Here is a 72089-nt window from a genome sequence, read left to right as displayed (position 1 = left end):
CCGCCACGGATCAGGCCACATTCATAAGACTCATATACAAGATGGCCAAGATCAGGGGTGTACAATCACTCCCCGAATTACAGATGTGGCTACCGGAACAGAGCAAGAGGAGGAACTTGCACACTTGGTAGACTCCAAGGACAAGATACCAGAAAAAGGAAAGAATGAAGTAAAGTTCTGAAGAAGTTAGTCCCAATAAAGCACGGCACCTGGCCTCCGTTACCTCAGAGGGCCAAGCAATTTGTGCATAGGATTCAAAAAATCCTCTCTGTGTTTTTTGTCTCTGTGTTTGTGTGCTGTATCTGTGTTTCTGTGTGTGGTGTTTCTGTAATGTCCACTATCTCTTTCTCTCCCTCCCTGACTCCAGTCTCTTCGGGGGGGGGGGAGGAGAGAGGAAAATGTCTTCTTGTTTAATGGTTTATAGTTGTTGGAAATAATGCTCTTTCTTTCTCCCTTCATCCCAAATCTGGCCAATTTGGAATGTGAGGAGAGATAAGAAAGGAGGCGGGGACCTTTTCCCTGAAATTCAAATGTGTTACTCCTGATTTGATGCTTAAGATAAAGTCAGAATTTCTCATACCATTTGGCACTAAGGCAAATTCGGAAAATGCATGAATCTCTACTAAAGAGACACTTTGAGCTCCCCAGTGTGAGGAGAAAGGGACATGGTACCACTGGATTTTTTCCAGAGTCCTACTCACCTTTGACTGGCAAATTCAAAGTTCTCTCTTTCAAAAAGTTTTAAGCTGTTGCTCATTTTGATCTTTAAGTTTTAAGGTGAAAAGTAAGCCAGCTGGGGATAGGGAAAGCTGGGTGAGTGTGTAATTTATTTGCTTGAAATGTTCAAGGTAGTTTGGGAAAGAAAGATTGTAATTGGAGATACAGAGGGTAAAAAGAAAAAGAAAAAAGTTAAGGTAAAAGTTTGGGAAGGTGAGAGAGGCTGGTATGGAGGAGTTTGATTGTGGGGGGTAGAAGCTGTAGTTCAGTCCACGTGGCCTCGGGGTCCACGTGGCTTGGGGGCCATCCCCTCCCCCCCACTCCACCTTAGGAGCTGAAACTAAAAAACTTGTAACCTGTAATTAATGATGAAAGGTTTTAGTGTATCTTTGGGTATTTACTATCAGAAAGATTTTGATTCATTAAGCTCTATGTAAGGTATGACTGTGTTAAAAATGCTTAAATTTTACCGTTGGTCAAGGAAGCTCCCTGCCTGGGAAATTAACGTAAGCAGGCTCTTTTCTTTTTCTATGGGACTTCCCGGCCCAAGGTAATTTACCTGCGGCTGAGATTTTTATCATGGATAATCCTGAGTTCCTTTTTTAACTCACCTTTCAATCTTGCCATTCACAGACTTTATGGGACTGTTAACTGACTGTTTTTCTGAGTCTAACTCCAGGTGTGAGTCTTTCTCAGCCTTGCTAACCCTACCTTGTTAAGATCACAGCTAAAACACTTCTGCCAGCACTTAGGAAACTTGTAGGATTGTTGCCTGGGTTATTTGGGATTGCTGTTTTGGTGTTGAAAACCAGTTGAGTTCTGAGGAGATAAAAGAAATTATGTCACCCACCTTTTGACCTAGATTTGTGGGTGGGTTCTATTAAATTTTATACGAATATTGATTAGGGTAAAGATGTTGCTTATTATGAGTTGTTATGATTGCTGTTCAATTAATTATAACTATATAGCCCCAAGAAAATTCTATTTACTGTAGTTTGCTGTTCAATAAGGGAATGGTGGTGGAATCCATTCCCAGGGGTGTTACAAAGATCGCATAATTGTAATAAGATACATGCTATTTAAATGTAAACTGTTTTAAGTTAAAAATAATTGCTTTATATTAATTTTATGTGGATTTTCTTCAATGTGAAGTTTTGGTAATGAGATGAATGATTCTCTGTCTTAAGCAATTTGGGGTCATATCTGACTGCGGTAAAGCCACCAAAATGGAAATTAATTGGTCTTGGTTTTCAAGTTTAAATGGATGATAATTATGGTTTTTTGATATTTTGTTATACGTCTCAAATTTTTCTTATTGTGTAAATTGGTAAGCAGCTATATCATCTGTGTTGTTAGAAACGCAATTTCTTTTATAATCTAACTGTTATTAGGTTCTGAATTGTAATTTGAGAAATCTTAAATTACCAAATTTTGTCTTTAATTGTTTTGCTATCATTTGGGAAATTTGTGAGATCATTAATTAAGCTATTGATGTTGTTGCTTAGAGATAGTATTTGCACTAGTAAGTTTAGTTTTCTTTGTTTACTTATGTGGAAAAGGTTTGGTAATCAAAATTTAAGAATTGCTAGCACTAGGAAATTAATAATATCAGGATAAATTATAAGCTGTCTGAGAAAGAGAGATTTTTTATGAAGGAAAGTTTTGTGCACTCCTTTGCATAATTTTTGGTAAGACTCGACCTTGAATAAGTTTGCTCAGAGGAACAGCAACAGATAGCACACAGAGTTCTCTATGTAACCCCTTCCTAGAGACCATGTTGCTTCTCCTTATTTTGTAACATTGCCAAGGCCCTTGGAAACTCTCTGCACTCTCTGCACGGGCAAGGTCATCAGCCCAGAAAAAGAACTTGTTTGAGTTATGTGGGTCCTAAACAATGCACTTGGCTTGCTGAGGAACTGAAAGTTTATGTACAATAGATAGAAAGGATTCTAATATTTAGCCTTTACACTGGGACAAGTTTCACGTAGAGAATGAAAGATGTTTAATTAAATCCCTTATGTATGTGAGTCCTATTGTCATAAAACAATAGGGGGGAATGGCGGGGAGGCTGACCCATGCGCAGCTTGCTACAGCCACCTTTACTGCCAATTTTTTGCAATTCCGTGACGATGGCCTCACACCCGCGTTAAAATACTATGCTGGGGACCGGTGTGAAAAACAGGAACCAGGCCAAAAGGAGACACCACCAACTGCGTGCCTTCAAGGCAGCACGGTATGGTGGAAAGATGAGAAAGGGGAGTGGCACAGGCCGGGAAGGGTCGTAATCAGAGGGAGAGGGTATCTTTGTGTCTCTACAGATGACGCCACAGGAGAACAAGTCTGGGTGCCCAACCGCCGGGTCCGTGAGGTTGCGCCCCCCGTCGACGCCCAGGGAAGAACAGGACCGTCCGGAGACAGAGGGCTGCCTTCAACAACGCCCTTAGCTGCCTGCTTGCCATGATCCAGTTGGCGACCCCATCCACAGCTGCTCCTGCCGTCTTGCCACCCCTGGCAGTGACTCCCACGCATTGGGCCCTTACCCCGAATCTACAATTCAATGGCGACCGGGACAAGAACTGTAACAACGCCAAGGACTGGTGGGACACTCCATCAATTACTCCAATGGGCCTCCATTGGGGGGTTTGTCCTCGTCCTTGCCCTTCTCACCTGTTTGTGCTTACCCTGCCTGACTTCTTGTATGATTGGGGTTCTGCGCCGCTCATAAAACAAAAAGGGGGAGATGTTAGGGGCGCTCTGGGCCTGGGCCCCCCGAGAGGGTAGTGAGACGCCAGAGAGTCTGGACCTGCTGACGCGGCAGTGCCCGTGTGGCTTCCACCACGTCAGTACCGGGGCGGCTCTTACTGGAGGAGCTCCACCCTCGGGGAGGAACTGGGGAGGAGCCAACCGGAAACACCCAATATAAGGCGCTCCCCAGAGAGGGTCAGTGGGATTTGTGTGAGATTTCTGGTACGCCATGCAATAAAGCTGTGTGTGTGTTGACTCCGGCGTTCTGCCTGGTGATTCTCCTCTCGCATCCCCCGAGAGGAGCCGGAGACGTCTGAAGACCCGAGGGCAGGGTGAGTGATAGGCGGTAGTCGGGGAGTACGGGGTGCCAAAGTGGGGCACATCCCGTCCGGCCGCCGACACTCCCTCTCTCAGTATGTTCCTCTCTCATCCCTTAATTTGATTTTATTTCTTTTAGATATCTTCCCTTCATCTTCAACTCACCCTGTGTCTGCTCTCTCCCTCTCTCCCTCCCTCTCTCTCTCTCTCTCTCTCTCTCTCTCTATATATATATATATATACACATACACACATACATATATACATTACATACACATTCACCCATATATATACATAAACATATATGTACGCATATTCCCTTCAGCTACCCTAATACTGAGGTCTCATGAATCGTACACATCATCTTTCCATGTAGGAATGTCAACAAAACAGTTCACCTTTAGTAAGTCCCTTGCAATTTCTTTTTCTTGTTCTTTTTCTTGATTACCTTTTCATGCTTCTCTTGATTCTTGTGTTTGAAAGTCAAATTTTCTATTCAGTTCTGGTTTTTTCACTGAGAAAGCTTGAAAGTCCTCTATTTTATTGAAAATCCATATTTTGCCTTGGAGCATGATACTCAGTTTTGCTGGGTAGGTGATTCTAGGTTTTAATCCTAGCTCCATTGACCTCCGGAATATCATATTCCAAGCCCTTCGATCTCTTAATGTAGAGGCTGCCAGATCTTGGGTTATTCTGATTGGGTTTCCACAATGCTCAAATTGTTTCTTTCTGGCTGCTTGCAGTATTTTCTCCTTGATCTGGGAGCTCTGGAATTTGGCGACAATATTCCTGGGAGATTTCTTTTTGGGGTCTACTGGAGGAGGCGGTCGATGGATTCTTTCAATTTCTATTTTGCCCTGTGGCTCTAGAATATCAGGGCAGTTCTCCTTGATAATTTCTTGAAAGAAGATATCCAGGCTCTTTTTTTGATCATGGCTTTCAGGTAGTCCAATAATTTTTAAATTATCTCTCCTGGATCTATTTTCCAGGTCAGTGGTTTTTCCAATGAGATATTTCACATTATCTTTCATTTTTTCATTCCTTTGGTTCTGTTTTATAATACCCTGATTTCTCATAAAATCACTAGCTTCCACTTGCTCCAATCTAATTTTTAAAGTAGTATTTTCTTCAGTGGTCTTTTGGACCTCCTTTTCCATTTGGCTAATTCTGCCTTTCAAGGCATTCTTATCCTCATTGGCTTTTTGGAGCTCTTTTGCCATTTGAGTTAGTCTGTTTTTTAAGGTATTGTTTTCTTCAGTGTATTTTTCGGTATTTTTTGGGGTCTCCTTTAGCAAGTCATTGACTTGTTTTTCATGGTTTTCTTGCATCCTTCTCATCTCTTCCCAATTTTTCCTCTACTTCTCTAACTTGCTTTTCCAAACCCTTTTGGAGCTCTTCCATGGCCTGGGACCAGTTCGTGTTTTTCTTGGAGGCTGTTGGTGTAGGCTCTTGCACTTTACTGACTTCTTTAGGCTGTATGTTTTGGTCTTCTTTGTCAGCAAAGAAAGAATGCAAAGTCTGAGACTGAATCTCGGTACGTTTTCGCTGCCTGGCCATATTCCCAGTCAACTAACTTGACCTTTGAGTTTTTCAACGGGGTATGACTGCTTGTAGACTACAGAGTTCTATGTTCCATGTTTGGGGGGGAGGTGCCAGCTCTGCCACACCAGCACTGCTCCTTCCCCAACCCCAGACCCGAACTGGGCTTAGATCTTCAGCAGGCCTTGCACTCCTGCTCTGATCCGCCACTTAATTCCTCCCACCAGGTGGGCCTGGAGCCGGAAGTAACAACAGCTGTAGCTGCCCCACCTCCACTGCCCCTGGGGCTGGAAGCCGAACCGCGAACTCTTTCTACTCCCGCAGCTTTTCCCACTAACCTTCTCCGCAGTCTTTGGTGTTTGTGGGTTAAGGAGTCTGGTAACTGCCGCAGCTCATTGATTCAGGGTGCTAGGGCCCCCTCCGCCCGGCTTCTGGTCTGGATGGTCCACGCCGCCCACGCTGGACTCTGCTCCACTCCGTTCCCAGCTCCCAGCTCCCAGCTCCATGTGGGATAGACCTCACCCAGAGACCATCCAGGCTGTCCTGGGCTGGAGCCCAGCTTCCCTCTGCTGTTTTGTGGGTTCTGCCATTCTAGAATTGGTTCAGAGCCATTTTTTATAGGTTTTTGGAGGGACTCGGTACAGAGCTCATATTAGTTCCTGCTTACCAGCAGCCATCTTGGCTCCGCCCCCAAACTGTTCAGAATCTTTGACAGAAACAAGTAGTCCAGGAATTCAAATTTCTACTAAAACCTTCCTAAACAAACTTATGAAATACATGATATTATTCAATGATGTCTTCCTGACTCTTCATTCATTTACCCGTTCCCATTTTTAATTCCTCAGTCAAAGTGGACTTGAAGTCAGTGTACCTAGATTCAAATTTTAGCTCTGATACCTGTTGTCTATGTGATCTTGGGCAAATCACGACTTCTGCAAACATAAGTTTCTTCATCCATAGACTAACAGATTTATGCTCTGTTAGCTGTAAGTTCCCTTCTACTCTAAATCCCTATGAACTATTCTGTGTGCCATTTGCATCTGGCCTCATGCTCAGCTACCTGTCAACCAGCCCCTAAGTGGGTCTTGACACCCTTGCAAAAGCTGTGGAGAGTAGAATGAGGCATTAATAGTTGAATTTCACATTCTGGACCCATAAATGTTAGCTCTGGCAGAAACATGGGAAAGTTAATTCACCTTGTCAACCCTCCTAATCTGGAAAATGAAAGGTTTGAACTAGTTGAGTCCTGATTAGCACAATTAGTAACCAAGATGAGATCAGAACTCCTGTCTCCTCACTCCTGGAATCTTACCCAGCATTCATCAAATCACACCATGTGGTTGGTAGTAATGCCCTTTTCCACTTGGCTATAAAGCTATTTTTGCTAAGTGGGACTTGAAGTTGTGGAGAGAAGAAAGAATGTCTAAATTGGGAAAAATTCTGAATTATAGAATTGGTAAATAACTGTGATATAACTTTCAAATCTGCCCAACCATGCAAATTAGGAAAGTAAAGTATTTCCTCGCAAAGGTCCTTAAGGGACTTAGGGTAGGAATAGAGACTAGAACTTTGTTTTTCCTGTTATCAGGAACTTCTGGGTATAGAAATTCCCTTGACCAATGCAAATCAGAAGATTCTCTGCATTAGACTCTCAGAGAGTCACCTAGAGCACTGAGAGGTTAAGAGACTTGACCTAGATTGCAGTCAGAATGTGTCAGAGGAGTGATGGACCTAGGTCTCCCTGGCTTTAAGGTGGACTCTATGCCCTTATCATATGAATTAATCAGTCTACATCTAGAATAATAATTGATGTGTATTTTATATACAACATAATATTAGATCCTTACAACTATCCTGTGACTAGATAATACAGTCACTTTAAAACCCCTTTTACAAGTGAGGAGACTAAGGATCATAAAAGTCAAATGATTATTATAGGGCTAGTGTTCAAGGCGGGGTTTAAATTCAGGTCTTTCAATAGGATTCTGTTTACCATCCTACACTGATTTTCAGATGTGCTCCTCAAGTTCTTAGGTGTATCTGACAGCATTGAAAGCCTGATGCAGTCAGTGCTGGTGCTTAATTGATAAGCAAATAAAAATGAATAATTAAGTTGACTAAGGAGTGATAATTATTGACATTTCTATAGCACTTTAAAGTTTGTAAAGGATTTTACTTCCTTTAGCTCTTCAGAGCGGTCCTGTGAAGCAAGTATCATAGTTATTGTCCCCATTTTATAGGTGAGTAAACTGAACCTAAAAGATGTTAAGTGATTTGCCCAATGTCACAAAGCTACTAAGGGTATCTTTGAGGTAGAAATTGAGTTCAGCTCTTCCTGACTCTAGGTCCAGATCAGTCAATAAGCATTAATTGATAAATAATATCATTTACATGGTGCTTTAAAGTTTATAAAATGCTTTACAAATACTGTCTCATTTTATCCTCACAACAACCCTGGGAAGCAGATGTTATTATTATCCCCCTTTTTGTTGTGGTTGTTGTTGTTTGGTCATTTCATTCTTGTCTGACCCCATTTGGGGTTTTGTTGACAAAGATATGGGTGTGATTTTGCCATTTCCTTCACCAGCTCATTTTACAGATGAGGAACTGAGGAAAACAGGGTTAAGTGACACGCCCAGGGTCACATAGCTAGTGTCTGGGGTCAGAGTTGAACTCAGGAAGATGAATCTTTCTGACTTCAAGTCCAGTACCCTATCCACTGTGTCACCTAGTTGCCCTATCCCCATTTTACAGATAGGGAAACTGAAGTAGACTGAGGTTAAATGACCTTCCCAAAGTCACACAAGTAATAAATTATTGAGGCTGGATTTGATCTCAGGTCTTCTTGACTCCAAGTCTAGAGCTCAATCCATCTTGCTAACTAGCTGCTTACCAAATACACTCACTGTGCTAAGTATTGAGAATAGGAATAAGGTTATATCTGTGATTTCACTGACAGAGGGAACTCCCCAACACAAGTCATTACTTTATTTACAGCAGATAGTTTTAGTCTTGCCTAGATCACTGAGAGATTAAGTGATTTGCACAGAGTATACAACTTGTTTGTGTCAGAGCCTTACCTGTGACCTCAAGTCTAACTAATTCCCTAGGCTAGCTCTTTGTCCACTGTGCCATGGCTGCCTCTTAAGCACCTTTAATACAAAGATAAAAGTGAAACCTGTCTTCAAGGAGTTAACATTGGAGGGAAGGGGATGGGGGGTGGAGGGAAGGGAGGGATGGTTAGTAATTGTTGCTGTTGTTTATCCTTTGTTTTTGAAGACCAGTGACATCACAGAGTGATATCTTGACTTGCACATAAATTGAATTTAAATGAGGGTAAGTTGCACAAAGTCATCAGCCTCACTCTTCTGGAGTCATGCACGTCCAGTGGTGAGACAAAAGTCTGGATGGCTGGCAATGGCCTGGGATGATGTACATGAACTTGGTGTCTTCAATATCTGACCAAGCTCTAAGTGCTCCACAGAGCCTTCTTCAGCTGTCTTTATGGGCATTTGAGCAAATTGTTCTCATCTGCCCATTCCAACAGGGGATGTCTTCACATACTTGGGGTAGATACCCTCCTTTACCCCCTTAACCTATAGGTTTGTGTCCTATTGGTTACCCTCATCTTGGTTTAGTCCATATGCTGAGATGGTTTACAGGGTGTGGGGTGTGGCCACAATTTCTGCTATGGATTCTTGGAACCACAGGAGAGAATTGTGTGGCAGGTGGACACCAAAGGTGGATGAGCCACCCCAAAAGAGGCTTAGCAAGCCCTTATACCAGTGTGTTGGTCCTACCTGAATGCTCCATACTCCCCTTGGTTAGCAATTAGAAACTGGTAGGATCAGGAAAACCTCCTATAGAAAGTGGCACTTGAGCTGTTGTATTGTTAATGTATTTTTGCTTAATCGGAAGATCTTTCCCATCCATTGATAGTCCCATGTGACCTGCTTAAGTCACATGGAAGCCTAAGATGCATGAAGCCTGTGGTGGGAGGAGTTTGCTGAACAGGTGGAGAAGGAAGGGTGAAGCAGAACTGAGAGGAAGTGAGGTAAGAGCTGTTAGAGCTGAGGGAGACAGAGGATGCAAGCAAGGAGACAGCTAGGATTGTGAGTGTTTGTTTGTGGGAAGGCCCCAGTGTGGGGGTGGGGGAGAAGGCTTGGGAATGGTGGTACCCCCTGCAGTGATAATAAGCATGATGAAGAGCTGGAGGATATTCAAAACGACATCCTGAAAAGACTTTAGCCTAAAAGGGCCAGGGTCTCCCATTGCATCCTGGGCCATCTCCAGTCATCCTGAGGAATATCTGGCCACTGGACCCACATGGCTCTGGAAAAGAAAGTGAGGTTGGTGATTTGGCAATAGAAACCAGCTTACCCAAATATAAGAGGGGGAAAGATTTCAATGATAGACAGTTTTTTTTTTTGACTCTCAATCATAGATATTCAAATAGGAGGAAAGTTAACTATAAGGAATTAGATTGTTTTTAATTACATGTGTCTATATAACTTAGCATAGTGCCTGGCACATAGTAAGTGCTAATAAATACTTGCTGACTGACTCTTACAACCTTCCAAATAAGCAACTATGCCCCCAAGTCCCAGTTCAAATGTTGATTTGATTTTCTTCTCCTGAAATGAGACTGGAATTATAGAATAATAGTAGAATTCTGCACATAAGAAGGACCTGTTTGTTGAACTGAATGGAAAGACTCCGAGACTCTCCATCTACCACGTATCTCTCTCTTCTCTGATACTTTGAAAGTGTTCTTTGTAATCTGCCTAAGGTACCACATTGATCACATTACTCCTCTCCTCAAAAATATTCAATAGCTCTTAATAAAATACAAATTCCTTATCCTAACATTAAAAGTACTATACAATCTGGTACTGCCTTTCATTTCCAGCCTTATCTCAAATTATTCTCGTGTTCTATCTGCCAGTCAAATGTAATCTACTCATCATCTCCCATCTCCTGCCTTCTCTCTTTCAGCTTCTTACTTTCTTTTTCTAATGAGGAATTTTTTTAAAAAAATTTTTAGATGTTTTATTTTTAGTTTATAACACTCAGTTCCACAAGTTTTTGAGTTCCAAATTTTCTTCCCCTCCCTCCCCTCTCCCCTCTCCACCAAGAAGGCATGTAATCTGATATATGTTCTACATATACCTCCTCATTATACTTATTTACACAATAGTCAAGTTGTAAAGAAGAATTATGACCAATAGAGTGAATCATGAGAAAGAAGAAATAAAACTGAAAAAGAAGAGGAAAAAAAAGAGAGAGCAAATAGTTTGCTTCAATCTGCATTCAGACTCCATAATTCTTTCTCTGGATGTGGAATAGCTTTTTCCATCATGAATCCTTTGGAGCTGTCTTTGAACCTTGTATTGCTGAGAAGAGCCAAGTCTATCAAAGTTAGTATCACAGACAGCTTCTTACCTTCAATAACACCATCCACCATGCCTGAAGCAGACTCACTCTCATTTGTGACCATACAAATCCCAACCTTGTTTCAAGGCCTAGTTTAGGTGACTCTTCCTCTAGGAAAACTTCCTATTGATCCCTCCAGGGTCAAAGTGTCTCTTACTCCTGGAGTTTCTTATAATACTTTATCTAAACCTCTCTTTTTCCTTCAAAGCATCACAAATCTTCAGATCCAGAAGAAGACTTCATAGTCATCTAGTCCAACCCTTACTCTAAAAATTCCTTACACTAAAAGGAGTCCTTGAGGCAATTCACTTGACAAGTGGCTTTTTGGATTCTTCCTAAAACCTCCAAAGAGAGAAACACACTTCTTTAAAAGGCAGAACACTACACATACTACACACAGCTCTGATTTTTAGGAAATTTTGTTGTGTTTTGGTTTTTTTTCCTGACACCAAGTCTAAATTTCTCTCTTTATCTTTGTCTCTTGCAAAGTGGGAATTTTTGCTGTTTTATCTTTTGGAGTGCTTCTCAGCACTAAGGCAGTCAGGTGCCTTTGATTGAGTCCTTTGTTTGAATCAAGAGTCTTTGATTGAATCAAGAGTCTTTAATGACCTACTTAAGTCACAAGAAAGCCTAAGTCACATGACTTTGAGTCACATGGTTGTGATGCCCTCTGACCCTGACTCGGAGGTTAGCATTTTGCTTGGGGGTTCACTCACTGGAACAGCGTTCTTGTGATTTGGCCAGATGAGACTCTGGGTAGCCATTAAGGAGCCCCCAGCTTTGAAAACCCAAATGTTGGTGCTTCTCTCTATGGTAACTACGTATGTATTGCTATGGACAGACAGCCCTGTCTGCTGATTTATGTTATTTGCTCTGTTCATATACTTTCTGCTTGTAATTTCTATTTTTTTTTTGAAGTTCAGGGTGCTGACTTTTCCCCCTGAATTAAGTGAGTGATATATGTATGTTTAATTAAAGTGATCTTGTAAACCCCGTAAATTTCCTTAGAAAAGCAAATCAAAGAACCTGTGCTAGTAGCCCTCCTGTGTGCTGGTGTTATTGGCTTTACACCTCCACATCAGCTTCGAGCAGCATTGTTGTTACACTAGGGCCAAACAGAACAAAGGGACAACAGCATGCATATAGAAAAGTAAATATATGTTAAAAGTATATTAAAGTAGATCCACAGTCATTTCAGCAGGGATGGCACTAACAATAGTTCAGGCAAGGCTTCCTACAGGAGTTGCCACTTCAATTAAACCTTGAAAACCTGGGATTCTTTGAGGTGGCTGTAGGGAGGGAATGCATTCTATCCTTGAAGGACAGCAGGCAGATAGGCATACACGTGTGACATGAAATCAAATGTCAAGTACAGGGAATAATACATAGGCCAGTTTGGCTGGACAATAGTTCGAAGAGGAGAATAATATAGAACAAGTCTAGTAAGGTAACCTGGAGTAAGATTACGATGAACAGTAAAAGTCAAGCAATGAAGTTTGTATTTTCTCATAGGGGCAAAAGGAAACCACTGGAACTTCCTGAGTAAGGGAGGGAGAGTGTCAGCCCTAAGTATTAGCAGTATTACTTTGGCTACTATGTGAAGGATAGATTGGAGAGGGAAAAGACTGAAGTCAGGGAGACTAATTAGAAGGCAATTGTAAGAATCCAAGGGACAAGAGCCTGAACCTTGATAGTGTCACTGTAGGTAAAGACAAAGGTGTGGAAGGGAGAGATACTGTTGCAGTAGAATCAACTGAATGGTTAAGGAGGGTGAGGAGAGAGAAGGATGTAAGGTGAGAAACCAATGTAAAGTTTTTAGGGAACACAATCCCAATGGGCCTTGCTGGAGCAGTTGGACCAATAGTGTCAAAAATGGCTGAGAAAGCATGTTAACCTTTCATTAGCCAACAGGTACATCCCATTCCACTGCCATTACTTTATCTTTCCCTCCAGTCATAGATACAGTGACTTTCAGGAACAGATAATTCATTCTTCTACTTGCTGAACTTGCTGTAAGGAGAATTGTAGGAATGAAGTAAAGAAAGGTTCTTATCTGGGGAAGGTGGAGTCTTTGGATAAAGGGAATGAGTTGATTCCAAAAGCAAGCCTAATTTCTAACCCAGAAGTTCCTTTGTAATCATAAAAACCCATAGAGGGAAGTGTTGCACAGGTTTGTACATCTGACAACCATCCCTTGTCTCTCTCCTAGACCAAATACCAAGGGAAAGGGAACCCAAAACACAAGAGACCTTTGCTCTGGGTTTCCCAAAGCATCTCTACACCCATGTATATTCCTGCAAGCACTAATTAATCTGCTCCTGATCTTCATGTGTCAGGTGACTCTTTTAGGACTGCTGATCAGGTGAAGTAAAGTGGCTGGGGGGGGTGTGCCTCAAAGAAAGCTGATAACATTGAATCCAACAGCTGAAACCCTGAGGCCTAAAAGGGGGTTCCTTTGATTATTTCTTGGACTGCTTTTAAGTGAAAAGAAAGATAAGCAGCTGGAAAGCAGGGTAAGTCACTGGACAGCTGTTGGCAAACAGAGGAAATGAGGGGATATAAAACTCAGGAGTTGGACAATATCAAAGAAACTAACATATAATGTGCAGCCAACCAGCTGTCCTCATGTGCCCTGATCTAGGCCATCTCCTATAAATTGGAGACTCCAAGCATAGTCCCTAGTAAGCAGCAGATTGTGGGGTTCCTGAAGCTCCCAAACTAACAATCATGAGAATCTTTTGCTTTCTCTTTGCTTTTCTCTTTCTGTTTTTCCAGGTTCAGGCTTCCCCAGGGAGACAGAACGAGACTACACAGGAAGATGCAGCTGAAGTTGTAGGGCAGGTAGAGAAGATAAACCTTGAGGATGGTGAAGGTAGGACTATGTTATCATCATCATATTTATTTAATTATTAATGATGATAATATTAACAATAACAAATTAAGCAGCTTCTCTAGGTAATGGCATCTTTCTCCAATTATACCAAAATATTATATATGTGTATATATACACATACATATATGCATATATCTGTACATACATATGAATATATATGCATATATATGAAGAGATATGTATATATGTGTATGTGTGTTGTATATACACACATACACATATATATGAGAGAGAGGGGGAGGAGAGAGTGAGAGAGAGAGAGAGAGACAGAGAGAGAGAGAGAGAGAGAGAGAGAGAGAGAGAGGGAAAGAGTTTAAAGTTGTAATTATTTTTTGTAAAATTCTTAATATACGCTGAGGAAAAATAGAGACTAAAAGCTTCAAACTTTAATCCAGAGACCAAACTGAAGCAATGGACAAAAGCAATACTTATCAATAGCTCAGTCTCTTCTCTTCCAGAGAAAACACATAAAACCTAATGTTATCAAGGAGAAAGCTACAGCAGTGTATGTGAAGAAACTTAGAGATTTCCTGAAATCAAAGCCTAATGGGAAGCAATTAGGACTGATGCAATGCTAGTCTTGACATAAACTTATGGAATTGTTAAATGGACCATAACAAATTTGAAAAGTTTCCTAACAAAAAACCCATTCGTTATTATTGAAACACAGCACCAATCACCCTAAGTAAGGCGTTATCAAAAAAGAAAGAAGAGGAATATATTTAGAGCTCTTAGGGACCTTAGAGGATGTTGTATACAATTTCCCCTTTTTTTGTATAGGGAAACTAAGGCTGACAGAGGGTGAGTAACTTTTCCAGGGTCATATAACTAGTAAGTATCAGAGGCAGGATTTGAACTCATATTTTCCTGACTCCAGGACCAGCATTCTATCTACCACACAAGAGGTTTCAAACATGGGCCAAAGGCCATATACAGACCACAACATTTGGAATATGACCCAAACAGATTAAGATATAATTGTGAAATATTTAACAAAGTAAATAAAAATATGATAAACCATATTATTATCTTTGAACTTGAGTCTCAGGAAGTTTCATTGGATAATAGAATCATAGAGTTAGAACTGCAAGAAAAATGGTCATCTACTCCAATTCCCTCATTTTACAGATAAGGAAACTGAGGCCCAAAGAAGTTAAGAGATTTGCTTATGACCACACAAAATGTGTATTTGAACCCAGGTCCCTGTTGAACTTTCATAGGATTTAAAGCAGGAACAAATCTAAGAAATCTTTTAGTCCACCCCTCTCATTTTAAATATAAGAAAAGTAAGGCCCAGGGAGGGGAAGGAATTTGCCCAAAGTCACACAAACAGTAACTCTTTTGAGACTATTAAGTAAGATTGTCTTTAGATGAAAGCCAGGGCTCTCCCTGACTTTACATTTCCTAGTGCCATTGAGAGCAAAAGGTATACTAAATGGTGACAGTATTCAGTTTGTCGGGTTTTTTTTGGTGTTGTTCTTTTTTCTCTTTTAGTATCTTTCTGAGAAGCCTTTAAGAAATATGTTCCTCTCTTCTGTTGTACCATTTTTTGTTTATTTTTGGTGTTTGTTATATCTTGATGATCTCAATAAATGCAAATAAATTAATTATAAAATCAAATAAAGCCCTAACATTGAAAATATTTGCTACTATTTATATTGTTAATGCTAATTACAAGAAATAGACTTTTAAGGTTTGAAAAATTCTGTAATACCTTATTCATGTGACCTTCACAATACCCCTTTGGCAGAAGCATTACAGATATTGTTATCCTACTGCTACATTTTGTTGTTGTTTTTCAGTTGTATTCAATTCTTTGTTGACCCCATTTGGTGTTTTCTTGACAAAGATGCTGGAGTAGTTTGTCATTTCCTTCTCCAGCTCATTTACAGATGAGGAAACTGAGGAAAATAGGATTAAGTGACTTGTCCAGGGTCATACATCTAGTAACGTATGGCCATATTTGAATTTAGGAAGATGAATCTTCCTGATCCCAAGACCAGTGTCATATCCACTGTGCCACCTAGTTGTTCCTCTATAGCTACATAAAGGTGAGAAAACTAAGGGTTGGAGAGCAGTATCTTACCCACAATCACAAGGATAGTAAATATAATCTGTAGAATTACATTTTGGTTAATTTATTTTTCTGGCCTCATTAAAATATTACTCCCCTTCCTGGATACTACAGTCCTGACGAGCTGCTTCTTGCTGTTCCTTATACATGGCATTCCATCCCCCTGATTTTGTGTAGGCTGTTGCTCTTGCCTAGAACATATTCCCTCTTCTCCTGCAGCCCCTTAAAATTCCTTGCTTCTTTTTAAGCTCAACTCAAGCTTCACCTTTCTACATAAGGCCTTTATTGATATCCCTAGGTACAACTCTATCTTTCTTCAGATCATCTTCCGTTTACTTTGCAAATAGCTGGTATATAGTTACATGTATATGTGGTTCCACTACACTCTGAGAATGTAAGCTGTTTAAGAGCAGAGTATATTTTATTTCTGCCTTTATTTCCCTAGAGCCATATACAGGGTCTAATACTTAGTACACAACAAATGTTTGATGATTAATTAAGGAAAAAATAGGTAGATAAGAGTTTGAATATCAGAGGTAGAAATTTGGGGTACAAAGAGTTTCCCTTTCAGTTGATGTTTTCAGTCTGGTTTTGTTAGGCTGAGACTGAGTTTTAATTTAAAGGTTCTTTTCTTCATGCAGGAAATAATCCTCTCCAAAGAAGCACTTCAATAAATAGTGCTCAAACATGCAAGGAGAGTTCTGGTCTTTGTCGCAACGGGATGTGTCCCTGGAATGAGACCAAAGTGGGAAGTTGTGCCTTTGCTCGACCTTGCTGTAAAAGAAAACGCTCCTAATCCTAAGGCTAAGGAATCACAGGAGAAGGACTCCTTGAGACAATCACCACCTCCTAGCTTTTATCTAGCAATAATGGCTTCTAACAAACAGCTCAATCATGTCCCTTCTCTCCTTCTTCTGTGGGACAGGCAGATGTTTCTTATTGGGTGACACAGAAAGCACACTCTCTCCTCTTTGAAGCTCTTGTTCACACATCCCTTCTTCTGCACAGACTTCTGGATACCACCTTGTGATGAATTCTGCTTCAAGTTTGTGATAGATCATCGTACTGGCTTCACAGCTGATAGACTTCACAACTGGTTGGTTTCTGACTGCTGAGGACTTTCTTTGGGTGTTTCAGGCTCTGTAAATGCTATATGAAATATACTTGATTATTTTTGAACTACTAAACTGGTGAACCTTTCATTTTTTTCTCCATGGAGGAATAAAAATTATCAAGCAGATAGAGAGGAAGTGCAATTCAGTGGGAAGACCACATGACTCATAATGAAGAACAAACCCAGGTCTTCTGCCCACCACTTATTAGCCAGATGACTTTGGGCAACTTCTTCAGCTTCTGAGCCTCAATTTCTTCTGCTAGAGCATGGGGATCAGAACACTTAGACTACCTACGTCACAGGGTTAGGGGCAGAAAATACTTTGCAAGCCCTTAAAGGATTATAGAACTATGCTATTATGGCTATGAACTTTGAATAACTTTCCTCCCCTCCTTCAAAAACTCCTCAGAAACCCCATTTCCTTCCTATGACTTCCTTAACTAAATAGAATTCCCAACTAAGAATATGAAGATTATAGATTTGTGAAATATTAAAGCAGAGTGGCATCATTTAGTCAAACAACAACAATATAGTTAAGGCATTTGCATGGCCTTGTGTGACCTTGGAGTAAGTCACTTCCCTGGATTAGACTTCAATTTGTAGAAGTGTTACATGCAGGAGGTAGACTAGATGATCTCCAAGGTTCAGTCACAACTTCTCGATTCTATGAAACTATAGTGAAAAAAAAACAGGTCAAGAGAGGGATTTTCCCAATAGCACTTTAGAAACACCACCAAGATTAGAAGGCAGCAGCTAGGTGGAGGGGGTAACTAGGTGGTGCAGTGGATACAGTGGATAGAATGCCAGTCCTGGGGTCAGGAAGACTCATCTTCCTGAGTTCAAATCTAGTCTCAAACGCTTTGTTTTGACACTAGCTTTGTGACCCTGAGCAAATCATTTAACCCTGTTTGCCTCAGTTTCCTTATCTGTAAAGTGAGCTGGAGAAGGAAATGGCGAACCACTTCAGTACCTTGACATAAAAGTACCAAATGGGATCACAAAGGGTTAGACATGATTGAACACCACCAAGATTAGAAAACAGGTGTCTCTTGAGTCCTAGACTAATCCTATAATTACAGAACCTCAGCCCTGGGTGATCAGTGATAGATTTTCTGGGGCATGAACTGCCCCCTTTTAGCATAGCAGTGGTGGAACTGTCCCCTATACAAACAACTATTCATTTCCAAATTCCTACATCAAAAAGCAGAATGGGTTGACTTGGGAGGATGTGGACTCTGCCCTGAAGTTTTCCAGTAAAGCCTAGATGACCACTAATTACAGAGGTGGCCTTGGGAAAACACACTTATTCTTCTGAGGACTTGTTTTCCTTATCTACAAAACGAGACTTGATTGCACTAATTTCCAAGTCTAGATCCTAAGTTGTAGAGCTGATTCTTCTTCAGGAATTAGTCAGACTAATTGGTCTCTGAAGACTCCTACTCACTTTAATTATGTTCACGCCCCTTTTCTCACCTTCAGCTGCCCTTTAGTGACTTCTGTGATCCTATTGTAATATCTCTTCTGGAGGAGGAAGAATGGTTTAGTCTAGACCCTCATGACTTCTGAGATTTGGAATTTACACACACACACACACACACACACATAAAGAGATAGATATAACTATCTACATATCTATATCAATATCACTGGACTTAGATGAGACAAAAATAAGAGCTTGCAAAAAAAGAAGAGAGAAAAATACACCCAGTGGAGTGCCTTACCCCATGAACTTTTTACCCAGCTACAGAAAGTGGCTAGGTCTTCGACATCGGCGGGGGCGGGGAATGAGAGGGAAGAACTCCAGCCACTACTTTTCTACACATTTCAGTACTTATAAAGTTTTCTTCATTCACTTTCTCAGACTAGAGAAATATTTATTTCTTAATATTTCTAAAACAGAGAATTCAGAAAAGGCAGAGCTTTAGTGAGCTTTAATACTATACCCAGAGAAAACTGAGTAGCTAAAAAGGGGACAACAACTTTCCTTTAAGCAAATGAGATGATAACTGATGCTAGAGAGAAAGAAGAAATGTTTACTTTTAATTCCATTTTTCTGCCAATGAATGTGATCTTTGCATTAGAACTAACAGAATAAAAATTACTAGTGGGATCTTGATACTAAGATAATTAAGGAGATAATATGAGAATGTTGAATTGCCCTTGAAAAATTTATGTCACCTGGCCTATATAAACTACAACCTTAGGCATAGAGAAAATTGGCAACTGTGATAGCTGAAATAATATCAGTGATGTTGAAAGATGGTGGAAAATGGGAGAGGTACCACAGTATTGATGACAAATACATGTCCAGATTTAAAAAAAAAGGGTGGGCAGTGACAGAGAACTATCTGAAAATGATAGCACAGTGAGTTTGACTGTGATAACTGGGAAAATAATAAGATTTCTAAGGAAACAGTTAATTAGCATCTAAAAACTGAAGCAGTGATTACATGGAGTTAGCATGACTTCATAAACAACAGATCATACCAGAGTAACCTCCTTTATTTTTTTTTCTTTTCTTCTGCATTAAACTGTTTTAGTGGTCTCAAAATTCTGTGACAGATTTTTGGTCAAGTTGTTTCCATTCAAAAATTATTGATTTTAAAAACTAATGAGTTAAAACTGCCATGAAACAAGTGGTCCACAAAACATTCCTTTCCTTGTGAAGCTTTTGTGATGCATTGTAATCATTAACCAGTGTTTTACTATCAAACCTAAATGGCCAATTGAGACAAACAGTTCTGAGACTGTTCTTCCACCACTAATTAAGACTGAGGTGGCAGGTGTTGTACAGAATATTCATTTAGCCTTCTGGGCAGACTCTGTGACCTTGCCAGCTCCAGCAGCCTTCTTATCAACTGCTTTGATGGCACCAACTGCAACAGTCTGCCTCATATCACGCACAGCAAAATGACCCAGAGGAGGATAATCAGAGAAGCTCTCCACACACCTGGGTTTGCCTGGAACCATGTCACTGATGGCAGCATCACCAGATTTCAGGAATTTAGGGCCATCTTCCAGCTTCTTATAAGAATGATGATTAATCTTCTCCTTCAGTTCAGCAAAGTTGCAAGCAGCATGAGCAGTGTGACAATTCAGAACTGGTACATTGATTTGGCTTGGATGGTCAGGATAATAACCTGTGCAGTGAAACCAGCTGCTTCCATAGGAGGGTCATTCTTGCTATCGCCAGCCACTTTACCACGGTGGACATCTTTGACAGACACATTCTTGACATTGAAACCAACATTATCCCCTGGCAGAGCCTCACTCAAAGGTTCATGGTGCATTTCAACAGGCCTTACTTCAGTTGTAAAATTGACTGGGGCAAAGGTGACCACCGTGCCTGGTTTTAGAACACCGGTTTCCACTCAGCCAACAGGTACAATACCAATACTGCCAATCCTGGACATCTTGGAGTGCTTGACAAAGGGGATTGTGAGTTGGATGAGTTGGTGGCAGGATGCAATCCAAAACTTCAAGCTGTGTAGTTCCATTAGCACTGCCATCCTTACAAGTGACTTTCCATCGCTTGAACCAAGGGCTATTAGAGCTTGGCTCCAGGATGTTGTCACCATTCCAGTCTGAAATTGGCACAAAAGCTACTGTGTCAGGGCTGTAGCCAAGTTTCCCAATATAGGTACTGACTTCCTTGACAATTTCCTTGACAATTTCCTCATATCTCTTCTGGCTGTAGCAGGGCTGAATAGAATCCATTTTGTTTACACCAACAATCAGTTGTTTTGTACCTAGTATGTAGGCCAGAAGGGAATGCTCAGGGGTCTGCCCATTCTTTGAGATACCAGCTTCAAATTCACCAACACCAGCAGCAACAATCAGGACAGCACAGTCAGCCTGAGATGTGCCTGTAATCATGTTCCTGACAAAGTCTCTGTGTCCTGGAGCATCAATAAAGGTCGTATAGTACTTGCTGGTCTCAAATTCCCACAGGGAGATATCAATAGTGATACTATGCTCACGTTCAGCCTTCAGTTTATCCAAGACAGGTGTATTTGAAGGAACTTTTCCCATCTCAGCAGCCTCCTTCTTGAACTTCTTAATGATTCTCTTACCAATTCCACCACATTTGTGGGCGAGCTGGCTAGTAGTGGTGGACTTGCCAGAGTCTCCATGTCCAATGATGACGATGTTAATGTGAGTCTTTTCCTTGCCCACTTTTGTGGAAGTTTAGCAATGGTTTTCACAACACCTGTGTTCTGGAGGCAAATCAGTTCTGAAAAAACCCTCCTTTGCTTTTTGATAGAATTATTAAACTAATAGATGAGAGAAGTAATCTGAATGCAGTTTGCATAGATTTTAGTGAAGCTTTTGATCAAATATTTTATACCATTCTTGTGGGAAAAATAGAGAGGTATGGGCTTTATAAAGCAATATGTTGGTAAATGCTTAACAACTGACTCTTCTAAAAAACAAAACAAAACAAAACAACCCAACAATGTAGGCATATGTATTGGCAATTAAGATGGGCTTTTAGCACTTATTCAATCAAGTGCCCTTGAAGAGTTTGGCCTTTGTTTCCTTGGTTAAATTAGAAGTCCTTGATGACCTCCTTGACTTAACGGAAAGCCTATTTTACGTGGGTTTGAGTGACATGCTTGTGACATCAGAGGCTTTCAGAGCACATGGGTTAAAGTTGCATTTTTGTGATGATTTTAGGTTACATGGATGGGTTGCATGTGTGACTCACCTTTGACCCTGAGCAAGATATATAAACCCAGAGGTTGGCATTCTCCCTTGAGGTTCTCACTCCTGGAGGTGTGTTGGTGAGGGATTCTGGGCAGCCACTCTAAAAGCCTCCTGGCTCACCCAGATGTTGGTGGTATCTTGGCAACTATGAATTGTATTTGGTCTGTTTATAATCTATGTTTATAATTTGTTTGTATTTGCTCTGAAGTTCAGGGTGCTGGCTTTTTCCCCTGAACTAAGTGGATGATATTTGTATGTTGGATTGAAATAAGATTGTTAATCCCCTGAAGTTACTTTCCTTAGTAAAGCAGATCAAAAGAACATGTGCTGGCAGCATTCTTTTTGTCGGGCTTGCATTGGTCTTTCACCCATGCAGCAGCTGCCAGCCAAATTGTTGCAATAGCATGACAGATTTTTTAAGTTTGATCTGCATGATTAACATTTTCTACATCCCTTTCTTAAGTCTAGACAATTAACAAAACAATAAATGAAGCTCTGATATGTAACATTTGTTAATTTCTGAGATATAAATATCACACTAAAATTTTAACAATCACCTCTGTCCAGCCAGTTTGAGCTGGCTCCAGCATACCCTTCAGTATGTGATAATATAATTAGAAGAATCTAGAAGTGGTTGGATGGCCAGATTCAAAGAATAACTGTTAATGGTTCTATGTCAGTAGTAGGAGGTCTCAGGTAGAGAACTCCAGTGATCTCTGCTTGACGCTGTGCTATATAATATTTTTATCGATGACTCCTATCTATATTTTTATCTGTCTGACTGTTTTTTCTTAGTTTCTTAGCTACAACTTCATCCAAGTCATGCCTATTTACCTTGGGTATATTCCAAAATTCTCTCCTGGGCCTTCTTACCCCTCTATATCATTTCCCTTGGTGATCTCATCATCTGCCATGGATTTAAATATTATCTCTACACAGATGATACCTCATATTTATTTGTTCAACCCTTAACTTCTTTCCTGATCTCCAGTCTCACGTCTCCTCATACATCCCCAACTTTATATGTCTCACAAAAATCTCAAGTTCAAAACTGAACAATTATTTTCCTCCCAAGTCCTTTTCTTTCTACTTTTCCATTACTATTGAGGATACCACTATCCTCGTAGTCATCATCAACTCCTCACTCTCCCTAACTACCCCAAATGAAATCAGTTGCCATTTCCTATAGTTTCTATCTTTATAAAATCCCTTTTGTATGTTACCTTCTCTCATCTGACACAAATACCACCCTAGTGTAGACCCTCACCACTCAGCCAGCTCCTAGGTCTCTTGAGAAGAGATTGTTAAAATTTCACTATGAGTATTTACAATTCAGAAATCAGCAAATACTAAAAATCTGGGCTTGATTTATTATTTTGTCAATTGTCTATACATAAGAAAGTGGTAGAGAAAATGTTCAGAGTAGAGATTAAACTTGAAAGCATTTCATGTGTATATTATTTTTCCTGGAGTGCTGGTAACAGCACACACCCTGAATATAAAGTAAATCTTGGCACTATACTTTCATTTTACAGCAGAAGGAAAATGCAAGACAGCTGCTGTGCCAAATGTCACAGACATAGTTTGAGGCAGAGATCAGAAATCAGAAAACAGAGCTCCCAATGATGCTCTTTCCAAGCTACCTCCCTTAAATGAACATTCTTATACTTTGGAAATAGTGTGGTGAATAAGAGGAAACAGAAAATCTATCAAGGAGAACAGGCAAAAACAAAGTGATTCCTAAACTGATGGTGATTGTGAGAAGGCACTTTGATCTACAGGAGGGACTTTTGGAGGTGAGATCTCTACAGCTTAGGACAGTTCCTGGGGCACAGAATAAGTGCTTGAATGCTTATTGACTGATGACTGAAGGTAAGTGTTTCTTAGTACAGAGGATCCTGATCTAGGAAAGAACAAAAATGATCCAGGAAGACTGTCACAGACCCAATCTTCTACTTAAGGAAAGCATAGAATGCACCTGCTCCTCTAAATCAATAATTTCTTACATGTACAGAATATATGAGGAGACATTTACCGTTCAAGAAAAAGTAAAATATAACAAACTACACAAAGACCTTCTAAAGCAGATGGTTCACTACTCTAAAAACAGGGCTGTTGACTTTGGATTAGAGATACTGGTGGCTTTCTTTTTTTTGAGGGGGAAAGGCAGGGCAATTGGGGTTAAATGATTTGCCGAAGCTCACACAGCTAGTAAGTATGTCAAGTGTCTGAGGCTGTATTTGAACTCAGGTCCTCCTGACTCCAGGGCCAGTGTTCTACTCACTGTGCCACCTAGCTGATCTGCCAGCAGCTTTCTCTAACTGATTACATCAACCTTGGTATCTTAGATAAAATAGGCTTCTTCAACAATTCTAAAAGTATTTTTACCTCCTCTTCTTTCCAGCCATTGAAAAGGGAGGCTTTTCTCATTCTGATAACAAATCCTGCAACATGCGTGCCAATTATTTCTACAAAATCTCAGAAGGGGTTCCCCCTTTCACTACCCTTCCCTCTCTAGTGAAATGTGCTACTCATCAACCCTAAATTGCCACAGAATGTTACTTACTGGAGAGGTACTGGATATCAGGGAGTAAATTCCATTTAAAGCAAGACCAATGCCTTATTAGAGGAGTCACTTTCTATGATGTGGCTCCCTAAACTAGCTTAGAATCAACATACAGTTTTCTTTTCAATCAGACTTTCAAAATATTTGACCTCCAGTCTTGCAAAAAAGTGAAATTCTTTCAGGGTTTTCTAGGAACCTTGTATGAGAAATCCCTCAATATCTCCAGCAGGGGAAATTCTGCCTGTGAGAAACTGCCTTGGCCAAAACATTTGGTTTATTCCTCCTGATCCACTTGGAGCCGGAAGGAGGGAAAGGAGCCCATGTAACTTGGCCTCACGTTTGCTTAAATAACATGTGGGATTATTTAGGATTTCATGGTGGATTACAAAATTTGCATTTCAAATATTCATGTACCATTGAGCAATCTTCTAGTCCTATAAATACTGGGGCACTCTAGGTTCTTGGGAAACTTCTCTTAGTCAGCCTCAGATCTTTAGGAGCAGAACTGAACTGAGCTAAGGTAAACTAAGCATGATCTGGCCTGGTCTGGCAGCCCTTGTCCTGTCTACTCCAGGCCTTTACTGAAGCAGACTCCCCTCATCTCTCTTATAATTGCTAGGTTCCAGCCAATCAGTCACCATGAGGATCCTCCATCTGGTGTTTATGGTGCTTTTTGGGATTTCCTTTGTTGGCACAGGTAGGGTGCAGACTGATTAACAGGTGGGATTGTGGAAATGGATCGTGGGAACTGTCTGGGACTTCAACAGATTTCCCGGACTAGTTGGCTCTAGGACTAGGCCTGTGATCTCCCTTATTCCAGGCATGCAATAGCCGATGAAAATGTCTAGAGTACCAAGGGATTGAATGGCTCATTCCAGGAATAGCAAGGAGGCTCACTTAGGCTAAGGAGTTCATTGGTGGAGCAGCTTTTAATTTAGGTGGATAAATGCTGCATTTGTGGCCAGAAGGAAGAAGGACTGGGAGAAGAAGGGACCATGTGGAATAGAGAGATTGTTATACACTTTAAGAACTCTGAAATAATATGGGATACTAGGATTGGGATGAATGGGAAATCTCCAAAATGATTCTAGCCTTATATCAAGATCAAATTTGAAAGAGAATTTAGAGATCCTTGCCTTCATTTATAAATTTTCTCATTTATAAATGATAATACTGAGGTCAGCAGAAGTTTACTGCCTTGCCCAAGGTCACACAGGCAGTAAGTATTGGGTGTGGGATTTGAACCTAAGTGAGGAAGAAGGCTTTCTGAAAATTTTTTCAATTATATTCTATCTTGGTAGAGAGGAGGGCCGGGGGGCATTTCACGGTGTATCTATCCAGAAACAATCTGATGGAGTGGCTAAAGTATTGTCTTGGGAGTCAGCAGACAAGGTTTGAATCCAGGCCATTCCACATATTAGTGCTCCAAATAAGTAGGTCATACCAACTAAATGGGGGACCTTAGGTGAGTTAATGAACCACTTTGGACTTCACTTTCTTACTGTGCTGTTTAATTCCCATTGCTATGGTAAAGATCAACAGAGGATGTGATTAAAACAGAGAACTAGAGAAAAGTGATATGTGATTACTAGGCAAACATTCTCACAGTTTCAGCTTGGGCTCCAGAGGGTGTTTGTGACTCAGATATGGCTAGTGAGGGATGCACTTATCCCAACGCTGAGCATCATCTCAGCTTCTCATCTCCATTTGTGGAGTCCAGGATTTCTGGGAAGATGTTTGATGCTCGCTATTTGCTCTGAAAGTACCAAGTGGTAGAGCTGAGTGCCTCCCCTGTTTTCCTGGCCCATCATTAGGAACAAGAAGGAAGGACTTAGGACAGGACCCACTGGCCCCCTCTTAATGCAAAGGATGATCTATATTTTACTTAAAGATCTCATTAGTTATCATGGATCCAATAATTTTCTCTAAGCTGATAATTCTCAAATCTACTTTATGCAGTCCTAACTTCTCTGCTGACCTCCAGTTTCATCTCCCTAGCTGCCTATTAGACATCTTGAACTGAATGTCCACTAGATATCTTAAACTAAAAATGTCTGAAACCGAATTCATTATCTTTCTCTCCAAAACATCTTTCTTCCAAATTTCCTTTTTACTTTCAAGGTATAATCTTGTTACCTTTGTACTACCAGTGTTTGTTTTAAGTAGTACCATCCTTCAAGTCTCCTCAGCTCACAAATTACAGGCATAATCTTCCACTCCTCCCTCATCTCCTATACCCAATCTGTTGCCAAGGCCTATTGATTTCATCTTTGCAAAATCTCCTGAATGCACCTCTTTCTCTCCTCTGTTACTGCTACCACCCTGGTGCAAGCCCAACTCTCCTCATGCTTAGGCTTTTGCAATAGCCTTGCTATTTGATCTACCAGATGCCACAAGTCTCTCTCTACTCCAGTATATCCTCCATTCAGATACCAGAGGGATTTTCCTAAAGCACGGTACAAACCATGTTACTTATCTCCCTATTCAATCCCTACTACCTCTAAGATTAAAAATAAATTCTCTGTTTGGGGTTCAAAGCCCTTCAAACCCTCTAGCTCCCACACCAGCAGCTATAAGTCCTCCTATTCTCTTTTACACCCCCCCCACATATTCTTTAATCTAGTGACATTGGCCTCCTTGCTATTCCTAGAATGAGACATTAAATCTCTTGGTACTCTAGACATTTTTATTGGCTATTGCATGCCTGGAATAATCTCTCTCCTCACTTTTACCTCCTTAGTTCTCTGGCTTTTTTTATGAGTCAGTCACAGGGAACCTTTCCTAATCTCTTTTAATTCTTGTGTCTTCCATATATTTATTACTTCCTGTTAATCCTTTTAGAATCCAGTGACTCAAGACCAATGTTGTTTCTACTGCACAACTCAATAGACCACTATCTCTTGTGGCCCTTCCCATTACCAAACTGAATGTCTAGGCACAACCTATTCCTGGATGCCTATGTGCCTTTGTTCACTTTGTCCCCTAAGCCTGAAATGTACTCTAATGTCCACCAAAGGAAATCCTCCTCATCCCTCAAGACCCAACTCAAATACCACCTTTACCAATAAGTTTTCCTTCTTTGATCTTTCCCAGTCAAAACGGAAGTGATTTTCACCTTTAATGTGAATTCCAAAGCACTTTGCTTATTTTAAACATAAAATAATTATATTTGATATTATAATCACTTGTCTATCTTATCAGATTTCATTGTCATTGAATACAAGGAATGTATCTTTTTTTCAATCATATGTTCCTAGTACCATGCACATCAATTAATTATGAAATATTTCTTAAGTTCCTCCTTCATGCCAGGGACTGAGAATTCAAAGACAATTATGAAACAATCTCTACCTTGAAGAAGCTTATGCTCTATGGTGAATGGCAACATGGACGTATATAACCATTCATAAAATGCAAAATAGAACCATAGTAAGTGGGTTTGGGGAACAAACTAGGAACTTGAGGGGTTAACATAAGTTGCATTTACAAGATAGTACATGAGCCAATCCTTGAAGGAAATTCAGGCTTCTAAAAGATCAAAATAAGGTAGGAGTCCATTATAGAAATGGGGGGGGGGGCGCTAGTCAGTGCAAAGGACCAGAAATGATAAATGGTGTCCTGTTCTGTGAGAAACAAAGAGAAAGCTAGTTTGACTGAGCTATAGAGGGCATGAAAGGATGAACTATGTAATTAGCCTGGGAAAACACCTTGAGGCCTAGTTCTTAGGTGATTTAAGTATGGAACAGGACAGTGTGTATTTGATCCTAGAGGTAAAAGGGAACCACAGGAGTTCACTGAGTAGGAAAGAGTAAGACCTATGCTATACCAATGAAGAAACAGGTCCAATTCCTATCCCAATTTGATTCTCACAAGAATCTTGTGAGATTGGTTAGGGAAAATATAAGGATTCTCATTTTATAGATAATTAAACAAAGGCTCAAAGACATGAGGTGATTCTCAAAAAGTTACATATCTATTGAGTCATCATGCTGGACTGGAATATAGTTCTCCTATTTCCAAGACCTGAGTTCTGTCCATTTCACCATACTACTTCATTTGTTGAAGGATTTGTTTTTTTTTAAATCAGTTAATAGATCTTATATTTAGGGCTAAACTCTCTGAACTATAATTGAGAATCCAACATAACTTCTATGTGGCTATAAACAAAGATTCTGAAATATTCCTTTTCTTCTTTCCATAGGGTATGGACAAGATTCTGATACTTACAATTGTTACATCATGGGTGGTTCCTGTTCCTATAATAATTGTCGAAAATATTCTGAGAGTATAAGCACTTGCTATAATAATAAAGCCAAATGCTGTAAAGAAAAATAGTGGACTAAAATAGAACAAGAAAGCATGGTGAATCCAGGGTCTGGGATATGGAAGGGTCAGAATGTAGGAGATGAGAGAAGTTGAAATGAATGTAATCTTTGTTACTTTTATTTTAATAAAAATTCCACTTGGAAAGCATACTTTTTTTACATGGATTTATATTTTATTTGGAAGCACTTAAGTGAATCAATATCTTGCCGAAAAAAGAAAGACATAAACACAGACACCAACTGGAGCATCGGATAGAAATTCCAATCCTAAAATTGTTTTACCAAAATTTTTCAATAAGGACACATTCAACACAAATGATACCTTGTTTCATATTCAGGTATTAATGTGAATTACTGCTTAAACTTGTGGAAAAATAACGTAGAGAAAAAACTTATCTGAATTTTAAAATACCAACTAACTCCAATTCTAAACTTAGGACAAAACACTGTTCTAGGCACACCATAACTAAGTTAGATTAGAAAAGTTTTTAAAAATGAAATGTTTTTCTACAAAATTCTGGTCAGACAACCAAAGTCTAGTATTGACTGGTTGATAATACAACATTGATAAATGAATAAATGCCCATAATTTAAATGTCCTAATATGTTGATGCCCTGCAGCCCTAAGCTCACAGTGGAAGTAGAAAAGTTGCTGTGTCTTTCACTATAATACCATATGACTAATACCGTTCTATCTCATTTTAACAGTCTGTAATCCATTGGCAGAATACCACTCCATAAGAATACATAAAGAAACAAAGAAATTCTCTTTGACTCCATTTCTTTTATTATGGAAGCCCATTGTTCTCATTAAATCTCATTAAATAGTGGAGTGATTGTATAAAGAGCTTTGAAAGGCAATTGCTATGACAATTGAGTTATGGTTTGAAAATAAATTTCTAATTTAAGGAAGACATACTTACATGTCAGGTTGTAAGTTCCATGAGGGCAAGGATTTTGCCTTAGTTATCTCTGTATCTTTTTCAGCACCTAGCACAGTGCTTTAAAGATTGAAGGTGCTTATTAAATAATTGCTAAATGGATGTACAGCGTGTATCTCAAGACAACACATACATATAGCCTCTGTGTGTATGTAGATACACACACAATATAATTGACTTGGGACACTGAAAATATTTGATGGGAGCTCATAATGCCCCAGGAAATTATTCAAAACATGTTATATGTGTTTCAAGTGTTCTATGTTTTCTATATCCAACTAGATTTAAGTTCATTTAAAGGGAAGAGCTGAGTTTCCATTTCTTATTAATCCCTCCACAATATCTAATATTGCATTTTGCACACTGCTGGTGCTCAATTAATGTTTGGTGATTGATTTTCCTAAAGCAACTATAAACAGTGCTTATTTTATTGCACATTTCAAGAAAAGGGGATGAAATTTAAAATACATACATAACTTTCATATTTTACAACCATTATTAAAAAAGTAGCTCCAATACAAAAAGTAGTTAATTTAGATTGTATAATTGTCCTGTTATGGAACAAGATTATATATTAGAAAACTTCAGATGACTTTTACCAGGCATACTTTGGAAATATGAATTGTATAGTAGATATAATACTGCCACTGAAATAATTTTATTTGGGATTTCTCAGCTTAAAATTGGAGAGCTCAAACAATTGTTCAACTGTACTTGTGCTTTGAAACATTTACTGTTCAAAAGTTCTCCCTCTCCCACTTTTTGACCTGTGGTTTCATCAGTAGAGGGAAGTCTTGTAAGAGATAAATGAGGAACTTCCTTCATGTCAATATAGATGTCACATGCTCTAAAACTTAGAGAGCTTTTTTGTTAGTGAAAGAGTTGTCATAAAATATGGAAAGCATACTTTTTAAGGCAGATGTGATTCATGCATCTTTTTTCATTTGAAGAAATGAAATGTCTATGTCATAAAACATAACCAAGAGTTTACATTGTCTTATATGAAGGAGAGACAGTTATTTAAAAGTTTTCAGATATCTCCTTTTTATCACATACTTTTAAAAGCCCAATTCATGTCTAACAGCATCCAAATTAAAAGGGAAGTTTTGTCTAACATTTCTGGTTTCCAATGGCCTCTCAAATGTCACAATATAGATTTAGAAATACAATACAATTTGTAAATACAGTAATAACACAAACAATAAATTTCAGATGACATCAATTGCAATTCTAAATGATCATATAAAAAAAATCATTGGTTGTATCTTCGTTATTTTAAAACCACTTTAGCATTGTCAGGGATGGAACAATTACATTTAATTAAAGAAATAATATGGTGCTTAGTATATGCCAGGGACTGTGTAAGCACTTTATAGTAATTATATCATTTTGGTTTCATAACAGCAACCTTGGGAGGTAAGTACCATTATTCTTTTCCTTTTTACAGATCAAGAAACTGGGGCAAACAGAGATAGGATAATTTGCCTAAGATTAAACAGCTAATAAGTTTCTGCAACCAGAACAGAGAAAGGTGAACTCACCAAGGGCAGAGGGTGGCTAGCTCCCCCACTTGGTTCTGCCATGCAAGGCACTGCCAGGGGCATCTGGACCTTCCCATGCCTCAGTTAGGTGGGACCTGGCAAGGGTTAGGCCCATTTTGGAGACACTGATTGACTGAGCTTTGGGTTTTGTGGCAGAGGGCAGTTCCTAGGGGCTGTGGTAGCTGGTTTCAGGACCTTTCCATTGGTGATAGTTCTTGATGGCAGGGCAAAGCAAATACTGTCTGTGGGGCTGGGCCCTCCCCCACCCAGCATCTGTAGGTGCTGCTGGGGCTGGGGCCACTTGCAGCCACTGGGACAGGATGGACAGGATGCACTTTGCCTGGGTGATAACCCTAGGCTTGCCTAGATGGGTGGGCTGAAGGAGGCCCAGGGGAACCGAGCCACTGGGGCCATGCTAGAGTGGGGCCCTGCTGTGGCTGCTATGGTCCCCCACCAGGTGGGACAGAACAAAATTCAAGTTTCCTACAATTCTCCAGTATCCTGTTTTCTTAATCTGATCTGAGATGAGATGGGTTAAGAGAGAGACATGGGTTGTGATGGTCTTGTTAGTAATCCTCACAACTGAGATATACTCATTTCTCTAGTGGAGGAGAGTAGAGAAGGCAGAGGGGTTTACTGAATATCCCCTTACTCATGCCACAGCTCCCTTTGCCATCCTTCCCTGGAGTTACACCATGCTGAGTGATCAGGGCTGTGGGTAGGGTCCCTCAATAGCTTTTTGACTTTTCAATTTATGTTAAAGTTGGGCTTAGCTCATGGATTGGAGGGTCACCATCTTAAGCCTCAGGACTTCTACCCTGCTATTTTCAGGATTAGTTCTGGGATTTTGCAGGTTTTTTGGTGCTCCCAAGTTCCTGCGATTCAAAGAGAGGTGTGGTCACTGCTCTCCTGACTTGTCCTCTGATCTTTATCCAGGAAAACACCTTCATTCCTTGTTGCAACCAGTTCTAACACTCCTTCTGGTTTAGGGACTATAGTCCGGTTCACTGCTCTCCCGCAGCCATAGTAGCTAGTGCTCCTCTCTGTCTTGGAATTGAGAGCAGGGTCCCTATAACCTCCCCTCCCTCCCCACCCCAGGGACCACAAGCACTCCTCTCTTACTTGGAACTGTAACCAGGTCCCCTTCTTTCTTGTGTCTGCTGCTGCTATCTCTGCTTTTGGCTCTGGAACTGTAACTCCAAACTAGGTATGGGCAATAAAACACAGGGGCTGAACCCAGCAACAGCAAAAGGTCCTTTGTGAACTCCTTCTAATTAGTTGTCAGACTCCCTGACCATCTGTGGGCTGAGAACCCCTGAAGATGATGCTGCCAAAAATGGGCATGTCTTGTGCTGCGCTCCAGGCTTGTCTGCCACCCTGGTGAGAACCTTTCCTGCCAACTTCCTACACAGCCTTGGGTTGGCTAATTGCTTCACCCAACTTTTTTTGTTAGTTCTGCCACTCCAGAATGTGATTTGAGGCATTATTTTAGAGTTGTACGGAGTTGAGAAAGCTTAGCTGAGTGCTTCTCCACTCTGCCATCTTGGGTCCATCTGTGGCTCTTACAACTCTGTATGTGGCAAGTAAGCCAAATATTTGTTGCCTCAGGGACTTTTTAGGGTTTGTTGCTTTCTGTGTTCTCCCGATTTATTTATATCGATGAAACTGTGTGAATTATTGCAATCTCTGCTGTTGACCTTCCTTCCACCAATAGCCTGTTTTCTTGTTTGAATTATCAGGTTGTCCATATTTTTCTTATTTGAATCTCATAACTTCTCATTTTTAGTTTTTCTTCTTTTGTTGTTGTTCAGTCATTCAGTTACATCCAACTATTCATGATCCAGTGGACTATAGTACACCATATCCTTTTCTCCTCCACTATCTCTTGAGGTCTGTCCAAATTCATGTTCATTGTTTCCATGATACCATTTATGCATCTCATCCTCTGTAGTCCCCTTTTCCTTTTGCCTTCAATCTTTCCCTGAATCAGTGTCTTTTCCAATGAATTGCATCTACTCATTACATGGCCATAATAGTTAAACTTCAGCTTCAGCATTTGACCGTCCATTAAGACCTTGAATTAAATTCTGTAAGTATTGACTAATTGTATCTCCTTGCTCTCAGAGGTACTCTCAAAAGCCTTCTTTCATGACACAACTGTTCAAAAGTGTCAATTCTGTGGCAATCGGTTCTTCTTATAGTCCAACTCTCACAGCCATATATTGCTACTGGAAAAAAAAAACCATAGCTTCAACTATGCGGAACTTTGTTGGCAAGGTGATTTCTCTGCTTTTTAGTATGCTATCCAGATTTGCCATAGCTTTTCCGCCAAGGAGTAAGCATTTTTTTAAAAATTTCATGGCTTCAATTGCCGTATGCTGTGATCTTTGAGCCCAAGAATATAAAATCTTACACCACCCCATTTTTTCTCCCTCTATTTGCCAGAAGTGAGGGGATCAGTTGCTAGGATCTTAATATTTTTTATGCTAAGTTTCAAGCCAGCCTTTACACTCTCCTTTTTCTCCCTCAAGTGGCTTCTTAATTCCTCTTTACTTTCTGCCATGAGAGTGGTATCATCTTCATATCTGAGATTATTGATATTTCTCCCAGCAACCTTAATTCCAGCTTTTCATTCATCCAGTCTGGCATTTCAGATGATGTTTTCTGCATATAAGTTAAATAAATAATGTGACAATATATAGCCTTGTCATATTCCATTTCCATTCTTAAACCAGTCACTTGTTCCATGTTTGGTTCTAATTGTTGCTTCTTGGACCTGACACAGGTTTCTCAGGAGACAAATAAAATGACATGATACTCCCATCTCTTTGAGGACTTGCCACATTTTGTTGTGATCCACAGTCAAAGGCTTTAGTGTAGTCAATGAAGCAGAAGTAGATGTTTTTATGGAACTCCCTTGCTTTCTCTATAATCCAGTGAATTTTGGGAATTTGGTTTCTAGCTCCTCTGACTCTTTAAAAACCTGCCTGCTCTTCTGGTAATTCTCAGTTCACATATGGCTGAAGCCTAGCTTGCAGAATTTTAAGCATAGCTTTGCTTGCATGTGAAATGAGTGCAATTGTTCAGTGATTGGAACATTCCTTGGCATTGACCTTTTTAGGACTGGGGTATAAATTGATCTTTTGCAATCCAGGGGCCACATTTGAGTTTTCCAAATTTGGTGATATACCATGTGCAGCATTTTAATAGCATCACCTTTTAGGATTTTAAATAGTTCAGATGGAATTCCATCACCTGCATTGGGCTTATTGTTAACCATGCTTCCTAAGACCCACTTGACTTCATTCTCCAGGATGTCTGGGTCTAGATCAGTAACAACACCATAGTGGTTATTGGTAATGTTAAGATCGTTTTTGCATAATTCTTCTCTATGTTCTTGCAAACTCTTTTTAATCTCTTCTGCTTCTGTTAAGTCCCTACCATTTTTGTCTGTTATCATGTCAATTTTTGCATGAAACATTCCCTTGATTGCTCTAATTTTCTTGAATAGATCTTTTGTTTTCCCCATTCCATCTTTTCCTTCTATTTCTTTGCATTATTTTATTTACAAAAACCTCCTTATCTCTCCTTGCTATTTCCTGGAATTCATAAGAATGAATGTAGTGAGGTTTGTGATGAATATGGAATTAGTAGAATTATTCCCTCAAAGACCTCATGAGGCAGAAGCTTCTCCAGGGCATCTTTCTTGTACAGGCCATCCACTCTCCACTCTGGCTTCATTTTCTCCAACACATTGTTCACCATCCTTGCCCTCCACTCTCATGGGTCTGGTGGAATTGAGGGAATTGAGAAAATTGAATGAACTATAGTGAATCCAACCTGTGACTCAATTATGTAGCTAGTTCAGCTCCCTTTCTGTTCAATTATGGTTCTAGTTCAATTTCTGTCTTGTGAGAAAACTTTATTCAAGTGTGAGAACTGAGAGAAAGCTTTATTGCATTGTTTGAACCTACCCTGGCATGACTGGGCCACTGGGCCACCTCTACCTGTTGCTTTGACAACTTTAAGGCAGTAGGTTTTGCTGATCAGAAACCCAGTCAGGTTTGAAGATTGATGCTAGGTCCTGTGTAATCTTGACTGTGGTTCCTCGATATTTGAATTGTTTCTTTCTGGCTGTTGGCCTTATTTTCCCCTTGACTTTATACTTCTTTAGTCTTGCACTACATTCCTTGGCATTTTCATTTTGAGATCTCTTTCAGAAGGTGATTGGTGGATTCTTTGAATGACTGTTTTACTGTATGGTTCTAGGACCTCAGGGCAGTTTATATATCTCCAAAAACCCATATGACTTATCTGAAAACAATTCCCATGCTGTTCAATATGTTATTGCTTCAATGTTATTCTGCATGAATACAGACAGTTGGGGGAAATAGCATATGTCTCTTTCTGATTTCAGGGAATTGCACTTGTTTTCCTCCCATCAAATTGAAAAGTCCCTAATCTTTCCTCCAATTAGAAATCAAATTACTTAATTTTTTATTAATAGGTCTTATTCGATTAGTTGTTTTCAATGCATAAAAGTCTGTCTTCCCCTTTATTCAAGGTCAAGTGCCAAAGCTGAAGGGTCTGGTCTTGTTTTGTTATACAATTGCTATGCATTGCTTAATGAATCAATATGCTGGGAAGCTCGAACCTTTTTTTCCTCAGTCACTTTATCTTTCACCCAGCACAGAGTACTTCCAGAGTGAAATGTGGAGCAGTCTGATCCTCTGAGAAACAGATATGATTTCCCTTGAACATTTGATCCTGATCATCTTCCACCCCTCAGGACGTGGCCAGCTCAATAAGCAACTTCATCACATTTTTGTGATAATGCTCTTAGAATAATCCACAAAGATGCATCAATTGTTACTTTTTAGATTCAAGCCAAAGCAGCTATATTTTTTTTTCCAAGAAAAGGCACCAGAAGTTAAGTTTAGACCCATTATCACAGCACCACTGGAATAACTTCTATAAGTTTGCATCTGGACTGAGTGTGGATATGACATGGACATGGACGACCCGGAAGAATACATAAGTAGATCTCTGAAAGTGTTGCAAATGGCTACCCAACAACAATATTTAAGGGAATAGATAGATGTAATTCTATCCAGCACCTCTTCTCTCTGAGGACATCAGAGTGGGAAGCTACTGGTCCCAACATGTTGCTTCCCCTTTAGGTAAGAATCTACATCTTCTTGGGAAAAGGATGGGAGGAGGCAATGCTAGAGGTATCTATACATGTCTCTCTTCAAGCCATCTCTACAAAGACTCATGTAAACATTGATAAGCTAAATGGATTAAACACTATCCCCCAAGTACCTCGTAATACTTACATAATAATCCTATGAGTGAGTCTTAAAGATAACCTAGTTTAAACTTCACTTCAGAAAACTTGCTTTAAAAAGTCAAGTGCCTTGTGATGCACTTGCAGCCACTGATATGGGAAGAGATTAGAAGGTTCAACTCAAATACCATATTCACAGCTGCAATTTTTCCCCCACTTCAAATATTCTTAGAGGATGCTGTGGCCTCCATTGGCACTCACTTTCCCACTTTGTATTATATTTACCTGTGTCCACTTTTAATATGTCCCCATCCTGTCCACATCTCATAGCACTGGAATGCAAGCACCTTGAGGACAGGAGCCAAGGACCTTTCATCTTTTTATCTTACATGACTGGCATTGATATCTCCATATAATAATTATGTAATAGAGCTTGTTGAATTGATGAGGCATGAATGGGAGTAAGATTATAAATTAAAGAACTTTGTTCACAAGTTTATCTAAGAACACTGTCCTTTCTGTGTTACAGAAACTGTTAATGATACTATTAGATGAAGTGACTACTGGGTAATTAATGTCAAAGGCCTAGATGGTTCTGTCCTTTGACCCTTGATCTCCATATTTCTCTACTGGAAGCTTACCTGGGTCCAAAGTTCTTTCAGTTCTCTAGGTGTCTAGTCCTCACTTCCTCCTGTGAGATTCTTGATGAAAATCCATAGAATTATCCAAAACTTGTAAGAAGGATGGTAGAGAGGTATTTGTAATGCAGAGATCACACCTATGAAAATCAGGAACTCCCTAAAGTTGTTAAATTTTTCTGGCAGACACTAATCACCCCCACAACTGAGGATATCTTCATTGTCTGGGGAAAAGGTTCTACTGTTCTCCTACCATCTATAGAGAAGGAACAGAAGTGGCAGTGAGAAGTCACTTTGATTTGGTGGAAGCAAAAGCTGAGATCATATCTATCAAATTTCTTTGTACTTCCTTCCCTTCTGTAGTGGATAAAGACACTTCCAGAAAGTCACAGAATCATAGCATCACAAAAATTGAGAGTTGAAAAGGACCTCTATAGTCATCTGGTCCAACCCACATTGAAAAGAACATCATACAGGACAAAGAACATCTAGCCTTTTCTTGAAGAACTTCAGTCAGGAGGAACTCAGGACTTCTGGGGCAGCCTGTTTCATATTTGGTCAGCTCTAACTGTTAGGAATTTGTTTGTTTTCCTAAGATAAAACCTAAATGTGATTGTTTGAAATCTCTACCTATTGTTCCTGCTTCTGCCCAATATGGCCAAACAGAAGTATTCTAAAGTCTCTTCCACATGACAGCCTTTCCAATCTAGAAGACAGATATCATATTCTACTTAAGTCTTCTCAGTGTCAAAGTCCCTCAGTCCCCTTATTCAGTTGCTTATGGAATAGATTAAAAGCTCTTTCCTTGGCCATGCAGTTGGGCTTTTGCAGTCCCAATCTCATTTTTGATAAATATGAGTAAGGGAAAAAAAGGTTCTTTTCTCTGGACAGAAACACCAAAAGTATGGAATGAACAGAAAATCTTTCCAAATAAATAGACATTTATTAGGTTCCTACTATGTCAAAACTGCCCTCACTCTTGAGATTATAAAGATTAGTCAAAAACCCTGTTTTCAAGAAGCTTATAGTCTACAAGGAGGAAAGTCATGTACACAAATTACCATGATTTGAATGATGTGAATAATTTGTATCTCCTGTTTGCCCTTATCTTAAGATGCTTTCAGAAATATGAAAAGGCTAACATCACTTGCACCTGAAGGTTGCAGGATAGACGGGAAAGTTAAGAAAGGCTTCATGGCAGAAGTGACTTCTAATTTGATTTTGAAGGAAGGGAAGAACTTTAACATATCTAAATGTGTGTTGGTATTGGGGAGTTGAGGTTTTGTGTAAGGGTTATGGACAAAGAGGATCAGAATACATTCAAGCATGGTAGATGTCATGGACAAAGGTACAGAGATAGGAATGGTCAGGACAAGAATAAGTGAGGATACTATTCCAGTAGAGCAAGTATGTAAAGAAACAAAAGGGAAGAGTTTAAGAGAAGCTTGAAAAGATAGGTTGCAGACCATTGATAGGAGGTTTTAAATGCCAGTCTTTGGTTGCACTTTATTCTCCAAGCAATGGGCAATCCCTAAAGGATTCCTGTTATCCTATGATTATCCAAGAGCCTAGATACAGTCATTTTGCATCCATATATACTAGCATGGAAAGTGTTACAAATATTCAAACAGAACAACAAAACCTTGCCTTGCCATGTCCTGGTGTTGAGGAGGGCAATTTCTGGGAGAAGGGCAATTTTCCATCCTAACTCCTGTCAAGAGATGGTTTCTGCCAGGTGTCTGTACTTAGTAAGATGTGTAATGGAAAAATGAATTGGACTTGGAGAGAGTAGACCTGGATGTATATCCAACTCAGACATTGACTGGCTCATCCAATTACTTCAGCTCTCAGAAAGTAAGTCTCCTCATTTGTAAAAAGAAGCTAAATTTGTTGTACCTACTGTGCAGGTAAGGGTTGTGAAGACCAAAGGAGGCAAAGTGCTTTGCTAACATAAAGCCTTCTATATAGGTGTGTTATTAATATTCCTACCAGACCTGCTTAGGTGAATGAATAAATCAGCTAACATGAGCAGACAGGACATATGTAGGATTTTCCTTTTCATCTATGACTATAAAAATAGTCATAACTTTTTGCTCTTCCCCATTGCTTTCATCCCTGTACCCTGGCTTCACTAGAATATTCTCAAGTTAGTGAACAAGATCACATAGCAGACACCAAACATTTCTGAATGTAGGGTATGAAATGAGATGGCATATGCTGGTTGCCCTGTTTCCAGAAAGTTCTTCAAAAGGGAACAAAGCTTCCAGAATATCCACAGACAAAGTCATTCCAAGAGCCAATCTACCTCAATCTTTCTTAGAGATGAAGCATGTGCTCCACCTGTTATCTCTCCCCTTGCTCCCTTCCTTGAATCTGCTACCTGACCCAGTAGTGTAATGAAGGAACTTGTCAAGATCGCTGGATCATAGAATTTCAGACTTTAAAGGAACCTCAACATTGGTCTAGTCCCATTACACCTGAAAAAGAATTTCCCACTCAATGAATCTGACAAGTGGTTATGTTGCCCTTTTCTTAAAGATCTACAGTGACAAGGAACCCACTACTCACACATTCATACTTTATTCTCTCTCTATATATATTCATATATACATATATAAATAAAATTATATGTGTAAATATATGATACTTTATAATTTGTGTATAATTTTACATATACATATAAATATATGTGTATATTTATGCATATACTGATGAATGAGCTCTATACATCCCTCATCTGTCTGCATATCATAGACTGAATATCATACCTTCTTTACTCACTTGTTTTTTTCTTTATGGTCTCCCTCATAAAAATGTGATTTCCTTAATAGTTTTGAGAGAATTACTCTTCCTTCTGTATTTTCTTTAATTGGCACACTGTTTTCCACATAGCAAGTGCTTAATTAATGCTCCTTTTATTCCTTCATTCATTTCTATGAGAATGGTTAGTTCGGCTCTTTTTTTGTGACTAAGGAGCTCACCCGAGGGAATCTGGAACATCCTGGAGCTTAATACAATGAACATAAGGTTATCCAACAATAAGAGTAGCTGGAAGACTTCACTATCTTGATGGAATGTCCTCTTGGACTTAGATTCTGCACTAGGTCTTCTCCATGACAGGGGTGAACACCATTAATAAACATCTTCCTGCTTTTTGCCTCACTTGATTAGGTCATTTAATCAATAAACCAATACATATTTATAAACTCTTACTATGTTCTAGGCATTTTGCTTAGTTCTGAGGATTCCAAGACAAAATGAAAACAGCCTCTCCCCTGAAGAACCCTTCCTGAGAAATTCTTTAGCTCTTTCAGGAAGAGAAATTATGGCCCAGAGTCATCCGTGCAAGAAAGAGTTGAGTTGCCTGTGATAAAAGTTGCTTTAGCCAAAACATTCTCCTTGATCCTCCCTAAACCAATCAATTTATGGCCAGAGATAGAGGAGGATGTGTTCATGTAACTTAGAGTCTCTTCAGATTAAATAACATGGGTTATTTGTCTATTGCAATGTTTGCATAATAAATTTTAATTGGCAATTTCCTAACTTAATAATTATAGAGCTACAGCTCCTGATAAGGTCCCCTCATTCTGCTTCAGGTATTGAAACACTGATATTGACTGAATTAGGGTAAGTTGAGTATGGTGTTGTATGGTGTGGTGTAGTTTTATTTGTCCTGTTTTGTCCTTTCTTTTGCTAAGCTATCCTTCCCTCATGTCTCATGTAATTCCCAAATTTCAACCAACCACTGACCATGAAAACTCTCTATCTGTTGTTTATGGTGTATTTTTGTGATCTTCTACATAGGCAGTAAGTGTAAGGATTGGGAACTGATCCCAGGTGAATAAGAAGATTTTCTGAAAATCCTTTCAAGTATATTATACCTGTGCTGAGGATGAAGGGAAAGAAATATTTGCCACTGTACCTATCCAGACCCAGCTGGGACAAGATGATTGAAGCATTTGGCTTTGTAATCAGAGGACCAGAGTTTGAATACCAGTTCTAACACTAACTACCTCTCTAAATGAATAGGTCACAGCAACTAGTTAGATGACCTCAGTTTAAGTCAATGAACCTGTGCTAGGCTTCAGTGTCTTATATACTGCTCAATTCCAAATGCTATTGTGGAGATGATAAGAAGAATTGTATAAAGCAAAGAACTAGAGAAATGCAAGCTGTGATTCAGAGGAGCTAGAAATCTAAGTAGAGTTAGAGGTGATGGGGAGAATCTAGGAGGAATATGTAGGAAGACCTACTTTTGCAAAGGAAAGAACTGAACCTTAAGTCCAGACACCTGGGTACTTGGCCCTCCTCTAGCATTTATGGAATATTCCACTTGGTCAATTACTTAAACACTCTGACCCTCAGCTTTATTATTTGTAAAGTAGAGATTATGATGCTAGTATACTGTTACCCACAATGTGGCATATGTATGTGTTATAGTTGTGTTCAGTAGGCTGTAACAATGCTACTCCCTGCTACTGTGGCTGTGTAAGACCAATAATACCAGCACACAGGAGGACTTCTAGCACAGGTTCTTTGATTTTCTTTTCTAAAGAAATCAACTTTAAGGGGTTTACAATCTCACTTTAATTAAACATACATATGTCATTCACTTAGTTCAGGGGGAAAAAGTCAGCACTCTGAACTTCAGAGCAAATACAAACAGAAATTACAAACAGAGAATATATAAAAAGAGCAAATAACACAAATCAACAGACAGACTTCTACATCTCTGACCAAAGCTATACATACATAGTTACCAGAGAAAGAATCAGCACCATCTGGGTTTTCAAAGCTGGGGGCTCCTTAATGGCTACCCAGAGTCTCCACACCAACACTCTTCCATTGAGTGAGCCCCAAAGCAAAACCTCTCCTGCAGTTCTGAGAGTTCTAGCTTAATGGCCATCCTCAGATTATATATACCCTTTTTCAGGGCCCAAAGGTTTCATACCTCTCATGACCTAATTAGCAAAAGGGTAAGGGCCTTCCTACAAACAAAGGCAAGACTCAATCAAATGCACTGGATTGCCTTAGTGCTGAGAAGCATTCCAAAACAAAAGAAAACAAAAAGTCCCACTTTGCTTGCCATTACATAGGCTTGACCCTAGGCAAAGCTGTAAAGTGAGAGAGGTGTCTTTTTATAAATTCATAAGCTTTAGATGCAGCCAGGATAAGAACCTAGCTACTGGGATGATGGATCTCACATTCCTTACCACCATACCACTGCTATTTTCTTGTTCAAGGTCACTCAGATAATAAATAGCAGAACCCAAGTTCAACTTCAGATTTTCTAGCCCAAAGTTCAGTGTTCCTTCCATCCTTTCTCACTATTCTTGTAGTCCTATTAAAACTGGTTTGGTTAATGGGTCAGTCACTCTTTTCTCCAAAATAGAGGTAGCTCTTACGGGGGCGAGGTATAATAGGAGGTATATTAAGAGGGACCCTGTCATAGAGCTGGTAGAAACCTTCTTAAACATCAGATGTGGGATTGGTCCCCAGGTCTACTGACTAGACCAATATTATTTCCACTGTACCACAATATAGACTACTGCCTCCTATATCCCTTTACATTACCCCATAAAATACCTGATCACATACTGTACTTTGTCTCCTTTATGCCTTTGCTCATTTTGACTCCTAAGCCTGGATTGCTCTCTCCTAATGTTCACTTACAGAAATCTTATTCATCCCTCAGGGATCAACTCAGATTCCAACTTTTCCAAGAAGCCTTCCTTCCCTGATCTTTGCTGGCCAAGTCAAAAGTGATTTATCTTCTTATTACAAATTCTTAGAACACTGTTCTTATTTTAAACCACAAATCATATCATATTTTGTGTTCTAGCATTTGTCTCCATGACTTATCTCCCTCACTAGTTTGCAATATCCCTGACTACAAGGAATAAGACATTCATATGTTCCTACTACCAACTATACAGTGCCTTAAACATTAATCCATCATGAAACATTTATTAAATGCCTACTTCTTGCCAGGGATTGGAAATACAAAGGACATCATGAAATTGTTCTTAGTCTCAAGGAGCTTGCATTCTATTGGACATGGCAATATGGACATATATAAAATATGAAATACATCCATGGAAATGGGGATTGGGAAGAGAACTAAAATCTTGAGGGATAAGGATGGGTTGCTTGTAGATGGTAAAACATGAGCTGATTCTTGAAGGAAAATTAGGATTTTTAAGAAGTCAAAGTGAAGAAGGAATCTATTTCAGACAAGGCTGATATCTAGTGCAAAGACATAGATAATAAATGAGGTTCTATGTTGTCAGAAACAAGGAGAAAGCAAGTTTGGCTAGACTATTGAGGGAATGAAAGCATGAAGTTTGTACTTAGGCTTGAAAGGTTGTGGGGGGACTTAAAATTCAAAGAGAAGAATTCGTGTTTGATGTGAGAGGTAATAGGAAGTCAGAGAAGTTTATTGAGTAGGAGAGGGACACAATATTTGTGCTATACCAATGAAAAAAAAACAGGTCCAATCCTGGTCCAGTTTTGATTCTCATAGCAATCTTGTGAGATATTCTAATTTAAGTAGGATGATTATCATTTTATAGAAAATTCAACTAAGGCTCAAAGAGGTTAGATGATTTTTCACAAAGTCACACAGCTAAAAAGTGGGCATGCTGGGATTGCATTCTTGTTCTTGTACTTCCATCTCCTGGATTCTCTCAATTGCACCACACTGTGTCATTCACTAGAATGTTAAATTAAAAAAAAACAAATTAATGAATGTTATATGTAAGGAACAATGTGCTGAATTATGATTCAGCATACAACATAACAACTCTTCATCTATGTGATGATAAACAATGATTCTGAAATAATCTTTCTCTTCTTTTCACAGGGTTTTACAATGCATCTGACACTTTTAAATGTTTGCTCATGGTGGTATCTGTTCCATATCATTGTGCAAATTTACTGAAGTCATGAAATGTATTTGCAGTAATAAGAGATCCAGGTGTTGTGTAAAGAATAAAGAAATCTAAAGAACATATCAACAACAAGAAAAAGCCTTGTGTTGGGAGGCATTTGGGAATGGAAGCTCAAGAAGGTAAAAGAGGGGATCAAATTCATGGAATATTTTCCTAAATTTAATGTAATCAAAATTATCTATTTTACACCTCACACTGCTCTCTAGGGCTTGTTTACTCATACATTGCTCATCTCTCCGGAAGATAATATTACTTGAATAGGTAATATTCAGCTAAAATTACCTGAAGGGTAATGTATTCCATGTTCTTCAAATTTTCTTGTAATATCTCCATGTTAAGGTCATGTATCCATTTTGATCTTATCTTGGCAAATGGTTTACTATGTTTTGGAAATGCTTATTTTATTTCTTAAGTTCTGAATAAAATTAAAAAAAGAACTGCTCTGACAAAAAATATACCTCCCATTAGCTTGTCCTATAGCAGTGAGCTTCTTCATCTTAAAGTTGGTTAATCCAAAGGGGCAGGGACACAATCCATCACTGGGATGTAGCCAAATCCTCAATGCTTTTTTTAATGATCTTCCAGAATTTGTATCTTGCTCACAAAGCCTTCCAAACCCAGGGTCACCTGTATACAAAATAAGTTGTCAGAGCAGAAAGGAGATAGAGCTTCGTATTGAAACCAGGTAGGAAAAAGCAGAGAAAGAGAATTGTTAACCAATTTAATTCATTAATTTCAATGCAAAAGTTTTCCATAAGAATTTGGCAAAGGGACCTCAAAAATTTCCTTTTTACACTTTATTATTTGTTTATTGTTTACATTCTTTTCTTTTTAAAATTTAAGTTCAAATTCTTTTTCTCCATTCCAAGTCCTCCCCTACTCATTGAGAATGCAAGCTACATCAATTACACAAGTGAAATTAAGCAAAACATATTTACATATTAGCCATATTTTTTAAAAAAAGCAAGAAAATTAATTAGGAAATTTGTATTTTAGTTTACATGCAGAGTTTATCAGTTCTCTCTTTAGTGGTGTATAGCATTTTTTCATCATGGGTCCTTTAGATTTTTGTCTTAGATCATTGTAATGATCAGAGTATCAAAATTTTCCATAGTTGATTATCATTACAACATTACTGTGTAAAATTGCCTCTTGGTTATTCTCACTTCGGTTTTCATCAGTTCCTATAGATCTTGCCCCTCCCCTCATCATTTCCTGCAGCACAATAGTAATGCATCACAATCATATATCACAATTTGCTCAACCATTCCCAAGTTGATGAGCATTCCCTCAATTTCCAATTCTTTGCAACCACAAAAAGAATGGTTTATAGCTCTTTTATCCTCCTTTTTCTTTGATCTCTTTGGGATACAGACCTAGCAGTGGCAGTGCTGAATCATAGGCCATGCACAGTTTTATAGCCATTTTGGCCTAATTCCAAATAGTTTTTCCAGAATGGTTACATCAGTTTACTAGTCCACCAGTTTATTAATATATTGACTTTTCCCTCATTTCATTCAGCATTTGTCATTCCTGATAGGAATGTGGTGGGACCTCAGAGATGTTTTAATTTGCCTCTTTCTAATCAATAGTGATTTAGAGTATTTTTTTCAGATGACTATACATAGCTTTGATTTATTCCTCTGAAAACTGCCTGCTTATATCATTTGATCCTTTATCAATTGGTGAATGCTCCTTTTTTAAAATAAATTTGACTCAGTTCTATTTGTGTTGGTGGTTTTTTAATTAGTCATGTCTGGCTCTTTGTGACCTCTTGTGGAGTTTTCTTGTCAAAGATACTGAAGTGGTTTGCCATTCCTTCTCCAACTCATTTTACAAATGAGGAAACTGAGGCAAACAGGGTTCAGTGACTTGCCCTATTCCCAGTATATATTTGAGAAATGAGGCCTTTATCAGAGTAATTGCTGTAATTGTTTTTTTTTAAACATTACTTCATTGTCTATGTTAACTTTCAGCAAAAATATACCTTTTAATCCAGATTATTCCTTTTAATCAGGTACATTTTTACTTTTGCTTTGTCTGAGATTATGATTACTACCTCTTTTTTTTTTAACTTCAGCTGACATATATGGATTCGGCTAAAGCCCTTTTGTTTAAACTCTGCATGTGTCTTTCTGTTTTAGATGTCTCTTGCAAACAATATATTGTTGGATTCTGGTTTCTTATCCATTCTGTTATTTGCTTCCATTTTATCAGTGAACCCATCCCATTCATATTCACAATTATAATTACTGTATAATTTCCTCTATCCCATTATTTCTGTTTGTTCTTCACTCTCTCTTTTTATCCTGTCCCTCCTCAAAAGTTTATTGTGCTTTTAACCACTGCCTCCCTTTATTCTGTCCTCTTTTTTGTCACCACCCCTCCTCCCTTACCCATTTCTTATATCTTTTTCTTCTCCTATTTCTCTATTGGAGAACTTATAGTTCTTTACTTAACTGAGAGTGTGTGTGTGTGTGTGATTTTTTCTTCCCACTTTGAACCAATTCTGATTAAAGTGAGGTACCAGCATTATCCTGCCCCCCATTTTCCTCTCAATTATAAAAGCTTTTCCTTACATACTTCTTAAAGTCAGTAAAATTTTCCCATTCTATCTCTTCCTCTTCTCTGAGTACATACCTCTTTCTCACCTGTTAATTTTTGGGGGGAGATCATCCCAACACTATTGATTGACATCTATATACTCCATGTAAACTTTTAACTGACCTAATAATGATAAACTTCTTAGTCATTACTTGTACCATCTTCCTATGTGCAAACAGTTTAACTTTATTGAAACACTTAGGATTATTTATTTATTTATTTTTCACCTTTTTATGTTTCTCTTGAGTATTGTGTTTTATATTAAATTTTCTACTCAACTCTGACGTTCTGATCAGGAATGCTTGAAAGTTCTCCAATTCATTAGATATCTAGTTCTCCCCTGAAGGATTATACTCAGTTTTGCTTGGTATGTTATTCTTGATTGTGATCCTGGCTCTTTTGCCTTCCAGAATATTATATTCCAAGGTCTCTGCTCCTTTAATGTAGAAGCCACTAAATCTGGTGTTATACTTCTATAGGTCCACAATATTTGACTTTTTCTTTCTGGATGCTTGAAGTATTTTCTCTTTGACTTAACAGCTCTGGAATTTGGCTATAATATTCCTGTGAGTTTTCATTTCATTTTGGGATCGCTTTCCAAAGGTTATTGATGGATTATTTCACCTTCTTGAAATATGACATCTAGGTGCTTTCTTTGATCATGTCTTTCCAGTAGTCTAAAAATTCTTAAATTATCTCTTCTTGATCTATTTTCCAAGAAAGTTCCATTTTTGATGAGATAGTCCACATTTTTGTCTATTTTTTTCATCCTTTTGAGTTTGTTTTATTGTTTCTTGATGTGTCATAGAGTCATTAGTTTCCACTTGCACAATGTTAATTTTTAATGTACTTTTTTAGTGAGATTTTGTTCCTATTTTTCCATTTGGCCTATTCTATTTTTTAAAAATTTTTATTAATTAATATATTTTTAGTTTTCAACATTCACTTCCACAAGATTTTGAGTTCCACATTTTCTCCCCACCCCCCACCCCCCACCCCAAAATGGCTTGAATTCTGATTACCCTTTCCCTAGTCTGCTCATCCTTCTATCACCCCCCTTCTTTTATCCCATTCCCTTCTATTGTCCTATAGGGCAAGATAGATTTCTATATCTCACTACATATATATATATATATATATACATATATATATATTTCCCAGTTGAATGTAAAGACAATTTTAACATTCATTTTTAAAACTTTGAGTTCCAAATTCTTTCCCTTCTTCCCTCCTCACCTATCCTCATTGAGAAGTCAAGCAATTCAATATAGCTTATACATGTGTAGTTATGCAAAACACTTCCATAATAGTCATGTTGTAAAAGACTAACCATGCATCTCTCCATCCTATCCTATTCTCATTTATTCTCTTCTCTCCTTTGACCCTGTACCTCCTCAAAAGTGTTTGCTTCTGACTACAACCTCCCCCAATCTGCCCACCTTGATAATTCCTTGAAAGATGATGTCTAGGATCTTTTTTTGATCATGACTTTCAGGTAGTCCAATAAATTTTAAATGATGTCTCCTGGATCTATTTTCCAGGTCAGTTATTTTTCCAATGAGATAGTTAATATTGTCTTCTATTTTTTCATTCTTATGGTTCTGTTTTGAAATTTCTTAATTTCTCGTAGAGCCATTAGCTTCCATTCTAATTTTTTTTACTTTTCTTAAGGCTTTTTTAATTAAGGTTTTTTATTTGTAGTTTACAACACTCAGTTCCACATGTTTTTGAGTTCCAAATTTTCTTCTCATCGCTTCCTTCCCTGCACCCTCCTAAGACAGCATGGAATCCAATATATGATCTACATATACCTTCGCATTAAACTTATTTACACAATAGTCAAATTGGAAGGAAGAATTATGACCAATGGAATGAATCATGAGAAAAAAGAAGCAAAGCAACAAAAAAGAGTAAAAAAAGAGAGAGCAAATAGTTTGTCTCAATCTGAATTCAGACTCCATAGTTCTTTCTCTGGACGTAGATAGCTCTTTCCAACATGAGTCCTTTGGAGTTGTCTTTGAATCTTGTATTGCCAAGAAGAGTGTAGTCTATCAAAGTTTGTCATTACAGAAGCAATATATCTGTGGTTGTGTACAATGTTCTCCTGGTTTGGCTCTGCTCACTCAGCATCATATCATGTAGGTCTTTCCAGGTTATTATGAAGTCTATATCTTCCCCATTTCTGATAGCACAATAGTATTCCATTACATTCATATACCACATCCCCTTGAGTTCCAAGTCTTTGCTACCACAAAAAGAGCTGCTATAACTATTTTTGTACATAGGGGTCCCTTTCCCACTTATGTGACCTCTTTGGGATATAGCCCTAGAAGTGGTATTGCTGGGTCAAAAGGTATTAGCCCTTTGAGCATAGTTTCAAATTGCTCTCTGGAATGGGTGAATCAGTTCACAACTCCACCAACAATATAACTGTTCCAATTTTCCCACATCCTCTTTAACATTTGTCATTTTTCTGTTTTATCATGTTAGCCAATCTGACAAGAGAGATGTGGTACCTAAGAGTTGTTTTGATTTGAATTTCTCTAATCCATAGGGATTTAGAGCATTTTTCATATGCCTATAGATATCTTTAATTTCTTCCTCTGAAAACTGTCTGTTCATATACTTTGACCATTTATCAATTGGGGAATGACTTGTATTCTTATACATTTGACTCAGTTCCCTGTATATTTTAGAGATGAGGCCTTTATCAGAGACACTACTTGTAAAGATTTTCTCCCAATTTTCTGCTTCCCTCCTAATCTTTGTTTCATTGGCTTTGTTTATACAAAAACTTTTCAATTTAACATAATTAAAACTATCCATTTTGCCTTTTGTAATGCTCTCTATCTCTTGTTGGGTCATGAATTCTTTCCTTTCCCATAACTCTGATAGGTAAATGAATCCTTGCTCTCCCAAATTGCTTATAGTATCAGCCTTTATTCCTAAATCATGAACCCATTTTGACTTTATTTTGGTATACAGTTTAAGATATTGGTCTTTGCCCAGTTTCTGTCCTACTATTTTCCAATTTTCCCAGCAGTTTTTTTTTTTTGTCAATAGTGAGTTCTTATCCCAGAAACTGGAGTCTTTGGGTTTATCAAAGAGTAGATTGCTATAGTGGTTGTCTATTGCATCTTGCATATCTAACCTATTCCACTGATCCACCACTCTGCTTCTTAGCCAGTACCGAGTAGTTTTGATGACTACTAGTTTATAGTAGTTTAATATCTTGTATGGCTAGGCCACATTCCCTAGCATTTCTTTTCATTAATTCCCTTGATATTCTAGACCTTTTGTTCATCCAGACGAATTTTGTTATTATTTTATCCAGCTCTGTAAAATAAGCTTTGGTAGTTTGATTGGTATGGCACTAAATAAGTAAATTAATTTAGGCAAAATTGTCATTTTTATGATATTAGCTTGGTCTAACCATGAGCAACTGATGTTTTTGAGGAATTGTTTTTTCAGTGAGCTTTTGGACCTCTTTTTCCATTTGGCCAAATCTGTTTTTTAAAGAATTATTCTCTTCATTGGCTTTTGGGACCCCTTTTGCCATTTGGATTAGTCTATTTTTTAAGGTGTTATTTTCTTCAGTATTTTTTGGGATCTCCTTTAGGTAGCTGTTGACTCATTTTTCATGATTTTCTTCCATCACTCTCATTTCTCTTCCCAATTTTTCCTCCACTTCTCATATTTGATTTTGAAAATCTTTTTTGAGCTCTTCCATGGCCTATGTTCAATTTGTATTTTTCTTAGAGGTTTTTGATGTAAAAGCTTGACTTTGTTGGCTTCTTCTGGTTGTATATTTTGGTTTTCTTTGTAACCAAAGTAAGATTCTGTAGAGTGAGTATTTTTTTACACTTTTTGCTCATTTTCCCAGCCAATTACTTTTTAACTCTTTGTTAAAGTAGGACTCTACTTCCAGTGTATAGGGTGTACTGTCCCAAGCTTCAGGGGTTTTGTGCAGCTGTTTTCAGAGATACTTCTAGGGCCCTGTAAATTTTCAGTTCTTCCCAGGTGGTATGATCAAAAGAGAGGTGTTTACTCCTTTCTTGGACTGTGCTCTGGTCTGTTAGTGACCACCAGAACTGTTTTCTGCCTTGAGGGAGATTCCCTCTCCACTGAAGCCACAAGCTCCACCATACCAGCTCTCCCTGTCAGCCCAGGACCTTCACTTAGGACTGTGACCCAGATTCAAGCAGGGCAAAGCAAGAGAATTCTGCCTCAGTGCTATGAAAGAGATCTCTGGAATCCCTCTCTGATTAAACCACTTGATTCAGCATCAGTGGGCTAAGAGCTCCAGAAGCAGCTTCTGCTGCTGCCCCAGGATCAGGTGGGGTTAGACAACACTCATCTCCCACTCAGGTCAGACAGACCTTTGCTAAGGACCAAGTTATCTTTGGCATTTGTGGGTTGAGAAGTATGAATACCACCACAGATGCCAGAGATTCAGTCCCCTGAGCACTGCTCTAGGTTTGCTCAGGCTTATCTGTACCAGCATGGCCAAAGCTGAACTGAGTTCTTCTCTCAGCCCTGTTGCAGCGGGCATTTCCTGTCAATGTTCCAGGTTGTCTTGGGCTGGAAATTTGTTTCACTCTTTCATTTTATGGGTCCTGCTTCTCTAGAATTTGTTTAGAGTCATTTTTACAGATATTTGGAGGGGTTTGAGGGATAGCTTGGGCAAGTCCCTGCTTTTGGCTCTACCTTGGCTCCATCCCCTCACCAATTCTGTTTTTTTTTCTTCCTTTAAATTTTTTAAAAATTTTAATTAGTTTATTTATTTTAGTTTACAACATTCAGTTCCACAAGCTTTTGAGTTCCAAATTTTCTCCCTCTCCTTTTCTTCTGCCCTACTCCCTTCCCCAAGACAGCATATAATCCAATATAGGCTCTACATATACATTCACATTAAAATATTTTCATATCAGTCATGTTGCAAGGAAAAATTATAACCGATGGAATGAACCACGACAATGAAGAAACAAACAAAGAAGAGAGAGCAAACAGTTTGCTTCAATCTGCATTCAGATTCCATAAATCTTTCTCTGCATGTGGATAGCATGAGAAGAGCCAGGTTGATCAAAGTTAGTCATTGCACAATGTGAATGTAACTGTGTACAATGTTCTCCTGCTTCTGCTCCCCTCACTCAGCATCAGTTCATATATTTCTTTCCAGGTTCTTCTGAAGTCCTCTTGCTCATGATTTCTTCAAGCACAATGGTATTCCATTGCATTTGTACACCACAATTTGTTCAGCCATTCCCCAGTTGATGGGCATCCCTTTGATTTCTAATTCTTTGGCACCACAAAAAGAGCTGATATAAATATTTTTGTACATGTGGGTCCTTTTCCATTTCTTTGATCTGTTTGGGGTACAACCCTAGAAGTGGTAGTGCTGGTTCAAAGGGTATGCACATTTTTTTTAATTTTAAATTTATTTATTTAACATATTTAGTTTTCAGCATTGATTTTCACAAGAGTTTGAATTACAAATTTTCTTCCCATTTCTACCCTCCCCCCACTCCAAGATGGCATATATTTTGGTTGCCCTGTTCTCCAGTCAGCTCTCCCTTCTGTCACCCCACTCCCCTCCCATCCCCTTTTCCCTTCCTTTCTTGTAGAGCAAGATAAATTTCTACACTCCATTGCCTGTGTATCTTATTTTCTAGTTGCATGCAAAAATGTTTTTTTTTTTGTTTTTGTTTTTGAACATCTGTTTTTAAAACTTTGAGTTCCAAATTCTCTCCCCTCTTCCCTTCCCACCCACCCTCCCTAAGAAGTCAAGCAATTCAACATAGGCCACATGTGTATCATTATGTATAACCCTTCCACAATACTCGTGTTGTGAAAGACTAACTATATTTTGCTCCTTCCCAACCCATCCCCCTTTATTGAATTTTCTCCCTTGATCCTGTCCCCTTTCCAAAGCATTTGTTTTTGATTACCTCCACCCCCATATGCCCTCCCCTCCATCATCCCCCCTTTTTTATCTTCTTCCCTCTTCTTTCCTGTGGGGTAAGATACCCAATTGATTATGTATGATATTCACTCCTCAGGCCAAATTTGATGAGAGCAAGATTCACTAATTCCCCCCTCACCTGCCCTCTCCCCTCCTCCCCCAGAACTGCTTCCTCTTGCCACCTTTATGTGAGATGATCCACCCCATTCTATCTCTCCTTATCTCCCTCTCTCAATATATTCCTTTCTCATCCCTTAATTTGATTTTATTTCTTTTAGATATCTTCCCTTCATCTTCAATTCACCCTGTGTCCGCCCGCTCTCTCTCTCTCTCTCTCGCTTTTTATATATACATATATATGTATATATACGTATGTATATATACATATATATGTGTATATATATATATATACACATACATACATACATACATATATACATACAGGGTATGCACATTTTTATAGCCCTTTGGGCATAGTTCCAAATTGATGGCCAGAATGACTGGATCAGTTCATGACTCCACCAACAATGCATTAGTGTTTCAGTTTTCCCACATCTTCTCCAGCATTTATAATTTTCCTGTTTTGTCATGCATGTTACTGACAGGTGTGATGTGGTACCTAACAGTTGTTTTGATTTGCATTTCTCTAATCAGTAGTGATTTAGAGCATTTTTTTTCATATGACTATAGATATCTTTAATTTCTTCCTCTGAAAACTGCCTGTTCACATTCTTTGACCATTTATCGACTGGGGAATGACTTATAGTCTTATAAATTTGACTCATTTCTCTATATATTTTAGAAATGAGGCCTTTATCAGAGGTACTGGTTGTAAATATTCTTTCTCAGTTTTCTGCTTCCCTCCTAATCTTGGTTGCATTGGCTTTGTTCCTACAGAACCTTTTCGATTTAATGTTATCAAAATTATCCATTTTGAATTTTGTAATGTTCTTTATCTCTTGTTTGGTTATAAATTCTTCCATTCTCCATAAATCTGACAGGTAAACTATTCCTTGCACTCCCAAATTGCTTATAGTATCAGCCTTTATATCAAAATCATGAACGCACTTTGACTTTATTTTGGTATACAGTGAAAGATATTGGTCTATGCCCAGTTTCTGCCATGCTATTTTCCAATTTTCCCAGCAGTTTTTTTGTCAATAGTGAGTTCTTACCGCAGAAGCTGGAGTCTTTGAGTTTATCAAATACTAGATTACTTTAGTCATTGACTATTGAGTCTTTTGTTCCTAACCTATTCACTGATCCACCACTCTACTTCTTAGGCAGTACCAAGTAGTTTTAATGATTGCTGCTTTATAATACAGTTTAAGATCTGGCATGGCTAGGCAACTTTCCCTAACATTTCTTTTCATAAGTATTCTGGACTTTTTTTTCCAGATGAATTTTGTTATTATTTTTTCTAGTTCTATAAAATAATTTTTTGAAAGTTTGATTGGTATGGCACTAAATAAGTAAATTAATTTAGGTAAAATTCTCATTTTTATTATATTAGCTCAGTCTAATCTTGAGCAATTATTTTTCCAATTATTTAGAACTGACTTTATTTGTGTGAAAAGTGTTTTGTAATTGCGTTCATATAGTTCCTGGGTTTGTTTTTGGCAAGTAGACTCCCAAATATTTTATGTCTACTTTAAATGGAATTTCTCTTTCTATCTCTTGCTGTCGAGCTTTGTTAGTAATATATAGGAATGCTGAGGATTTATGTGTGTTTATTTTATATCCAGCAACTTTGCTAAAGTTATTTATTATTTTACTTGATTCTCTAGGATTCTCTAAGTAAATCATCATATCATCTGCAAAGAGTGATAACTTAGTTTCTTCTTTGCTTGTTCTAATTACTTCAATTTCTTTTTTCTTCTCTTATTGCTAAAGCTAACATTTCTAGTACCAAAATGAATAACAAGAGTGAGGGTGGACATCCTTGTTTCACCCCCGATCTTGTTGGAAATGCTTCTTATCTCTAGATGCTACTTATAATTTTAAGTAATACTCCATTTATTCCTAGGCTCTGCAGTGTTTTTAATAAGAATGAGTGTTGTGTTTTGTCAAAAGCTTTTTCTGCATCTGTTGAAATAATCATATGGTTTCTGCTAGTTTTGTTGTTGATATGATCAATTATGCTGATAGTTTTCCTAATATTGAACCAGCCTCGCATTCCTGGAATAAATCCTACCTCATCATAGTATATTATCAATTCTGTTTTTAAGAAGTCTGTTTCTTCAGTGAAATTTTTGTGTCTCTTATCCCATTGGGCCACTTCAGTTTTCAAGGTGTTATTTTCTTAATATTTTTGTATTTCTTTTATCAAGTTGCTAACATTTTTTCATAATTATCTTGAATCACTCTCATTTCTTTTTCTACTTTTTCTCTACCTCTCATCTTTTTCTTGAAGTCTTCCAGAAATTTTTATTTGCCTTAACTCCAATTGGCATTTTTCTTTGAGGTCTTACTTGTAGCTTTTTTTTCACATGATTGTCATCTTCTAATTTTATGCCTTGGTCTTTCCTGCTACTATATCATCTTTTTATGGTTAAATCTTTTTTATTTTTTTGCTCATTCCCACAAACTATTTCTTGACTTTATGTTACTCTGAACTTTATGTTAAATTTTGTCTTGATTCAAGGAGTGGGGACTCTGTATCAAGCTTCAGACTTTTTCGTGTTGATGTTTCCAGAATATTTCTGGGCACCTGCAAGTTTTTAGTGCTTCCAAGATTTTGTAATCTTGGGAGAATCACAGTAATTTTTCTCTTTGTCTATACTCTGATCTTTACCCAGGAAGGGCTGCTGGTTCCCTGTAGCTAGAAGAGCTAGTGTTCTCTTGGAACTATGGCCAGGCCCCTGCTCCCTTGTGAACAACCTCCAGCATTCATCTCTATCCTGGATCTGTGACCCAGAACTGAATTTGGGCAATAGAGTCATTAGGCAGTGCCAGGTGTACCCGATGTAAGCAAAGTATGTCCTGTAACCTCTTCCTGACCAGTTGTCCTACCCCCTTATCATATATGGGCTGTGTAGCAGCCACTGTTACTGCCACTGTGAGTGTGGGCTTCAGACAGGCTTATACCCTAATGTCACAGACTTTAGCTACTGATCTCCTAAATTATCTTAGGCCATCTTAGATGTAACTCTGTAGAACTTTCTGAACAATCCCCTGCAAACAACTTTAAAATAATGCCTCAAATCAAATTTGAAGCAGTGGAGCCAACAAAATGTGACTGTGATACATTTTCTCCAGCCTAAGATAAGTTTATATCTACAAACAAAAGCTGGAATCATGTGTAATAGTAAAACAGAGATTTTCCTCTAAGTATAGCAATAAAATGAGGATGTTTTTTCTCTCTTCATTAACACGTGACATGTCACTAGGAGTGCTTGCTACAGCAATAAATTAAGAAAGATGATTAAGATATATAAACCCTAGCAAAAACATACAAAGTTATCTATTTTTGCAGGTTACATGGTTGTTACCTTGGAAAATTTAAGATACTAATGAAGGAAGAAATTAAGTTTATAAATGACTACAGTGAAATGTCAGGGTATAAAATAAATCGACCTAAAATCTAAACATTTTTATGTAAGACTAATAAAAACCTATAATAAATGAGATAAATTCATTCAAATTAACTACATAATGCATAAAATATCTGGGTATTAACTTATGAAGGCACACTCAAGACTTATGCATAAACATACCTGCTGCCTTTTCAATATGAAGTGAATTACAGAATGAATTCTGTAATAATTGGTGGGAGAGGCATGATTTAGGTTTAGGTGATACTAACATAGTGAAAAATCAGATTATTATCTAGGCAAATTTAAAGTCTGAGTGTTTTACCAATCGAAGAGCCATGAATCCCTAGGTATTCTTCTGTATCACCTCACATCTATACTATGGAAACTACCTACTGGTGGGTTACTCCCCCACTCCAGTGAATCCTCCGCTCAGTTCTCAAAGTGATCTTCCTAAAACAGAGGTCTAAAACAGTGTGACCATGTCATTCCCAGACTCAGTAAACTCCTATGTCTCCCTAGTACCTCCAGAATTTTATATCAAATATAAAATCCTCTATTTGCCTTTTAAATATTTTTGCAACCTGGTCCTTTCCTGTCTTTCCAGGTTTCTTATACTTTCCTTCTCTTCACGTACTTTATTATATTAGTCTCACACAACATTCCAACTCCTGATTCTGACTTTTCACTTGCTGTTCCTTATGTCTGGAATACTTTTTCTCCTCACCTCCAACTCCCAGCTTCCTTGGCTTTATTCAAGCCAGAACTCAAATCCTACCTTCTGTAAACCACCTTTTCCAGTCCCTGCCCTCTATCCCCTCACCTCTAAACATTTTGTTCAGGCTTTTCCTCTGAGATAATTTCAAACTTACCTTCTATGAATATGCTTGTCTTCCTCAGTAGAATGTCAGCTCCTTGAGGACACTTTTCCCTGGCTTTTTAAACTATCCCAGCCAGAGTACTAGGCACATCATAAGTGCTTAATAAATGACTTTTGGCTTGACTAAAATGTACACAAAGAGAATAATAATAATAATAATAATAATAATGACAATAATGGAAAGTAACTATAGAAAGGAAGGAAGAAAAAGAGAAGAAAGTCGCTATGGTTTAGTATCTGAATGAATTTTGAGTGTGAAAAAGATTGTTTCTTCAAAAGGTGTTATTAGTATGAGAGTATAAAAAGGTGCTAAGGGTACTGTCGTGAGATAGGCTATGGCTTGTATTAGTCTGTCAGAGAATTCTCACTAATAAATATCTCTAGACAACCATGTTGACCAGTCTTACGAATAAATCATACAAAAAGAAAGAATTGGTGTTGATTCCTATTGCCTTTAGGATGGACGTACACAGCCTCATTGAGAGAGGAAGTTGGCAATGGAATGGAAATCCCTCTAATCAAAGCTAGGGGCACAGCAAAAAGCAACCTTCTCAGAGTTGCTAGTATCATCACAGAGTGTACAATGTCAATTTGTTCAAGGGAGATTGTCTTAGTAAACTCAATCAACAAATATTGATTAAGAGTTTTCTCTGTGCAAGGCCCTATGCTAGGTATGGGAGTTATAAAGAGAAAACATAGTCCATATGGGAGAGAAAATATACAAATAATGACAATTTATATACTGAGAAAAACTAATTTTAATGCTATTTCATTTTATTGTTAATATTGATTTGCAATATTCCCTTCTCTGTCCAAAAGCCACCATCTCTTGTACCTAGCTTAATGAGAGCTCTTTCATTCTATCTAAAGAATGTGACCACATTCCCACCCCTTCCAAGGCCTGGGCTGCACCTTTCTGTTTAACCATGAGCACAGAAGCCAGCCTGAGCTGATGCAAACTACCAAGGTATTAACTCTTATGCCTGTGCTTTCTAATCAAAGTTGGAGGTGACCTGGTCTACAAATGAAAAACTAAGCCAGGGAGATCCTGATGGAGGTGGTATTCCTTGCTCTAATTGCTAAAGGATACTGAGTCTTATGATCAGACTACTTTCCTCAGCTCACTCTCTCCCTTTTCACCACTGGTGAAATATAGGGAGGAGTTAAGAACTGTTATCTCACCTCCTCATTAAATGTCAACCAGTCGAGGTTGCCTTTTGCTTGTCAGGGGAGGTCCCAATGATGATATACTAGGTAGACAGACCTGGATTTAAAGGGGCCTGTGAATCTCTCTAGGGGTCTTTGATCTTTCAGAGAAGTCAATGACTTCAATTCATTGGTGATTGCCCCCCTTACTAATAAATTGATAAATCATACCTTAAAATTTGTCCCTTGGAATTCCATTTGTGACAATACAAGATAGATACAGTGTGAATATGAGGTCATCTCAGAGAGCAAGGCAGTAGCAGAAGAGGCAGGATAAAGGTAGGGTTTGAGTCAAATCTTGAATGAAGCCTCCAGGAGGTGTAGGTGAGAATTCCAAGAATGAAGGAAAGTCAGAGAAAAAGCAGAGATAAAGTATCATGAGTTACGAATGGGAAAAAAGGCTTTTGGGATTGGAGGGTAGTATTCTAGAAACAAGAATAGGGAGTGGGAAACATCTAGGCACCATAGAGGTTTGAAAGACATACTTAAATTGCTTTGCAATATTACCCTGGGCTCTGTTCTGAAAGTTCTGAAGTTTCATTCTAAGGCAAGCTGGATGAGGAAGACATGGTACAGTGTAGACGTTGTCTTTGTTTCAGAAAAAAAAATAACCAGAAACAAAAACTTGGGTTTGAATCCTGCCTCAGACATTAAATATAAAAGGCAATTTACTTTTTAAAATTTCTTTTTTTTAATTTTAGATTTAAATACTAAAACTTAAATATACAATAAGAAAAAGAACATAAATACTGTAACTTAAATAGAAAATATATGCATACATACATACGTACATACATAGACATACATATACTTGGCCTGATAAATTCTACTCCTGATCTTTGCTTTATCTTTGTGCGTATCTCTTATTTCATATCCCTCCTGACTCTTATACTTTACTTCTACCCACTACCTTGTCCTCCTATTACTTAACCCACTACACCTCCCCTGGATCTTGCCCTTATCTTCCCATTCCCATTACTTTAAACACCCTTCCATACTCCCCGTAACTTATTCCTTCACCCTCCCCTCTAAAGATCTCTGCTTTATCCTCTCCTCCTCCCTATCCCCTTAGTGTTTTATTTCTTTTTTAAATTTAGAAGACTTTCATACTCTTCTAGATATATATGTTCCCACTTGAACCCATTCTTGATAAAAGTAGGTTTACAGTACTACTAGCCCTCCTCCCCTATCTAATTCCAATATGTTGATTCTTCCTCTCATGCCTCATTTGTAAAATTACTCTTTTTAGCGATTCCTAAATAGTTTTGTTTTTAAAGTCATATCATGTTCAGGCCTACCCCAATCTTTCTTGTGAACTACCCAATCAATAATAACAATCTTTGACATACATTTACATAAACAAAAGGTAAATAGTTTGTCCTCATTGAGTCTCTTGTAATAAATAAGTCTTTGGTATGTACCTTATATTTCTCTTCTCAAATCTATTAAGTTGAGGGTTTTTTAAAACAAAATCGTGAAAGTCTGACAAATTAATTAAATGCCCATTTTTTTTTCATTCAGGATTGTGGTCAACTTTGCTGGATATGATGTTTTTGGCTGGAACTCCAATTCTTTTGCTCTTCTATATATAGTCTTTTAAGACCAGCAGACTTTTAGTGTCACTGCTGCTAGGTCTTGTGTGATTCTAATTATGGCTTGCCATATTTGAATTGTTTTTTCTTGTTGCTTGTAATCTTTTCTCCTTGAACTGGGGTTTTCAAAATTGACTATTATATTCCGGTGGATTTTCCTCATAGGATCTCTTTTATGCAGTGACTAGTGGATTTTTTTTCCATTTCTACTTTCCTTTCTTTTTCTAATGCTTCAGGACAAGTTTCTTTAATTATTTCTTCTATTATTGTATCAAGATTATCTTTTTGACCATAGCTTTTAAGTAGTTCAATTATTCTTATGTTTTCTCTTCTTGGTATGTTCTCTAGATCAGTTGCTTTTCTTATGAGATGTTTCACATTCTCTTCCATTTTTTCCATTCTTTATATTTTGTTTTGTTAGTTTTTGATCTTATAACTTTGCTGGCTTCCCCTTGCCCAATTCTGATTTTAAGGAGTCATTTTCTTTCTTAATATTCTGGATTAGTAAAACCAATTTCTAATTGGTTTTCTTCCTTTTCATAATCTTGGGTTTTTTTATTGTTCTTATTTGTAAAGATTTTTCTCGATCTTTCTTGTTTATTTTTAAAATCTCTTTAAAATTCTTTTATGAATTCTTTTTGGGCAGGTTTTCATGTGATGTTACTCTCTGGAGTAGAAGAGGGTTTCTTTGCTTCAGTGTATTCCTCTGAAGACAAACCCTAGTCTTCTCTGTTCCTGTAGTAGCTCTATATGTTTGCATTCTTTCTTCTTTGCCTGTTCTTTTCTATTTGCAGCAGCTTAGTTTTTGCAATCATCTCTAATCCTGGCATATGGGGGATGGTGCCTCTGGCCTCATATCCTCTTTCAGTTCTCCCCTCTGGCCTGGAATTGAAACCAAGACCTCCAGCCTCTTGTAAGCACCCATAGACAGCAGGGTCTCCAACCCCCTGCTTCTGCACTGATGGAGTCTTGTTCCTACTTGCCCCTGGCTGTGTCTCTGCAGGACAGCTGGATCTGGTGTTGCTTGTCAGAAGAGGTTCCCTTGATCTTCCCTGACTTAGATGCCCAACTACCCTCATTGTACTAGGGGGGAAAAGTTCCAGTGGCTACAATGCAGGTAGCCTCCCAACCCAACTAATCCCAGGGATTGCCATTTATTCTTTAAGTTGGACTAATGTGGACATATTTACTCTCCACAGGGACCAAACTTTGTCCTGGGATTTTCTTCAGGTCTCCAGTTGTCTCAGGAGGACCACTGTTCTGTCCCTAACCTTATTTATTTTTACAATTCTATGTTCATCCTGAGGTGTTATTCTATCTTGTTTGTAGGGGAAATGGAGAGTTTGGAATTTTCCAACCTACTTCACCATCTTCCCAGAATCCTCACCCACTCTGTCCAAGAGATAATTTTATAGAGACCTTTGAGTTTTGGAAAGCATTTTATGCAAATAATGTCTCTTTTGATCCTTACAACAACCCCTGAATTAGGTACTCTTTATTTTTTCCATTTTATAGTTGAGGAAACTAAGGCAGAAAGAGTCTAAGTGCCTAAGTACCTAAGTCCAGGTTTAAAGCAAAACTGAGTTTCTGAGGCCAGATTTAAACTTAAGTCTTCTTGACTGTGGGCCCATTGAGTTATATATCAGATCACCTAACTGAAGAAACTATAATTGTTTGTCACTGGACAACGCATTTGTCTTCTTTCAGATTCAGTTTCCAGATCTGTAAAATGGGGCTTCATAATAGAACATACTAAACAGGATTTTTGAGAAGATCAAATGGTGTAACATGTGAAGTGCTTTGGAATCCTCAAAGAGCTACTTAAATGTTCTTCTGGCTAAGATCATTTTGCTGAGCAGAGAGATATGGCAACCAATTTAGAAAAGAATCTCATCTTGAAATTTAAGAAGATTGGGGACAAGAGCACAGACTCCAGAGGCTAGAGCATTCTTAGGATCCTAGGGATAACCTGGTGTGTGTATGTGTGGTATGGATATTTTCCTATTACTCACCATCCTAGTTCCTAATCCCCCATTGATGTGCTTCCCATTTATACAAGGTCCTCACTGATACCATTAAGTCTTGATTATGGAATATTTATTTGATAAGAAGGCAAAGGCCTTTCTTTCAATTCAGCTTTGACTCAATAGAAAGCAGAAGCAAGGCTAATAAAAACATCAAGTACTAGCCTATTCATAATAATGGACCATGCTCCCAATACACACAGGATCTGTGGAGGTAAGGGAGGTGGGCATACACAAAGGGGTGAGGAACATAAGCAGAGAAACCCAGGTCTCTGGGGCAATTCATGACTGGACTGCAAGCCCACAGGTCAGGAGTCTCTTGTAGAGAACATTCTGTCCCACAGGAACACCTAGCTCCTCAGAGAATTTTGCAAGAGAGGTTTTAGTATCCCATTAACTCTTTCAACCATTCCTGATGCCAGGGTTTGATCGGCACAATGGATGTTCTGAGCAATTGGCCAGGATAAAAGTAGTTTAGCTAATGAAGCTCCTGGTGAAATGGGTACCTCTATCATGATGTATCTCTTTGGGAACTCCCCATAATGGAATGATTTTTTTAATAAGATGATTTTTATTACCCCAGAGGCTGTGGCAGTATGACAGGGGAACACTTCCATCTACCAGAAAAACATACAGACCATAATCAAGGCATATTTGTATCAAAAAGAAGGTGGCAACTGAATAAAGTTTGTCTGCAAGATTTCAAAGGGTGCATCTGGTAGAGGAAGCTGCCCATGAGCAAGTTTCAGAGGCTTGGATGCATTGTGCTTGGGGTGGGTGTGACACATCTCATAGGTGGTGACAGGAGCCCTGTGAAAATTTCTCCACCAATATTTCCTAGCTAGCTCCACTAGCTTTTTGGGTCCCCAAATGGCTAAATGAATGAAGATAATCTGTCCTAGGGAGGGATAAGTTCTTAGGGAGCACTATAAGTCCATTTGGGCTGACCCAGAGTTCTATGTCTTATCAAATTTACCTTCCTCCTTTTGAAGCTTTTCTTGCTTTTTGATGAGCATTCTTTTCTGGGCAGTGGCTATCTCTTCTTTTTTTAGGGTAGCAGGCTTAGGCGGGCCTTTAGGGTAAGATAGGTATACTAATAAGGCCATGCTTATAGAGATTTGTACCTCAGGAATCTGAAGAGTTAAAGCTGTGGTTTTAGCTGCTTAGTTAGTCAAGTCATTTCCATGAGCATGAATGCTGTTTTCTCACTGTGCCCTGGAATTTTAATTACTGCTATGGTTTGGGGAAGCAGTAAACAGTCAAATAGATGGGAAACCTGTTTCTGATTTTTTTAATGGACTGTCCTGAGGAGTTGAGAAAGCCCTGATGTTTCCATAGCATCCCAAAGTCATGTGCTGCCCAAATACCTACCTGCTATCAGTGTATATATTAATCCTTTTCCCTTTTCCTAATTTACAAGGCCTAGCTACTGCCTCAAGCTCAGCTTGCTGTGCTCAATGGGAATCAAGTAGTGATGAAATTTCAACCACTTCTGTAGTGGTGGTGATACCATAACCGACAACTAAGTCTCCTTCCTTATTTCTGAGTCAATAACAATCAGTATACCAGTCAAAGTCCATTCCTTCTAAGGGACTTTCCTCTAGGTCTTCCTGGGGGAAAGCAAGACATCCAGATAAATTATGCAATTATGGTCTAAAGTCTCATCCTTACTTTCCAACTCAGGTAGATAGATGGCAGGATTAAGTGTGTTTACATGTTTGGTGGTCAGATTGAACTTGGATAACAGAGTTAGTTCAGGGTTGGCTAACCTGCTAGAGGACAAATGCTGAGTATGGCATGAACCAAGGAGTGCTTCAATGGCATGGGGAACACATATCATTAAGGGAGAGAGAAGATAAATGTTCTTGGTAGCAAAGACAAAGACAGCTGTGGCCACTACTGCCCAAAGACAGTCTGAGAGGCCATGTAGCAACATGGCCAAAGTTTTACTATAGTATCCCACAGAACAAAAGTTTTCACCATGGTTTTGTATTAGTACACCAACTGCATTCCCTCCTTTCTCAGAGACTAAGAAATCAAATGGGAGAGAATAGTTGGGGAGGACTAAAGTTGGTGATTGTTGGAGGACAGGCTTCAAAGAATTAAAGGAGTTTTGAGCTTCTGGGGAAAGAACCAAAGACTTAGGTACAGAATCCTTTAGGAGATCCCAAAGGGAGCAGGCAATACCTGAAAAGTCAGGGATCAAGAAATTGCAATAGCTCGCCAAACCAAGGAAGGCATGGAGCTGAAACTGAATGATAGCTTTAAGACAGGAAGAGCCTAGGCAAAGGCCAGGGGCAGAAAGGTGATGTCCTAAGAACTTGGCAGAGTGGAGGGTGAACTGGAGTTTGTCCATAGACACGTCACGGCCTCTTGCTGTTAAACCATTAAGGAGGTCTAAAGAGTCCTAAACAGAAATGTCTTCAGAGAGGGAACAAAGGAGGTCATCAACATAATGGAGGAGGACAGAGTCTTTAAAATCTAATGAGGACAAGTTGTGCAGAATGGTGACTCAGTGAATCCCTGAGGAAGGACAGTCCCAGTGCATTGGCATCTCAACCAGGTAAAAGCAAAAATGAATTGGCTTTTGGGGGCAATCGGTATTGAAAAGAAGGTACCTTGGAGGTCAGCCACTGTGAAAGAAGTGGCCCAGGGTGTTACTAGGTTAAGCAAAGTGTGGAGGTTTGGCACAATAGGTGCTTTGGGTATTACAATATCATTAACTACTCAGAAATCATGCACAAGTTGCCAGCCCTATCCACAAAGTTTAGGGACTGGAAAGATGGGCATGTTCATTGGGGAAGTACAGGGAATAATGAGATCCTTAAATAGACAGGCATTGATAAGAGGTAGAACTCCCTCAATAGCCTCAGTGCTGAGTGGGTATGGGTCCAACTGCACAACAATAGATGGAGCACTGATAACTGACCCAATATCAGTAGCATCTGAAGCCCACAAGCTAGAGGGAACTTGGTTGAGAGCTGGATGGTGAGAAAGGGCTAAGGGAAAGAGACCTGAAGGAATGGGGACACTTTCAGAGGTGGAGGGTGTCAGGGATAAAAGACACAAAGAAGTGATCCCTCCTGGGTCAATGAAATAGTGGCCTGTAATTTATGGAACAGACTACATCTTAGTAAATGATGAGGGGCCTCAGGGACCAGGACAAAAGGATGAAAGGCTCTGATCCCTCCAAGAAAAAGGAAAAGTGATTCTGAGATATAAGCTCCAATGGTCTTATTAGCAAACCCTACTACTGAGATACCTCTCCACTATAGGGGAAGGGAATGGGGAAGGAAGAGGGGTTTAAAATGAGAGTGTGGCACCAGTGCCAAATAGAACAGACACTTCTTGCCCCTCTATAAGCAAGGAAACAACTCCAGCAGGAGTCATGGGGATAATTGGCACTGCCTGTACATCCCCCTCCTTTTGCCAGCCCTCCCCAGAGGTGAGTCATGCTGAATAATTGGGATTGCAGGGAGGATCCCTCAGTTCTTTTGGGGGAGGCTTCTCCTTTTTCTCTTTAGCATCTGCCCCAGTCCCCATTTTACAGACTTTCCTCCAGTGGCCAGATTTTGTACAATTAAAACTAACTCCTGGCCTGTTTGATTTTGATGGTACAGGGAGAAACCGCCAGGGACCATAAGGGATGAGCCAGGGATGGTAAGGAATGGGCTGGAGCTGCTGCAAGGAAAAAAATCTCCTTTTTGCTTCTCTAAGTTCCTTTTTCCTGTTTTCATCCTCCTTTGCCAGAGAAACTGCCAGCTGTGCTGCAGTCTCAAGGAGGAACCTAATGTCAGAGTGTTGCCAACCAGAAATAGCTTAATTTGTTTAGAGATGGGTGGGTAAAGAAATAACAAAGTAGGAAAGAAAAAAGAATTTGCCCCCACTGCACTATTATGTTGGAGAATGGAATTGGTATCAAAAGCTTGGGTGTCTTTCATAAAATTGATAGCCAGATTCCCCAGGGTCCTGTTTATTATCTCAGACCTCTGTTAAATCAATGTTTCAGGGGAATGCAAGGGGTATGGCTTCAAGTAGTTTTTCACCTGTAACTTAGGTGAGTTGGTAATGTACTTTACCTTGGCCCTCCAAATACCCATCTATCTTAAAGTCTTCCTCCAAGTCTTCCCAGCAAGCCTTTTTACACCAATTGTTAGCCGCCCCCTTCCTTACCAAGGCAACCGTGAGTTGTTACAGATTTGGATTACCCAGTCTGTATGAATACAGGGTCAGTTGGACTTGCTCAGCAAAGCTCATGAGATCCTCCATGGAGCTGAGATACTCCTTGGCAATAGCCTGGAGTTCCCCATGCTGCCAGGGCTTGAAACCATAGGTCCTGATCAAGCCACTCTCCTTATGCTTTTTTTCCTGGGGGAACTTTGGCTTGCACTTCAAAAGGCACCATAGAAGCAGAGTTGCTGGTGGAGTCTTTTGATAAAGGTGGGTATTATTTAGGTAGTTGTGTAGTTTGGGAGTTCTTTCAGGAGAAGATTTTCAAATGATTTAATCCTTTCTTTCATTGATTCTAATTAAGACCTATACATTCGTTCCCTTACCTTTGAGTACCATTTATTATAGCTGTCCCACTCAAGAGGCTGAGTTTACTTAACAGTTTCTGACGTAAATACTTTACTTTGGTTTTATCAAAGCTGCCCCAATGAAGGCAGCAAAATTTAGGGTCATCTCTGTTAAATCAAACCAATACTGACAGTCAAGGCCATATTTCTTAGACATTTGAAAGGCACATCTTCCTTTTGGGGTTTTGCTAATAGGAACTGCTCTATCTTCCCCCTTGACTTTTTGTCCCATTTTAAAAGCAAACACTCAAAGATGATAACACCATTTAACTAACAAGTACACACAATACACAAATACAAATACACTACAAGGTTATATAAAAAGAAAAATATAGAAAATATAAGTGTGCAAATACAAACATTTGGCACTGTGCTAGCAATTTGCTTGATTTACAGAAGTAAACATTCTACAACTCTAACCAAGCATGCAGTTAAAATGTTAATTTCAACCAGCTTAGTTGCACACAAAGTCAACCTGCAAGCAATTCTTATGCCAGAAAAACTTACAACTTGAGGAAGTAAAAACTGCATTCCATAGCTCAGACATGCATTTATAAAAGAGAAAAGAGAAAAAACGCAGGTCACAGCCAGCCCTGCATTATAAGAGGAAAGATGCATGCAAAAGCCAAATCCATGTGCCAAACAAACAAACAACAGCAAAAAAAAAAAAGAAAAAAAGGAACAACACAGGCCTTACCAAAGTGATCTGGATCAAGAAAAGGGGCCCTGGAGCATTATTAAGTATGAAAAGCTCTGCTTGATCAAAGGCTGGGCTCATAATGGAGAGTTGAGAGTTGAACCTGCCAGTCACATAAGTTGGGACTCTACAAAAAAAATCCAGTGGTACCTGTCCCTTCTTTCTAGTACTGGAGCCCTTAAAAACCTCTGACAGCAATTAATGTTAATAGGGTTTAACTGAGCCGATCGTTAACCTGAAAATGACAAAACAGTAGGCCAGAGACAAAGTGCCAGTAATCAGGTAGGAATTTAATTAGTCTGTTTCTGAGTGAGAAATGCTGTCTAAGCTGAAGTAAAAGCACAGGTTATATACTTAAATAACAAATGGGGAAGGAGAGGGGAAGGTAGATTACAAAAAAAAACAAACCCACTTAATGGTTTCCCATGAGAAACCCAGAAATTCCACAATGCAAAAATTCTGAATTCAGGTTTTTGGGGGTTGTGACCACCTCCTCTAGGTCATAGAACCAGAGTTCTCTGACAGGAACAGGTTTCGCCAATCTTTGATTCACTTTACTTAAGGTACATAGGCACAAGTATGCAAGTGATTGTGAGCATTGTCAAAGGTTTGATTGATCAGTCCAAGTTGCATTGTGAGCTCTGACTCCCAAGCCAGAGAGATAGCTTTGGAGAAAACTAAATTATTGTATATTCATTACACATTCATATTGATTAATATGAAAATCATAATTCACTTCTCACTCTAGAATCTTATATTTCAAAGTCAAATTTTCTATTCAGTTCTGGTCTTTTCATGAGGAATATTTGGAAGTCCTCTATTTCACTGAATATCCATTTTTTCCCCTGAAGGATAATATTCAGTTTTGCTTGGTAGGTGATTCTTAGATCCATTGCCCTTCAGCATATCTCATTCTAAGCTCTCTGATCCTTTAACGTAGAAGCTGCTACATTTTGTATTATGCTGATTGTGGCTGAATAATATTTGAACTGCTCCTTTCTGGTTGCTTATAATATTTTCTCCTTGTCCTTGGAGGTTTGGAATTTAGCTATAATATTCCTGAGGATTTTTGTTTTGTGATCTGTTATAGGAGGTGATAGACGGGTTCTTTCAATTTCTATTTCAGCCTCTAATTCCAGTATATTGGGGAAGTTTCCTTTTGTTTTTGACTGTTGTAATTCTTTTTTAAAATTTATTTTAGTTTACAACACTCAATTCCACAAGTTTTTGAGTCCCAAATTTTCTCCCCCTTCTGTCTCCTCCCACCTCTCACCATCAGATGGCATGTTATCTGATATAGTTTCTACACATACCTTCACATTAAACTTATTTGCACAATAGTCAAGTTGTAAAGAAGAATTATAACTAATGGAATGAATAAGGAGAAAGAAGAAACAAAACCCAAAAAGAAGAAAAAAAAAGAAAGATATCAAATAGTTTGCCTCAATCTGCATTCAGACTCCATAATTCTTTCTCTGAATGTAGATAGCTTTGTCCATCAGGAGTCTTTTGGAGCTGTCTTTGAAACTTGTATTGCTGAGAAGAGCCAAGTGTATCAATGTTAGTCATCACAGATACTGTGTATATGTAATTGTGTATAATGTTCTCCTGGTTCTGCTTCCCTTACTCAGCATCAGATTATGTAGGTCTTTCCAGCTTATTACGAAGTCTGTCTGCTCTCCATTTCTTATAGCACAGTACTATTCCATTATGTCACTTCACAACTCCACCAACAACGTAACAGTGTTTCAATTTTCCCACATCCTCTCCAGCATTAGTGATTTTCTTGTTTCGTCATGTTGGCCAATCTGACAAGAGAGATGTGGTACCTAAGAGGTGTTTTGATTTGCATTTCTTTAATCAATAGGGATTTAGAGCATTTTTTCATGACTATAGAAATCTTTTATTTTTTCCTCCAAAACTGCCTATTCATATCTTTTGACCACTTAACAATTGGGGAATCACTTATACTCCTATAAATTTGGCTCAGTACCCTGTATGTTTTAATCATTATTTATTTATTGAATATTTTTTAGTTTTCAGCATTAATTTTCACAAGAGTTTGAATTACAAATTTTCTCCCCATTTCTACCCTCCCCCTGACTCCAAGTTGGCATATATTCTGATTGCCCCATTCCCCAGTCAACCCTCCCTTCCGTCACCCCACTCCTCCCCATTCCCTTTACTTTACTTTCTGGTAGGGCAAGATAGATTTTTATGCCCCATTGTCTGTATGTATTATTTCCTAGTTGCATGGAAAAACTGTTTTTTGAACATCTGCTTTTAAAACTTTGAGTTCCAAATACTCTCCCCTCTTGCCTCCACACCCACCCGCCCTAAGAAGGCAAACAATTCCACATAGGCCACATGTGTATCACTGTGCAAAACCCTTTCACAATGCTGTGAAAGACTAACTACATTTTGCTCCTTCCTATCCTATCCCCCTTATCCAATTTTCTCCCGTGATCCTGTCCCTTTTCAAAAGTGTTTGCTTTTGATTATCTCCTCCCCTTATCTGCCCTCACTTCTATTGTCCCCCCTTATTTATCTCCTTCCTCCTTCTTTCCTGTGGGGTAAGATACCCAATTGAGTGTGTATGTTATTCCCTCTTCAGATCAAATCCTATGAGAGCAAAATTCACTCATTCACCCTCACCTTCCACTTCTTAACTCCCAACAGAACTGCTTTTTCTTGCCACTTTTATGCAAAATAATTTACTCCATTCTATCTCTCCCTTTATCCATATCTCAATATATTCCTCTCTCATCCCTTAAGTGGATTTTATTTTTTTAGATATCATCTCTTCATATTCAACTCACCCTGTGCTCTCTCTCTCTCTATATATATATATAAATATATATATATATATATAGTTTTATATATAGTTATATCTATATATATAGTTATATATATATAGTTATTTCTATATATATGGATATATCCACATATCTATATCTATATCTATCTATCTATGCATATTCCCTTCAGCTACGCTAATACTGAGGTCTCATAAATTATACACCTCATCTTTCCATGTAGGGATGTAAACAAAACAGTTCAACTTCAGTAAGTCCTTTGTGATTTATCTTTCTTGATTACCTTCTCATGCTTCCCCTGATTCTTGTGTTTGAAAGTCAAATTTTCTATTTAGCTCTGGTATTTCGACTGAGAAAGCTTGAAAGTCCTCTATTTTATTGAAAATCCATATTTTGCCTTGGAGCATGATATTCAGTTCTGCTGGGTAGGTGATTCTTGGTTTTAATCCTAACTCCATTGACCTCTGGAAAATTACATTCCAAGTCCTTAGACCCCTTAATGTAGAAGCTGCTAGATCTTGTGTTATTCTTATTGTGTTTCCACAGAACTCAAATTGGTTCTTTCTGGCTGCTCACAGTATTTTCTCCTTCATCTGGGAGCTCTGGAATTTGGCGACAATATTCCTAGGAGATTTCTTTTTGGGACCTTTCAGAGGAGGCAATCTGTGGATTCTTTCAATTTCTAGTTTCTGTCTCTAGAATCTCAGGGCAGTTTTCCTTGATAATTTCTTGACAGATGATATCTAGGCTCTTTTTTTGATCATGGCTTTCAGGTATTCCAATAATTTTAAGATTATCTCTCCTGGATCTATTTTCCAGGTCAGTGGTTTTTCCAATGAGATATTTCACATTGTCTTCCACTTTTTCATTCCTTTGATTCTGTTTTATAATACTTTGATTTCTCATCAAGTCACTAGCTTCCACTTGCTCCAGTCTAATTTTTAAGGTAGTATTTTCTTCAGTGGTCTTTTGGATGTCCTTTTCCATTTGGCTAATTCTGCCTTTAAAGGCATTCTTCTCCTCATTGGCTTTTTGGAGCTCTTTTGCCATTGTAGGTAGTCTATTTTATAAGGTGTTGCTTTCTTCAGTATTTTTTTGGGTCTCCGTTAGCCATTGACTTGTTTTTCATGGTTTTCTTGCATCACTCTCATTTCTCTTCCCAATATTTCCTCTACTTCCCTAACTTGCTTTTCCAAATCCTTTTGAGCCTCTTCCATGGCCTGAGACCAGTTCATGTTTTTCTTGGAGGCTTTTGATGTAGGATCTTTGACTTTGTTGACTTCTTCTGTCTGTATGTTTTGGTCTTCTTTGTCATCAAAGAAAGATTCCAAAGTTTGAGTCTGAATCTGAGTCCATTTTTGCTGCCTGGCCATGTTCCCAGCCAACTACTTCACACTTGAGTTTCTCATGGGGGTATGACTGCTTGTATAGAGTACTTTGTCCCAAGCTTGAGGGGATACTCTGTTGTTTTCAGAGCTATTTCTACACAGCAGGCTCTGCCACACCAGCACTCCTCCTCCCCCAAGAATGGCTAACACAGACTGTGACTCAGATTTTTTTTTAATTTAATTTATTTAGTTTTCAGCATTGATTTCCACAAGATTTTGGATTATGAATTTTCTCCGCATTTCTACCCTCCTGCACACTCCAAGATGGCATATATTCTGGTTGCCCCATTCCCCAGTCAGCCCTCCCTTCTGTCACCCCACTCCCCTCCCATCCCCTTTTCCCTTCCTTTCTTGTAGGGCAAGATAAATTTCTATTCCCCATTGCCTGTGTATCTTATTTCCTAGTTGCATGGAAAAGTTTTTTTTTTGCTTTTGAACATCTGTTTTTAAAACTTCGAGTTCCAAATTCTCTCCCCTCTTGCTTCCACACCCACCCACCCTAAGAAGGCAAGCAGTTCAACATAGGGCACATGTGTATCATTCTGTAAAACCCTTCCACAATACTAAGGTTGCAAAAGACTAACTATATTATGCTCCTTCCTAACCTATTCCCTTTTACTGAATTTTCTCCCTTGATCCTGTCCCTTTTTGAAAGTGTTTGTTTTTGATTACCTCCTCCCCCATCTGCCCTTCCTTCTATGGTCCCCTCTTTTTTATCTTCTTCCTACTTCTTTCCTGTGGGGTAAGATACCCAATTGAGTGTGTATGGTATTCCCTCCTTAGGTCAAATCCGATGAGAGCAACATTCACTCATGCCCCCTCACCTGCCCCCTCTTTCCTTCCTACAGAACTGATTTTTCTTGCCACTTTTATGGAAGATAACTTACCCCCTTCTATCTCTGCCTTTCTCCCTCTCCCAATATATTCCTTTCTCATCCCTTAATTTGATTTTATTTCTTTAGATATCATCCCTTCATAGTCAACTCACCCTGTGCCACGTGTGTGTGTGTGTGTATACATAT

The 72089-nt window shown here is 38.7% G+C and overlaps 1 protein-coding gene and 1 pseudogene across 1 annotated transcript in view; both read right to left on the bottom strand.

The window, feature by feature from the left end:
• Positions 1-1344, bottom strand: part of LOC118842460 (cAMP-dependent protein kinase catalytic subunit PRKX-like) — a 23680-nt gene extending 22336 nt beyond the window's left edge. Inside the window, 1 exon segment of the mRNA XM_036749951.1 lies at positions 1277-1344. Coding sequence (XP_036605846.1) covers positions 1277-1344 — 68 coding nt within the window.
• Positions 1345-19632: 18288 nt separating this feature from the next.
• On the bottom strand, positions 19633-62695 carry LOC118842459 (annotated as a pseudogene).
• Between the last annotated feature and the right edge of the window lie 9394 nt (positions 62696-72089).

The sequence above is a fragment of the Trichosurus vulpecula genome, chromosome 3 (genome assembly GCF_011100635.1).
Source record: "Trichosurus vulpecula isolate mTriVul1 chromosome 3, mTriVul1.pri, whole genome shotgun sequence".
In the NCBI taxonomy this organism is placed as follows: domain Eukaryota; kingdom Metazoa; phylum Chordata; class Mammalia; order Diprotodontia; family Phalangeridae; genus Trichosurus; species Trichosurus vulpecula.
Note: the sequence above shows the minus strand (reverse complement) of the source record. Positions and strands in the feature narration are given on the sequence as shown.